The sequence below is a fragment of the Lepidothrix coronata genome, unplaced genomic scaffold, assembly GCF_001604755.1.
Source record: "Lepidothrix coronata isolate B3197 unplaced genomic scaffold, Lepidothrix_coronata-1.0 Scaffold57, whole genome shotgun sequence".
NCBI classification, from domain to species: domain Eukaryota; kingdom Metazoa; phylum Chordata; class Aves; order Passeriformes; family Pipridae; genus Lepidothrix; species Lepidothrix coronata.
In genome coordinates, this window is record NW_016690237.1 from 4,443,692 (window position 1) to 4,515,780 (window position 72,089).

Here is a 72,089-nt window from a genome sequence, read left to right on the forward strand (position 1 = left end):
CTGCCACCACATCTACCCTGTAGAAGCTAAAGTGGTGTATTATTCTACAAAAAGATCCTGCTTTGATTATTCTTCCTCCTATTACTGATGGTAACTCCTTGTCCTCAAAGGAGGTAGACTGAAGAAAAAACAGAACTGAAGAAGGTGTGCCACAAGGATAGGATAGAGCTCTTTTTTTTGCCATCCATTTTAACTCAGTTTAATAGTAAAGGTACCTCACCAGGGTGAACCTGCAGTTTGGGCCTAGAAATGACAGTATTTTTTCATTCCACTGTACATTCCAATATATCTGACTGATACTTATACAGAAACTAGAACGTTAATTCCCAAATTTGGATCTGAAAGTCATCGCAGGTCATAAGGCCATGATGGGCAGCAGCTGATCTGTGGAAGATGACCATAAAACTGCTTAATTAGGGCGATGAATAATTTTTAACTGATAACATTTACTGTGCCAGGGAATGGGACAAATAATGAATTAGGATATTTAGCTATGTAATGTAACGGCAGCTGAACAAGGAAGAAACAAATCAAAGACTCTATGGGTAGTGAGGCAAATAGCAATTAATATCCCAATAGCTGCAAGTGAACTGCTACATTTTATCCACAGATAAGTAACAGAAATCCATAAATTGGCAGCCTCTCACAACAAGAGAAAAGCCTATAATTTCAAGCCTTCTCTTTAAACTTTTCTTCCTACGTGGCAGCAGCGAGTCTTTCTTCCTTCTTCCACAATTCCAGCCTGCGAATCTGTAAGGGGGCAAAACTAGACATGAGACATGCTGAAATCAGCATTACAACAGCCTTTCCCTGCAAACAGTGTCTTTAGGTTTGCCTGCTTTGTGGAGTATAGTTGTCCCCAAAATTCATGCAGTAACCTATGCTTATTTAGACTGAAAACTAGAATTAGTAAATTTGTTAGTATTTAGGCACTTGGCAACCCCTGCATTGTTATCTCATTCAGTTATGGTTCTCTCACCTCAGGTGAGACAACACATGGCCCTCCAAAAGTGTCTGCTTCTAAAGGACGTGATAATATCTGGATGAGGAACACTCAACAGTGTTTAGTTTGCCCATCCATACTAAACCTTCTATTGCTGTCCATATTTTCAGTAGAGTCTGTGTTATCAAATCTTCTTCAAAAGCCATGCCTGTCCTTCACAGAGATGTCTTCTCTGCACTTCGTACTGGTAAGGACCCTGTGAAAGCAACTCAAAACTTTACTGCTATTGGACAACTTTCTTCTAAAATGATTAAAATGCCTGTAAGAAATAAATCTGAACAGCTGATGGAGCAGGAAGACAAACTATTTGAAGGTTCCTTCTCTAGTTAAGCACCAAAAGTTTTGTATTTTTAGAACTACTAAGGAGAAAAACACATAAACCTTTTTTTTAAAATTTATTTTTAGAAAAATCACAATGTTGATAGGAGATTTTAATAAGTAATTTTTAAGCTTGCAAAAGCTGAAAAAGGATTCAAAAATCCGGTTAGCTAAAAGCTATTTTGAGCTTCCTCTGCCATTCTGTTTCTAACAAACTCTGACTTATTTCTGTTTTCTCCACACTTGGCATTGATATGAGATACCTATTTATTCATTCAGGTGAGCAGGACGTTTCTTTGTATTTACACAGAGCATATGTTTATATAATAACCACTTTTGCACTCTCAAACACACTTAAAGGTTTTAGCACTTTTGTACCAAAAGCAGAAGTGGGGCAAGAGGCTTACAAATTAATTCCATAACAAAATACTAAAATCTGTGTAAAGCTTTGTTGCAAGCTAAGAAACATGTACAAGAAATTCTTAAATGAATTATCCTTGGCATACATTCATATTTGAATGTACAGATATATTTACAGGTTTAATATCCAAATTCAGTAATGACTTCTAAGATGTTCCATGAAATGTCATCCTCCTGTAGAACTTTGTCAGGTGGCTAAAGCACATTAGTAAGACACATATTGTAAAACTGCATGAAAATTTAAAAGAATTAGAATGAAAGCCAACAAAACTGGTCAGACTATTCCTTCCAGACGGAACTAGTTATTATTCCAGATTTAGTCCTTTAGTTGTTATGAGTTGCAGTTTTCCATGTTTCCACAGATCCTTGAAACCTTCCTTTCACTTTCAAGAGCCACAGCACAGTTCTCAAGTGCTTTCAAATAAGGATGCAGTCATAGGTCGTCATCCCAAGGGCAATCCTTCACAAGTCCAAAAGCACTTCTCTCACGTACGCTATTTATACTGTTCAGTGGATGCCTGTGGAGTGGGGTTGGGTTGTTCTGGTCAGTCTTGCTATTTTGTAGTTTTGACCTGTAGTACTGTTTCTGTCCCTTCCATGTGTATGATACACCTTTTGAATTCAACATTATTTTATGTTAAGCTTTTGGTTATGGAAGTCTAAAGATGTTAATCCCCACTCCCCAGTGCTTCAGCCACAACTGTTTAGACAATGCCAAATATCAATCTTGCTGGATATACAAAATCCAGCTATGGTTCTGATGTGCAAATAAGGCTTTTCCACAACTGACCAGCTCAGTACTCGCAAAGCAGGAAGAGCCAGAAAGGATGAAGGGTCTGTATGCACTAAGTTTGGGTTTTCTCAATCTGTACCAGACAGATGCAATGAAAAAAAATGCAAAAACAAAACTGAATTTTTGTCTCTTGAATGCTCAAGAACAAGTATCTCTTCCCTGGTGGCTGACCCAGGCAGTTACATAGATTGGGTCAGCAGCACCCACACCCAGATCCATCATTCATACACAGTGAGCCACTTGCTTTCCGGTGCCCACAATATACACCAGGCTGGTTGGTTGGCACACTCACTGCACACGGGGTATTTAAAAAAAATGCTTGTACTGCCTGAAAACAATGACATAACAAAACCTTAATTGCTTTTGTTTTTGGAGAGGTAAGGAAAAGTTAAACATACCGAATGCACTTGAGACACACCCAGTTGTCAGAGGAGCAAAGGCAAGAATGTAAAGGTACAACAGACTTCTACACTCCTGTCATTAAGGCCATGTATTGGTGTGCAACAATGCTTCACAGGGCTAACCATACAGAAGTACTCAGGTCTAAGTCACACTCCCGGAGATGTTTCAAACAAGAACAGTTTTCTAATGCAACTTCAGACTCTGCTGTTTACTTTATGCTTTTTTTGTGTCCATTTTTTTTTTCAGGCAGAAGGCAGGCTCTCTATCCAGTTTCAAGATCTGTTCTTCATCGCGTTTTCTTTAATTTAGTTCTCCAGAAGTGTGCGCTGAACTAAGAAGTGAAAAACAATTCAAGATTAGTACACTAAGTTCATGGACATTATAAGTTATTTAATAGTTCATGCAGACAACAAAGTTTCAGTAGGCATTTGGCACTGTGTGATAAATTCAGGTAAGCAGAGCTTGATTCTGTGAAGCCAAAACACTGCACATCAAGGTATATTACATGCCAGATTTCTCACTCAAATAACCACATCCTACTACATCAGAGAATGTATCTACATTTGCAGTTTCAGGCTTGCAGTTTTTGCAGATGCCAACATGAAATGGTGTACAGACTGTGTAAATAATGGAAAAGTAGGTTACTGAAACAAGGTGTCTAGGTTAACTATATTTTCAGGAAGTCAAAGATAAGCCTACATAAAATTTTAAAAACATAAATCTATTCTGCTGTGCCATCTGACCTGGCTTCATAAAAGACCTCTTTTAAACTAGAAGCTGTGTAGGTACACCAGCACTCTATTACCAGAAGCAGAGCTGACATCTGCTGACTCCCAGAACTTAGATCAGGAGCAGCACCATTCTGACCATGGATGCCCAGTTTCTTGGCTCAAAACATGATCATGCTTGTCTGCAAAATATAGTAGAGGTACGAAATATGGGATGTAATGTGACATCAATACGTAGGTAGGAATAATCATATATGATAACATCCTGAGTTTGACTTTACTGGTTAAAATAAAATATGCATCATCTGACACATTTCACATTTGAGTTCTGATGAATCTTGAATTTTAGGATATTCCAACTACGACTCATATTTTTAACTGCCTTTGGTATAGGTCTTTGAATGATCCTACTTGCTTCACTAATGCATTGCTGAATTGAGGATACCTGCCTATCTCCAGTCCTGACAGCCAGTCACAAGAAAATGATGTGCCCTTGAGAGTTTTATACATTTAACAGCTTAAAGGAAAAGTGTTTATAAAGATGACCATAAGCCAGATGAAAGTTTTTAGCAAACAGATGAAATACCTGAGAAAAATAAGATATAACTGTTGGGGTTTTTAATTACATAAAACCCAGAAATAATTCTGTAGATTTTAAACTCACAGAAGAATATACTGAAAATATATACTGCTTTGGTATTTTAATATTCAGTATTTCAAAAACACTCAGTAAACTTCAGCACGAGGTTATACTACTTCTTCCTCTGTTGACCAGTCACAAGGGCTAGAAGACCAAGTTTTCACCTATACCATTCCCTCCAGAACTATCTATGGCTTTCCCAGAGTTAAACACCTGTTCTATCAGCCAAGTACCCTAGACCACCATAAGTGAAGGGTGAGGTTGTAAAAGTTTTTGTTGCTTTAAAAGAGACCTTTCACAGGTGCCACCTTTATAGAAAGATCAGTTACGTGATGGTTCTTTCATACAAGAATCATTCCCTGTTCCCAACAGAAAATGCTTTAGTTACAACAAAGCGAGTTTAGTCCTACTCGCCTCCAGTGTAGTTACATCTCTATTCTGATGCCTCAGAGCTTTTTGGTTTTTTTTAACTTTTGTAGATCTTAGAAGTAGTTGTGTAGTAAATGTAGATTTTAATGCAGCTGTATTATACTCCTTACCCTGTAGCATAACAGTTACACATACCCAACCCTGTTACCCCATTTCATATCAATCCCTCTAAATTCTGTTAGTGTGTTTAGTCTTATTTTCAAGGTAGAATTGTAGAAAAACACTTCTGTTTAAGAACACAGCACCATAAACCTGGACTAGGAGGTATCACACAAACACAGTAACCTTCAAGCCCAGAACTCTGGAGGAGCTCCAAGGACTATGCGTGCTGTGAAGAAGATGAAGATGAGGAAGAAGGGGTCCCAAAGATCCCAAACTCAATTCCTAAAGGGGCACGTCGGGGGGCAGAATGGGGCAGAACCAGGGATGGACAGACCTGGGATTGGATGGACCTTATTATAAAATCATAGAACCACTGTTTGGGTGCACACATGTGCTGCGTATTCCCCTGGCCTGAGGCTAATTAAAGGACCAACTCCTTTTATCTTATCTTATACACTAAATTGGCCTGGAGCCTTTTTCTCCACGGTCTCTTTAGGCAACAATTCAAACATAATTATTTTTAATATACATTCTTGCAGAGTTCTGTATCAGTTTGTAATCAGAAAAGGTTTCAGATTCCAATCAGAAACAACACAGACCAATAAACTGCTAATTGCAGTTATGTATTACACTAAAGGAGTAGGTTTGTGTTTTCATAATTGTCTTTAATAATACTTCTGCAGAGAAAATTCAGTTCTTTACTTTCTCTAAGCTCCTGTATTTCAATGACTTCTCAAGGCAATCAACCAATCTCTTCAAAGAATAAAAAACCAGAGAAGAGTGGCCACATTTTCACAATGCAATTCTTGAGTTAGTTCCAAGTTTGTTGTCATGGTAAAATCATAGAATCACAGAATTGTTTATTTTGGAAAACACCTCTAAGATCATCAAGTTTAACCATTAACCCTGCACTCCCAAGTCCACCACAGAATCATGTCCCCAAGTGCCACATCTACACATCTTTTAAATACCTCCAGGGATGGCAACTCCTCAACTTCCCCAAGCAGTCTGTTCCAATACTTGACAACCCTTTTTGTGAAGAATTTTTTCCAAATATCCTATATAAACCTCCCCTGGCACAACTTGAGGCCATTTCCTCTTGTCCTATCACTTGTTACCTGGGAGAAGAGGCCTCCATACAACCTCCTTTCAGGTAGCTGTAGAAAGCAATAAGGTGCCCCCTGAACCTCCTTTTCTCCAGGCTTTTCTCCCAGCTCCTCTCTCAGTCGATTCTTCTAAGAGGCTCCAGACCCTTTACCAGTTCTGTTGCCTTTCTCTGGACACACACCAGCACCTCAATGTCTTTCTTGTAAGTGAGATGCCCAAAACTGAGCACAGGACTCAAGGTGTGGCATCATCAGTGCTGAGCACAGAGGGACAATCACTTCCCTAGTCCTGCTGGCCACACTATTTCTGATACAAGCCAGGATGCCATTGGCCTTCTTGGCCATCAGGACACACTGCCGGATCATATTCTGCCAAAATTGATAGTTATAAGTATTTTTTTTTTAAACAAAACAGCGCAAATAATTTTCTCCACTATGTTAGATGTCAATAAAGTGCATTTAATAGGATCCCCATCAAAAAATTGATTTTCCATCTAGATTCTTGTCTTACCAGGTGGCTCAGATTGTGCTCCCCTATGACTATCCATATTCACATTCTCTTCATCTGCTGGGAAACAAAGAGATGTTTAGCGTTCAAATTCTCTTATATTCAAAGTTATTGATTAATAGAGATAATTTGACATAAGAAACAGCATTGAAGAAAATGGGCTACCTGCTGGTAGTTGAGTTGTCCTTGTTTTGCCTGCATGTTCACTTTAACATGCATGGTAGAGATGTTACTCAGTTTCCAAATTTCCCAAATTACAAAACAGCAGTGCCTGGCAGGATGACTGCACTACCTCACACCAAATAGTCAGAAAGACTGAAAGAGACAAAACCAAAGCTTCTGCCCCTCCTATCACCCACAGGATTCCCAAAGTTCTCTGATCTAAGTTATATCTTATTTAGATGGAAATAAAGCAGATAGCAAGACAAAGGCAAAATTTACAAAATTAGAAATGACAAGGTATTTTATGACAAGGTATTTTTTCCGCATGAAAATAGTCTCAAATCCTCAATCAATTTTCCTTAAAAAGTATTTTCTTGCAGTCTCTCCTGCTTATGTTTTAATAAGAAGTGCTTTTATTTTAGGAATGTAAAGCCTTAAGTTCTTCTGTCTCTGAAAGTCTAATTTTTAGGCAAGGCATTCCTCAGTCACCCTGTCTTAGATGATTAGTAAGAAAGGTTACTCCCTGTGACCATAAATTCACTGGGCTATTAAAACTACCTTATGCATAGGATCAGTTTCTAGTCCCCATATAAATACAAAAACACATTTCTTTAGACAGTAGAAAATAAAATTAATTTAGAATTCTTACCGCTTTGTTTGAAACAGAGTTTCTTCTTCTGGTAAGCAATGAAACTAGATACTGCTCCAATTACAGTAGCAGCCACAGCACTTACAATTCCAGCTATTGCTCCCTGAGAAGCTGAAAAAAACAGAGGTTTGTATACATTTTTCAGAATTGAAAGCCATGTCAAAATTGTATTGTTTCAAAGTAAACCCTATGAACACCTCCAAAAATCATTAAACTGAAATTACATGAAACTGTAATCATCAACTCTGTCTTTATGCATAATGAAAAGTGATTTGTCTCATTTTATAACCATTGATTTCTTAGCAATGCCTGTTGTTAAGGAACTTAAGCACTCCTGTTCTAATTTCCACTAATTAAAAACGCTACCCTTTCATGGCAATATCTACTTTCCCTGCGTGCGATCACTGCACCAGCATCTCTGAGACCTTAACAATTATGATTTATTTGCAACATAGAGATTTTAAAGGATTATGAAAGCAGAGCTTGAAAGTAAGAATTCCACATTCCACAAAAATTTTTAAGTTGTAACCCACTCCCAGTAGTCAACATTCTAGCAGAAGATGAGCAACACAGAAAACTCCAGAAAACAAATTCATATATCCAGATGCCATCATACACACAAATTCATGCATTTACCCTCATCTTCTTGGCCATTATTTGGAGTTTGGCCCCTTCGTTCTGTAAAAACAAACAGAAAGGTTACATTTTACATGTCTAAAGAACAGTCATATCATAATTGACAACCCTTTTGCCAATTAATTATCCAAAATTACAAACCATCTATTATATCCATACTCTGGCATTCAAACTTTCTGCTTTCAAAGTACTGGTCATGGTGGTGTCAACTACAGCCTTGAGTACTCAGCACTTCTACAAAATGAGCACAGAGTACTTGTAAAATCTGGTTTAACCAACTTGTGCACCACCACAGAACACTCCGTGGAGAGGAACAGTGTATAACTTCAGAGTAACACTCAGCTGTATTTCCACGGAAACAACTATCTTTTCCTAAAATCCCAGCCTCGTTTACTAAATACTTCTGCAATTCCCTTTGCAAGCAAGACAGATGTTCTATAAATACTAACTATATTTGTCACAATGCAACTTGCACCACTGCAGCAGGAACCCGTGCAGATCAAAACACCCACAAGTCTCCACAGATATTTCTTGCCCCTGCCAATTTTCAAGATACTGCCCCAAACGTAGCTTGAAAGGTGAAAGCTACCCAAAAAAGTGGCATAGGTAATCTCTGTCTAGGATAACTCTCTGAAGAAGTCAGTAACCATTGGCACACCTCAAACCCCATCAAGATACTTCAGCTAACTCTGATCTGGAAATAATAAAGTTTCAGTAACGCACACAGGGATGATCAGACACATCCCAAGGATGACCATTACTGCAGCCTGGTTGCAGTGACCACCTCTGTACTGAGCTGAGCCACAATGATTAGAAATGTCAAATTATTGAAAGAAAGTCTGGCAAACTGTGAAACGGTTTCATTCTGCTCAGAGTAGATACACCCTACAAAGAATCATATGGTTGGAAAGGATCTTAAAGATCATCTAGTTCCAACCCCCCTGCCATGGGCAGGAACACCTTTCACTAGACTGGGATACTCACAGCTCCATCCAAGTTGGCCTCAAAACACTTCTAAGGATGGGGCATCCACAACTTCTCTGGGCAACCTGTTCCAGTGCCTCACCACTCTCACAGTAAAAAGTGAAGATTAAGAATCACTTGGAAGTGTAAGGATCAGTTCATCCTTTGGCACAAAGCACATTTTTGAGAACATGGGGTGGATCTTCTTCTGGCCCACCTTCAGACCTTCTAACTACAAGAGCTAAAAGAAACTGACAGTATGTCACAGAAGATCTAAAAATAGCACCTGGAGGACCTTAAGAACTATATTTATGGCAAATTATGAAGTAAGTACCACATTCATGTCTCAGTTTAAAAAGCCATCCTTCTTAGTATAACAGTAAAAATCATGGAAGTTTTACCTCTAGACAAGTTTTACCTCTTAATTATTTGGGGTGGGTTTTTTTGGTAGAGACGGAACACATTACTTTTGAATTCAAAGATATGCTCTTAAGTTTCAGATACCAGAACTAAAGGTGTTACAAATTAGAGCATGTTAACCAGCTTGGGAGCAAGATTTTATTGAAAACTCAGGTAACCACAGAAACAATATGAAGCACGACCTACTGTCTTACCATTGCTGCCACTCCCATCACCTCCTCCTTTTGGCGAAGTGCCATCAAGTAGATCTGCATCATCAAATGTGCCTATAAAAAATGTAAATAGCATTACCTTACTTGTTTTAAGTTCAGTGAAAAGACACCTCAAGGCACATAATGACATGGAAATTTTCTCAAGATCGTTCAGTTGAATTTGTCGTGGTTTTAGGCTTAGCATCATAGTCACAATATGCTCACATTTTAAAAGCCCTCACAATGTCAAGTCCCTTCAGCTGAGCACTACACAGTTTGACAGCAGTACTCCTGCCTCCAGACTTTCTGAACAACTGCGAGAAGAGCAGAGTAGCACAAATCAGGCTAAGAAAGCAAGAAGCCCTATAAGCTACTTAATTGGAATAACCCAAGTCTCCCTATGCTGTGAAAGCAAAGAAAGGACGTGGATAGGAAAGGATCATTTCTTTTCAAGGTTGCAACTGTGAATGAATCTTCAGAGTTGGGTTTCTTAGTCACAAACAGTCCAAATGTAATTCCCTTCTCTGATTTATTGCAGGACATTGGTCTAGTCCCTCTCCATTTCCACTGAACCTTACCTTACGGAGCATTCCCTTCCCCCTCATGGGACCTTCTCCCCCTTCCCTCTGCTGCCAAATGAATCCTTAGTTTATGCAAAGCAAATATGTTTCAAGTAGCAAAATTAAAAGTATTGCATCAGAGGATGTTTTAGTTGGGTGGCGAAAGCACTGTACTGAGGCATGCAAGACCCAAATTCAAGTATCTGCTGCAAATCAGAAAGAACAAGAACCAAGGCTTGCATTCCAGTTAAGGACTCTTTACCACAATGTTCATGGATAATGGCATTTTCACAACTGCATCGATCTAAATCTGTTTTGTTCTGGGTTAGGCAAAGACCTCTAAAGCACAACAGGCAGGGAAGGACATGTATCTAAGCCTATCTTTCAAATACAAATAATTGTATTACTTAACTGGGCCTTTAAAAAAAAACCCACCATTCCAAAACAACCCTTTAACTTGGAGCTTTATCTTTAATTTAGATCCTTTAAGAACAAAGATCATAGGCAGTTCCTATTTACCTTCTGGCATGACTAGAAGGGATTCAGTTTGTAAAGACGAAAGAACTCAATCCAATACATGGGTGCTCCACCACAGGCAGCCAAGCACAGCATTGCCCAAAGCACACAGACACTCTGTCCCATCCTGCCTCCTCCCTACACCATCCTGCTTTTAAGTGAAAGTGCCTCAACAGGTTTGTTACGGAATTTCAAGACTGCTGCAAAGTTTATTTGCAAGACAACTTTTCCTCAATCCTCAGTGTTTATCCAGTGCAACATCTGACATAGAGAGCAGCCAATTAACACAGATCAATTAGCAGAAGTGTAACTGAGACAGTAAAACCCTGATTCAGGAGTTTGTGCTAGAAGCCTTACCAGTGTCTTTGGGTTGATCTCGCTTGGGGTTATCTACATGCAGAAGAGAGATTTAAGGAAAAAAAAAGAAAAAAAAGGTTAAGATATAAAAACTGGACTACAATACAGTAATGTTGAAAGGAACTGGGACAGATTAACGAATACTCTTCAGAAATTCCTGTTAGGTCAGTCTTACCAGTGTCTCTAGGTTTTGCAGGAGAATTTGGCTTGGGACCATCTGTAAACAAGTAAAGAGTTAGAATAAGTTACTCGTGTGAAGAGAACAAAAGCAGAGCATGCAATGACCTTGAAAGACTATTTGACCTAAAAAAATGGTATCAAAACTTCCCCATGTCATTTTTCCTTTCACTAACTAATGTTGTATTTGTTTGGTTATTTTAGCTAAACACTGTATTTTAATGCAACTAACAGTGTTTCTGCTATATTAACCTGTATGTCAGATCCTTGCTATAACAAACATATACAGAAGAACTCAAGTGTTAAGCAGCATTTTAATTTGCACATTGTATTTCAAAGGCTGAAATTCTTTACATTTTTCTATCAGGTACAGATTACTTGGTTGTTTTCTCTTTTAAAATTACTGGGTTTTAACCAATAATAAAAGTTGGTACCTCACTTAAAAAGAATAGAATTAAAAATATGGCCCCCACAATGACATTTCATTTAGCTTGCTACAAAATTGGAGAATAAGAGATCTTAGTAATTTGTTCTGTATTTGATCACAGTCTTCACATCGGAAAGAGTATTTTCCCTCAAATTATTTCTAACATATTGATGTTTACTTGTGCTACTAAAATTACTTCTATAAAGGAAGAGATTACTTCAGATTTAAAAACTACTTCCATAAGTAATAGTTTATGGAATTAGTGCCATCTAGTGAAGATACAACAATGAAACATGTAGGACTTGGCTAAGAAATTATTGAAATTCATACAGTTTTTGTGATCTAGAACCTTTAAAATGAAAGTAAATAAACATAACTAGACTGCAATTATTTTATCTGCAGTCTGCTACCTTAATCAACTCAGTGCCCTTTATTACATTTACGTCATAAAGCACGAATGGACATTGCACAAATACCTTTGAGCAGTATCCAGGAAAACATGATACTTACCAGGATGAAGAGCATCATCCAAGTTAAAATCATCTACAAAGAAAGAGGGGAAGTTTTAAGTGTAATGCAAAAACTGAACTAGTTTTAGACTATTTTTACACAAAAATGCAGCTCACAATGTTTTCACCAAGAATGTAACAGCATGCTCATTCAACAGCGGCCCACAGAGGAGCCCCACAGTTACCAGGCACTATCTGCCAAACGACATGGTGCTTTTGGTGATCATGAGCTCAAGGTGAGCAAGCTCCAAACATGCAGACTGAAAGTCAACAAAAGGGGTTTTCACAGAGTCTTTAAGTTTGTGAAATCACAAAGTACATTTGTGAAAGCACTACCAGGAGACTTCAAAATTAAGAAATCCTTTTGCTTTTAGGGAACTGCTTTCTTATAGAAATATCACAACCCTGTATGCCACTATGTTGAAAAGTTCATGCCTCTCAAATTATTATGTACACTACACCTGACTTTACAATAAAAGACATTACAAGCCAATTATATCCCACCAAAGTCCTGTGGTGGTGTCTTCTGAGATGGAAGAGGCTTCTTTGTCGTCTTTATCTCTCCTGTGAGAGAAGGTTAGAGAAAAAAAAGTTAAATACTATTTAATACACTGTTCAGAAGCTACACAAAAGACAAATATATGTCTATACAATGAAAAGCACAAAATCAAATCTATACAGCAAGACAATTTCCCCTTAAAAGAAATCCTTAATTGTTCCAAAGACAAATTTGAGTTGTATGTGGTCAACATCTTGACATACCCATAGCTGAATTGTTCCACTGAGGTTTAAACCAAACATACGCAGGGAAGGTTTCATGCTTGGTCACGTAGTGATATTTGGCAACAAACAATTCAGAAGAGCATCCACTATGTTCCCGCCTACCTCCCAAAATTTGTGAGTGCAATAATTACCAAGTGCATCTTCTAAGCTGAAGTCATCAAAATTGCCTGTAGAAGATAAAAGAAACAGTAAGGACACTACTTTTTCTTATTCACACCCAACACTTATTAAAGTCATAAACATATTTCTGATCTATCTTATGTTTTCTGCTCCCTGATTCAGAATAGAATATTCTCAGCCAGGGTTGAAGACATTCTTTGCTATTTCTCCAGATCATTATCCACAGATCTCTTCAGAAAAAAAGGAACAGCTCTAAAAATTTGCTCTATAGAAAGGACCCAGAGGGCCATAAGAGTCAATATAATGAACTTAATCCTTTATTCTTGCCACTCGCTATTGCATGCTTTCTTAGTGCCATCCACAGCATATTCTTTCCCAGCCTTCTTTCCACTGAACCACAAAATGAGTAGGGGGACAGCTCCAATGCACAAGAATTTATGAGATTCAAGTGTGAAGAAGAGCCTTGGAGCACAAAGGCCATTATGGAAGTCATGTGATCAAGTACTGCTTTTAAAATCTTGGCATTAAAAATTAATTTTAATGGGTTTATCAGACTTATCTTTCCCCCTAACAAGATTAGCAGTATGAAGGTGGTTAAGATATTAGCATATATGATCTTAAGCAGTCTCTTTAACTTCCTAAAACATAGCTAAATGCAGCTGGTGCCACTATAGGCTCTCTACTCAAGGTGGATTAAATTCTATTTTCAGTCTTTAGGACAGAAACACCCACTCTTGCTATATTAAGTCAATTGGTAGAGCTACTGCTGCTTATCCAGCCAATTGCAAACACACTAACTCAATATATACATGATAAAAACTGGTTTCACAGCATAAATACAGTAGTGTGATCTCAGCAGCAGAGGCTTGTAAAATAAGTGGACAGTTAAAACAACTCTCGGGGTATTTCTGATTGTTCATTATCCCTATTTTCACTGAAACATGGAATAAGAAAATAGCATGGAAGTAGATACTGGTTATTCAAGGAAAAGACATACAAATACACTGCTTCAGCCCAATAGAAGCTGAAAGACTTTTTCTACCTACTCCTATCAAGCCAGACAGAGCAAAAGTTATTTCCAAACAGAACTACCTGAATTCAGAAGATAACTGCACAAAGCATTGGTGTGTCTGGCTTTTCCCCTAAGAATGAGGCTACCAAAGAGGCATCAGAACTGGCTACTGCAAAGTCTGAAGAGAGGAATAAAAAACAAACATTGAAATCAAACCACAAGCAGAATGTCCCTTTCACTTGCATGACAGACCAAGCTAAGACAAGGACAAGTCATGACTTTAATATCAGGATTGATGGATGCTCCTATACTTGGTGACATCTTTCCTCTTAAATGAGGTCAAAATTGAAATCTCTTTTACTTCTCAGATAACTGCACTAATAGTGCCTTTTTTTTTCCCCTGAGAAGAAAAGAGACTAAGATACATTTCTTTTTTTTTTTTTAAATAGGGAAGCTAGGAATGACAACCGGAATGGAACAAAAAAAAAAGTGTTCATCTGGCCAACTGAACCGCTACAGCAGAAACTGAAATTTGAAGTCTAAGCAGTGATTCTCATAATGTAACATTTGAACCAAGAATCACCTTGCTCACAGCCAAGTAGGGTTGCTTATCTGAAGTCAATATCATCTTGCAATACAATCTCAAAAACCTCTGTAAAATTAGAAGATGCTAAGACCCCAATGTCAGTTACTTTTGAAGTTACCCCCTTGGCTACACTACACCAAGAAACCTCCATATTAACAGGCAAAAAGAGGTCAGAACACTCAAATTTAAACAGGTATTTACATAGTTGTTCCTCAACTCTGAATTCTAGTTTATTTGTTTTCTTGAGTACATGTATCTCTCAGGCTGCAGTCCTCCTGGGAAGAAAGTCTAAGACAGGACCTGATCAGGCCTCTAAGAAGGCAGGCAGAGGGATCTGTTGAAGATGCATACTCCTCAAAACACTCTACCAGAGTAGCAACTGGAGGATGGACCATCACAAACTATTAACACTATCTGTCTCAAAGTTAAAGCTGTATCACTAAGAGAATGAACATTACACTGGTGGGTATATTTCAAGAGCCCTGTTTCTTTTTAGGAGGAGTGACAGGTGGAAAAACAAGCACATACACTCAACATTATGCTTTGGCACAGCTGAAATTTGAGGGTATTTGAAGAATTTCCCATTGCCATCATGAAACATAGTCCAGGAACTCAGAATAGTTCCAGCTGCAGTACTTAAGAGGAGGAAACCATTGTAAAAAGGGGTGCTTTCAGTGACATTGCTATTTTAAGGGATTGTTTTCACGTAAGATCTTCATGAAGAAATAATTTAGGATGTGACTGCTGACTGCCAGTCTCACAGAAGACATGCTGCTTTGACAGAGGAATAAACAAATTTGACAGTTAATAAAAGAAAAAGATCATGCTTTATTGACTGGAGAGATTCAATATTCTGCAACCACACTTCTGCTTTCTGAGCATGCAGCAAGATGCCAGAGTCCTCACATACATTACTTTTTTGAGATAAAGTAGCAGAAAATGTCAAATACTAGCTTATGAAACTGGTTACAATAATCTGCACTCTAAGGTGCTGGCAGTCTGCTTTCCCAGCAAAGAAAGGTGTTTCTCCACTGTTTATGGCAAACCTTCCTTTGTCTTTAAAGCAGCTGCTTTTACAACTGTACTCGCTCAGCTTTTGGTATGGGTGGGTCCAACTAAACTAGAAGTTCAGTGACTTAGCCTGAAAGGAGAAAAGCTCAGTACTAGGGATTCAGCTGGTTCCAGGAAAGAAATAATCAGAAAACAGGAGATAAAGCCATAGAACTAGACTAAAGGTATTATCAGGATCGAAGAAGAAAAAAAATCAGCAAGAATACACTGCACTCCCTACAGGTCTAAGGAGCACCCAGAGCAACTAAGCTTATAAGCATTTTCTTAGTCTAAGCAAAGATATTTACAAATAAAGCAGATATTATATTGCATATAAAGCATGATACAGCAGGTATTTCTAGCTCCTAGGGGCACGAGCATATTCAAGAACATTTCAGATGTGTCTACACTATTTTCCTTTCATGTCTGTAGCTCAAATACCAGGATCTCAAGAGACGGATCTTTAGAAGGCTGTCCCTAGTAACCAGCATAGTCTGTGTTAGCTGTGGGAAAAACAGTAGGTAAAACAAAAGAGCAAACGTAGGTTTTTGAATAGTTGAAGAGCTAGAGGGTATTCAGGAGATCCAAGTAACTATGCAAATAGCAGTGCTTTGTGAAGACCTATCACCGCTCTCACATACTTATTGCTACAGTATTAGTCATATTTACATTCCACTGCAGGAGCTTTGGAAACTTCCTCCCTTAGTCACGTGTATGGCGACACACCAAGAAAGGAGACTTGTGATGAATCACCACAAACCTAACTTTCTGACTTGAGCAACAGACTGCTTGAATTTTGTTTTCCTAAAAATGCGGTGTTCTCCTTCTTCCTTCCCTCCCTCTCTCCCCCACACCTTGTGCACAACAGAGTGCCACAGAGCCTGCAAGCTGCAACTGGTCTTCCAGTTGTGGGCCTATGGACCAGGTGAGAATGGTCACCTTGTCTTCATCCCACAGCTCAACATTACCTGCTACTCCATCAGTGGCTGACTAACTTACAATCAAGAAATATCTCCAGTTGGAAGGGACCCATAAGATCATCATATCCAACTCCCCGCTCCTCACAGAACTAACTAAAAACAAACCATATGAATAAGAACCTCAATCAGACACTCTTTAGACTCTGTCAGGCTTGGTGCCATGACCACTTCCTTCCTGCCTTTTGCAGTGCCCAATCATCCTCTCAGAGAAGAACCTGCTCAAGGTCCAATCTGAACTTTCCCTGATGCAGCTTCATTCCATTTCCTTGCATCCTGCTGGTGGTAACCAGAGAAAGTAGATCAGAACCTCTGCCTCTACTGCCCACTTGAACAAGCTGCAGACTGCTATGTCGCCACCCCTCAGCTTTCCCTTCTCCAAGCTGAACAAACCGAGCGACCTCAGCCATTCCTAGTAAATCTTGCCCTTGAGGCCTTTCACCATCTTGGGCACCTCCTCTAGACATATCCCAATAGTTTGGTCTTTTTATTGCACTGAGGCTCCTAAAACTGTACACAAGGACTTGAGCTGAGGCCGCACCAGCGCAGAATAGAGTGGGACAATCACCTCCCCCAACCAGCCAGCATTGCTGTTCTTGATGCACCTCAGGGCACAACTTGCCCTTCTGGCTGCCAGGCTGTCAGACTGTTGACTCATGTTCAACTTGCCATCAACTCAACCCCTCAGATCTCTTTCAGCAGGTTGCTTTCCAGCCTCTTGTCTCCAGTTTTTACACAGAACCAGGATTATCCTAACCCAGGTGCAGAATCTGGCACTTGCTCTTGTTAAATCTCATACAGTTTGTGACTGCCCAACTGGTGTCTGTCCTGCTCCCTAGCCACTTATTTTCATGAAATATGTAAAAATCTTGAGCTCAAAGAGGCCCCTCTTCCCTGTAGAGTTTGCACAAGGTTTGGCAGCAGTCTTGCAGGACAAGGATACTGGTAGCCACAAAGGCACAAACTCGGGAAACCAGGCGAAAAGCAGCTTTTCCAACTTCCAGCAGGAAAACTGGGTAACTGGATTTTATACTCTCATGCCTTGTGCTCCTTCTTCTTGGGGACTGAAAACCCAAGGAGTAGAAATATTCAACACATAATCATAACAGAACCTACAGAAAATACAGAAAGGCCAACACACTGGAACTTGTTCAAAAAACACTTTAAATATGAGAACATAGACATCCCATCCCTTACAATTTTTTTTAACCTTAACAGCACTTGATTTCAATCCAGGTTTTGCCCCACCAGCATTAGTTATCTACTAATAAAAAATTTCTACTGTTCAGCTCACATTTTGACAATTATTTTCCAGTATGTCCTAAGGCGAAACCAAGAGAAGCAATTTAATTACAAAAAACCCGGGAGAAAGGTGACTTGGCTCTCCATATCTCACTCTAAGAACTGTATCTCTAATGTTTTAAATGGAGAACGTGAAACATGAAAACTACTTGCAGCTAGGTAGTTAACAGAGGAATGTACTTAAAACTATACTCTTTCTTCTCAGCCAGTGCAGAGGTTTGCAGGTGAGACCTCTGCATATGGCAATGCAGACAGGATGTTTACTCCCACTGCCAAGCAGCAGTTTATCCCTGCCCAGAGTCTCATCTCACACTGTTGATTTCAAATCCTGTCCCTCCTACAACTACCGACCTATCAATGCTGCTTTTCAAGTTTGCTTTCTCTGCAGAGCAAGAGAAAACAAAAAACTTTGCATAAAATTTTGTTTAGCAGAATGAAGCCCCTTCCTGCTTAAAACAAATATGCCCCAAACACCAATAACAACTGTAAATCAGCCAAAAAAGCAAAGACAATTTTTTTTTACATCTGGAGAGTGTCTGCTTTCTGCATATCTGGAGCATTTACCAATGTAACTGATGGGAATAAAGTCAGCTAAATCTCCACCGGAACGAATAAAAAAATTTATTTCCTCTTCAAAGACATGTATAAGACTGCCCTAAAAACGATCATATTTCGTTTTTGTACAGTGATAGAAAAGTTTTTTCCCTGAAAAGTTACTTTATTTGCACGTATCTTGAAAACACAGTTCACAAAAAGTTAGACAATTATGTAGCCTAATCTTTCTGTGATCTAGCTGCTAAAAAGAGAGTTTAGACTTATTTGTGCTTTATTTTAATTTGAATTACTAACTATTCCTTCTGTTCAAAAATGGCAACTTAATATTTTTAAAAGCCTACAAGGCTACATTTTGACTCAAACTATTTACTTTAGCTGTAGTCATGGGAGGGTTTTTTAACAAAACATAGTAAAACAAGCCATTTACCAGAGATGAAAACAACCATATTTTGAAGCAATTTGGGGAATTTTGCTTGCTTAAAATTTTCCCATGCACTGGGCAACTTTTGTTGCCCCTTTGAGAAAGTAGGAAAATATAATAAGGCTCTTAGAGCTCTTATTAACGAGAAGCAGAGTTTTCTGGGGGAGGATTTGACACAGGAGTAAGAGGACAGAATGAATAGCTCTGAATCAGCAGAAGGCATACAGAAGAACTGAGTCAGTTGCAAAGCTAGACAATTAACACGATGGCGACAGTCCTGTCAAATGCAGAGCTGCTTATACAGAAATAAGAAGGGGTGAAAGAGAACTATACAAAAGTAAGAACTCCTGTGACTCCCTTCAATCAAGTAGTGAGGATAAAAGCAAATATTTGGCATCTTAATCACAACCCACCCAGTGATGAGTTGTCTACTGCAGTCTGATTCTTTTCTTACAGTCTGTAATTCTTCATATTCATAACCAATGTGACCACCCCCCCTCCAATCTACAGCTGGGATGCTGGGTGATAACCCTCAGTGGCAAAACAGCACCAAACAGAAGAGCCACAGGTCCCAGATCTTCTCCTTAAGCTTAAAAGCGCTTCCAAGGCACTGTCACTAACAGCAGCTTGGGAAGAGCTGAAGCATATTCTACACTCTGGGGAAAGCTGTTTTGTTGCAGAGAGTACTGCCCCCACACGTCCAAAATAAGCAAAACCCAGCTGACCACAGACCTGGGCAACTTTCAGTGGCTGACCCTGCTGGAGCAGGGAGTGAGACTGAAAGGTCTCCAGAGGCCTCCTCCAGCCTCAGCACCCTGAGGTTCTATGACATGGGCCCATTCTAGTCACGGGACTAAACTCCTTGTGCTACAAAAGTCACAGAATTACAAATAAAATAAGTCACTGCCCATCTGCAATTCTTTATACATATGAGAACTGAAACACATTCCTCTGTTTCCCAAAGCTTGTAAGCAGAAACCTAAGGTACACTAACAAAAGCTGTTAGAAGAACATTTGGGTGACAGAAGCATGGTACTTTCATCAAGAAATTACAAGATTAAGTTTTGGGGGCACTGAAATAGGAAGCAGAAAGAGAAGAAAGGGGTTTTGCAAAATTCAGTAAAGGTGCTGAATCCCAATGACAACACATAAAAAGTTACTGGACATATTTATTTGATTTTTGCACATTATTTCTTACTTGTAATTTCAGGAGGGCCTGATCCCAATTCAAGACTGTGTCATACACTATGCATATTGCTATTCCGTCTATGTACTTGGCCTTACCAAGCATAAACACATTACTAAAATTAGTGAGCATTTTAATGAAGTATTTTCTAGATAGCAAATATTTAGTTTCCTTTTTTGTCAATTCAGGGTCTATGGCAAAACGCAACTGGCAGACAGAAGCATCATCTTGTCTGTATCCATGCGTAGCATACCCTTCAAAAAGATCACAGGTGTTTGGTTAAACATTGCCTCACCTTAAGTTATTAAAGCCCGCATGTTTGGTCCTTGCACTTGCATGCTGAAATTTTCACCCTTCTAGGTAACTGGTCTTGAGTTCCTGGCATCCTTTCTCATAACAGCTCTAAACTACACTGATGTCACTGTATGCATTAAGCATGAAGTTACTTGATGTCAGCAAGGCCAGCCCTGGGGCCACTACTGCCACTGCCTTCTCTTGCATCAACAAAGCACCTGCAGAAGCCAGCCCTGTCCTTTGGCCCCTGGAGCAGGCAAGGATTACCCCTGTCCCTCTTCCCAGGTCTCAACATAATCAGTATTCCCCTAGGGAGGCTAACAGTGGTCCAACACACCCCTGATTTCCACAACTGCCTCTTGAGAAACCTGTGCCAGGGTTGGATAAGGAGTTCTGAAGCAGTCAGGAAAACTTATTCTCAAATCTCACCAAGATCAAGCAGGCACCGTGTACCTACTTTGCATTCAGCCTTTTGAAATTCTGTCCTAGCATAAGAAATGTCAGTATCTCATTTTTATAAACCTAAGAAACCAAAAGTCTTTACGTACATGTTGCTCACAGTCTACAGCTTCAAAGTTTAAGCTGCTCAAGAGACAGGATTTTAAGCTTTCAGAAAGCTAACAAGCTTTCTGACAGCTACTACTCACATAGCCTAAATTTTCATAACCAGGTGCATTCTTACCACAAGGCTCAAATTTACTTGTTATGTAAGTTCTCTTCCTTAACTATTACATCAATCAGTCTTTGTAGTATTGAAGTATATTAACTTTGTTAATGTATATTTCACATTATACACTGCAATGCAGCAAGGTAGTGGAATTTTACTGAAGACTTTGGTATTGTTCATGCTTATGTAAAAGGACAGCTCAGCCCTGTAAATAATAATTTTATACCTTGGAAGCTTGGAGTTGTCCACAAAGGATAAAATATATGCCTGATAACTGCATCCTAGCCCCTCTAACACCTCTCTGAAATCCTCCCATCATTTGCTGGCATCATAGATAAGTAACTAAAGTGAGTCTGACTTCAAGAATGTCTGGATCAGCTGAAAATCAGCAAGAAATATAGGTGCTTTGCAAAGTATTACTACAATTAGTATTCAGTACTGTGGATGTCAGTGAGTAGTCAAATTTTCTTATACTTGAACATTTAAAACCTACAAGAACCCTACGTAAAACCGCATTGGGGTGCCCCAATTTGGCTAGGATACCTCGTGTGCATAAGTAAGTATTTACCCTTGTAATTCTGTATTTTGCACCCTAGCCTCTCTCTTCAGTAGGTAAGGGCCTGTTGCAAATTTTTGATAACATTCTCCAGAGGTCAAAGTCACTATTCTCAGCACCCCTCCTTCTTCCAGTGCCAAAGAGTCTAGTTACTTCTCCAGGATTTCTGCACTTACATCTAGAAATACCTTCAGTAGTTCCTGACAGAAACCTTTCTGCAGTTGACTGACATCCATGAAGCCCTTCGCTCTGAAGTGTGTACTTCAAAACAGCAGCCACATCACAAGCAGTCAAAACTAGTCAGCACACAGCAACATACACACACTGATGGCACTAACATGGGAACCAGTGGAGATGACAGGGCTGGAAAGGGGCATGCATTCAAGGTCCTTCAGACACTCAAGTGTTCTGGCCTTCATGAACAGATTAATGAACATTAAGCCTCACTGGGATAACAACCCAAATTGCAGCCAGCACCAAAGATTAACAGTCATATATACTGGAAAGACCATAACAGTGTTTAATCAAAGGATTAATTTCCAATTTTAGGGGCCTCTGGTGGTCTGGTGGTTAGGGTGCAGAACTCTCACCGCTGCGACCCGGGTTCGATTCCCAGCCCCCCGGGCAGATGGAGCTTGTCAGCCCTGTGTGGCAATCCATCTAAGAGAAGGTCACTCTAAACAAACCTACGTCCTGAGACCCTCACTGCCACTGTCCAAGCTTGCTCGGCCCCGGCAGATGAACCTCAGGATTAAAGGGTGGGCTCAGTTCAGCGCACGCTGTGTCTCACCTAAAAAATCCACTGCGCAGGCTTGAAGGGTTAATGACCTTTCCCAAATCTTCGCTCGCGAAGACTGGCCATTATTATTAATTTCCAATTTAGGAAAACTGTTTCATTCAAGCAGGTTGCAAACTCTTCTCTATTGTGCAATTTGATAAAATCATTGGTTCTCCTGAAAGTAACTAGAACTGACATCAAACAACTTAATGCTATTTTATCAGCAGAAGTTTATCCAGACAACTTCTACTCAGATAACAACAGCTTCTCCTCCTTGCACTGAAGACCTCTATATGCATTTCCACAGCTCCGTACCCTGCCCAGCCTTTTGCAGAGAAAGACAGAAGTGTTTTCAGGGAAATTGTGTGATGTCTTTAGCCACGACTTCAAGAGCTGTCTGCTTTTTCTGCTTATCCTGATTCAATAAAACACTTTACACAGCAATAAAGTATGTAAGATTGAAAGCTTTCCTCCCCAGCAAATGGTCAGGAAACAACAGTATTTTCCTTTGTCTGCATCCTTATTTGCTCACACTACATCTCCGGTAGCCTCTTAAGATTTTGAGGCAGGGAGGGATGGAAGAAAGAGCATTCCCGGGGGGCTCAGAGGAAAAGGGAAGTGCAGCAGCAAGGCTCAGGGGCTGAAAGGTTAGGGGGGTCTGCACTAGATGAAAGATGATAAAATTTTAGCACAAGGAAGGAGGAAGTACTAAGAAACCAAAATCTGTGATCTGGCAGGCACTGGGTAAAAATATGCATTGACTCCAAAACCTCAATTGTTTTACTGGTAAATAATCCTCACTATGATTAAAGAAAAAAAAGTTAAATTATAATTTATGTTGAACAAGTACATAGAACTTGGATTTGCATTTGTAAATTCCTTCTTTAAAATAAAATTTATTTGAAATATACACTTGCAATGCACACAGAAGCAGATCAATATTATTTTTACAGCAGTGCACCGACATGAGGACTCCTAGTAAGCAGGGCTGTTTTATGTCTGCTGATACTTGTAAGCGGACATTTAATTTCACAGCTTGTTTCTTCCACCTTCATCAGAAGCCTTACTGATTCAATATAATTTGTATACTAATATTAAAATCCAAACAAATTCTGTAATCTAGCCATCAGAAGCCTTACTGATTCAATATAATTTGTATACTAATATTAAAATCCAAACAAATTCTGTAATCTAGCCAAAAACATTACCTGAACAGTAAAACTGACTTTGCTTTTCTGGATTTTTTTCATTATGGCTTGTTCAGCTACGGCTAAAAACATTTTTCAGGCTTTTCAATCTGTGTACTTGAAAAGAGCTACTACATCTTTTGCAAAAAGTAAGAAGACGACGACTTTGGGTCTTGTTTGTGGTTTCCTGTGGGGAAGGCAGGGAGTAGAGGAAACCAGACTCAGTACAGTGTTTGCAATGATTCAAATCATATTTTAATCTGTTGCTTTAAGACTAAACCATTTCTCGTACTAGTCAGCTCATTTTATAACAAAACCTATTGTTCTACTCAAAATAAGCATTGACATGTTTCAGTAGCAACAGTGACACTTTTCTTCCTACAGGTATTTACTATTAAGGTACTAACTGAGACGGCTGCGTTATGTGACAATCTAGTGAGCCAGGATTTCACAGCTTGTGCTCCATCGCACCACAACAGCACTGGTTTGGAAATGGGCAGAACAGCTTCAGCCACAGGACGTGTGACGTGACAGCAGCTTCTGCTCTGGGCAACGTGAAGCACTGCAGCAGACTGCTCACCTTTTCTACTTCTAATACCCTTTCTATTGTGTATGCAAAATTACTACCAAAAAAATATTTCTGAAAGACATCCATGCACCCAGGTCAATGTGACTACTTTCAGTTGCCCAAACCAGACAGATAAAATAAACAGATTAGTTAGTATTCCACTAAGTGGCAGCCACAGAGAGATGGCAAGCCAGAAATGTGGCACAGGTTTTGTCAGATTTGTTTCTCATTTAAAAGGCGGTTGCAAGTTTTTTTTTAACTTCCCATCCTACATTACTTAAGGAAAGTGGCAAATCCTCCCTTTTGTACCAAGGCTATGTTCTAAGCCGTTTCAATGTGTTCATGTGCTCAGCAAAACATCTGGAATGCATTCACACTGAAACCGTAAGCATTTCTGGTTCATCTTGTAAAAGTACTTCTGTTATATTTAGACAAAATCTTCAACAAGAATTCTTCATGTCCACTCTAAGAAATAATTTCATCATCTCCACTTGAATTCTGTATCACCTTCTAAATGCCAGACTCCAGTCTGCACTAGAAATTTACTCATTTATTAGAAATTTACTCATTTCATGGAGGACCACAGGAAAGCAATACAAATGGATGGAAAACCTGTCTGCAGGACAGGTAAGAATTGCAAGCTGAAGGGAGCTGTGCCTGGGTATAAGACTGGCACTGGAGCCAGTGACAATAATGCACTGACAACATCCAGAGGAAAGCAGCAACAGGCAGGGAAGAGAAAGAAGGAGAGAGAGAGAGATTAAGTGTAGATGCAGAGGATTTGTCAGCTCACTACAGCCATGAGCTTCAGAATGACAGCTCTTGCCTAAAGTTTTTGGGAAAAAAAAATCCACATCTCTGGTAAGAATGCCCAGGAAAGAGCTGACCTTTACAGAAGGCCAAAGCAGCATAAAGGAAAGCTGGAAGTTCTTGAGAATGGGGGAAGAAAATGATATTGTATATCGGATTGAAAACTTTCTGGCTAAGACAAGCAGCAACTGCTCTGATTTGAAGAAGTGATGTCTCTATAACCATTTGCAACAATTGGAGAGGACGAGAGCGGGGTATAGAGGGTGAAGTAACCACTGAATTTGGGATCCAATCGCAAGACTGCATCCAGGATGTACTGAGAAACACAGAGGCAGGCAGGCAGGCAGACATTTCTGGCATTGAAGAGGGAAAATACAGACAGGTATGGATAGCTGCAGGTGAGGGAAGAATCAGTAGACTGAAATATAAAGATATAAAATATAAAAAAAGATAGCCTTATCTAAAAGCTTTCCACATAGGCTACCCCAAACCCTTCCCCCAGAGCTTATCCTGAAACTTCTTGTTTCTAAATTTAACATGGACTTGTGTGACTCCAGAGCTCTCTCTTTTGTCCAACAATAGCATCAGCTCTAATAAACACTGGATACTACCCGACACATTTGCCTCACCTATTTTTAATTCACCGCATCTCGCTACTACTCCGACTACTATCACCACTACTCCTTCCCTCTTCACATAGGTTCAGTATTTTCCTCCAAATCACAGGGAACAAACAAGTGGTGGTAAAACGTTAAGTCTAAACACTCTAACTCCACTTTTTCCAGATAGAAAAGCTTTAGAGTGCAGTATTTTTGTGGCAGTTATAAAAACAGTAATACTACCAATACTGCAAGGTATACCAGACTTGCAGGATTGGCTTTCCCAGAAATATCAGAGTTTAACAATTTTTCACTTTGTATTTTCCACAGAATATTGGACTTCTTCAAAAACAGAAAATATACAAGCAACATTTTTCTGCGGTTAAGCAAAAAAGCATACAAAGACAGTTTTATATTTAAAATCAGATTTTAACCAATTACATTGATGGGGTTTAATCAAAAAGAACTTCTATTTCACAGAAAGATTAACTTTTATCTGAGTGATAACATTTACCTGATGAAAGAAAGACTGCTATCCTAAAAACAATGTTTGATCTTACTTTATTAAAACTCTTTGGGTCAAAGTGAAATGAGCTTTATGGTTACTTTAAACACATCCAGAATGTACATACATCAAGAAATGTATTTTTCACATTTCCTGTGAAAAACTTTGAAGCAAGAAGAGATCCAATGGGAGTTTTAGAGAACACAAACTATGGGAAAAGTAGAGCAAATTAACATCTGCAGTTAACTAACAGTTGCTTCGGTCAAGGGAGCTTCCTTTTATAAGTACTGCTAAAGATGACATTTCTTATATGTTTATAGTATGTGGATGCTTCACGAGTGACTGATCTCTGTATAAAGTAAGCCAAATGCATTTGTTATGCAGCTAATGATATTGTGTGATCAGACCCAACCTAAAACGTAGATGTTTTCTTTCAAAGTTATTTTTTTCCCAGAACATGTTTGAATGACTCCTGCATTTGACATATTCACTATGTATTTTAAAGGAACTGTTCTATATTTAGAAAAACTGTTCAATATTTAGAAGAACTACTGTAAACAGGCCTTACTCCATAAAGAATAAGTTCTTGGACTGTCAAAGGAATTTGTCTTATGACTTTTTGGAATCCTTTATAGAAAATCTTCTGGATCCTATTTTTCTGAGCTTCACAGTCACATCAACTGCAGAGACTAAACCAGCTGAAAAGGAATTTGTGATGAGTATCACAACATTTATTTTTATTTTATACAGGCGAGAAATATACCTGTTGCAGCAGGCAACAAATTTCCTGCATCAAGCAGGGACATCTTTCCCAGACAAGAATTTGCAAGCATATAGAGAAACAAAATTAATTTTTCTTTTATGAAAAAGCAAACTAAAACTAGTTTGTATGTACCAAGCAATCTTCCAAACACTACCTTTTGCAGTACTGATCTCAAGTCTGCAGAAAAGGTGTTTCAGTGCTGTTGCTGGCACTATGTGCCTTTGCAAGGCAGCACAGAGACCTTCTGCAGCACCAATAAAATACAGACAGAAAGGCCAAGGGCAAGACACACAAGCTGGAACACTGTTTTCCTGTGTTGGGAATAATCTGCAGGGTCTAGGTAGCAGAGGCTGATTACATAGTGGGACCCTTGTTGACCAAGGAATGACCTCCTAGGTCCAACTGGGGGGAGCATGCCATAGGATTAACAGCAAGGCCAGGGATAACATCAAGATTGCCTCAGTACAGCAAATCTTGGAGAAAAATGCCTGAAAAGAATAGGAATTCTGTATGCCCCTATCACAGATGCTGGGACTTATGGATGCTCCTAAATGGAAAAAGAGAGGGTATGATCAAGCTGACTGGAAGGCCCTTCAGAGATGCTGCATTGCTGGCTGAGGAGTTGTGAGCATAGGACAGAGTTGGAGCTCAGTTCAACCACTGCCTTCTCCTGCCACAGCCTCTGGACTGTACATTGTTCAGACAATCCACCTGAACTCACTGCACTAGCAGCAGGTGCAGATAACCACATTTATAGGGCGGAGTAAGGCAGCCAGGCAGCACTTGGCCCCATCTCCATTGTGTCCTAATGGATATGGGTGCTCAGTGCACCTTATCGCCCTTGTGTAGCGGTGATAAATGCAGACAACACAGAGGAAGTGGGGAAGACAGATGCCTACCTCTAAGGGAAAGCAGCCTCAGTTTGAATAGACAAGATTGGTAGCCCCTACCTGTTGCCATGCCCCTACTGCCCTGCCCTTCTTGACCACTGCAGATGGACAGATGAGGCAGAAAGGCATTAGGCTTTTGGTATAGGCAGTGTGCTTTGTACTGGAAGGAATCAGCTACAGAACTCTTACTCTTACTCTTACTGCAGCAATGCTGCAGGCACTCAGACCCATATGCTCTTCCCCTAGCAATGTGAATAATTTGCTGAAAGAGGTACCTAACTGATTAAGGGGACGCTGGTGAGATTTAAAAAGTAATTAGCAACCGATTCTCCAGAAAAACAAGAGGAGAGAGATTCAAAACACATTTATCCTACAACAGCCTTGTTCAGCCTGTCCAGAAGCGTACCTGCAGTTAACAGCAGATGTCAGAGCTCTGAATGATGCAGCTGCTGCATTAACAGCTGGAATTCCAGGTGTGCTACAGCTCTTGAATGAGCCAGAAGCCAAAAAATATAGCTGGTATGTTACAACTGGTGTTGTAAATACATTCTTTTTAATCCTTCTCGCTGAAGAAGCAAGACCCCAACTGCTTTCACCTGGAATGGTGTACAATATGTCTGGAACTGGTTGTTGCAAAGGGTGGAAACATAGCCCTACCATCTGCCATGGTGTCACCACAAAATTTTAAGGCAATGTCTCTAGAGAATTTTTCCACTGTATTGATGATATTGATTAAAGGAAAAGCTCTCAAAAACAGTACTAAGCAATGGGCACCATATTTTCCCAACTTGAACTGATTAGTCTGAAGCCAGCAAATCAACAACATGAAGAAGGCTGAACTTCTCTGGCTATAAAATGCCCCAGAACATGACAAGTTACATGCTGAAGAGGCTGCCATGAGTTTGCAGAAGTAATGGCCTTTGGAGTCCCCTTAGAACATGCTCAGGAACACCACTGGCTCTGACAATACATATGCACAGACCCCTAAGTGATCACTAATGCAGCGCAGAAATTACTCAGACTGGAATCATGATAATCATCATCAGTGAGGAAAACTACTGTCTGGGTCAGAAGAATGGAAAAGTTCTACAACCTGAGACTGTTTTGCTCATAACATTCTCTCAAAACACTTTTACTAGATTCCAAAGAGTCGGTTCCTGTGCTGGAGCATGAAAAAGTAGTTTAGCTAGAAGAAAGAGGAATGCCCCTGGCAAGATGATCTTAACCAATGACTCCTATTATTATTGCATTTTACCAACACAGCTGTCACCCGATGAAAGGTGATACCAATGAGACATTCAAGACAGCAAGAGTTAAAGCAGAGTCCTTTCTCAAGCGCAGGCAAACCCATCACATGCACCAGAGTAACATCAGGAAAATATTGAAATTGGTCTTGGCTGCATTGCAGTAGGTTGAGTCACACTTAACTCTTGCCAAGTTAAATCACTTTAACTATGGAGAGCTTAAGGACTGTTGCGGTGACATCATTTTGATGTAGCAGTGCAGTGGCCATTTTATATAAATAACACCACACTAAAAAAAAAAGTCCTCAAGCTTTTCAAATTAGAGAAAATAGAAACATGGAGAAACACGTGCTGCACTTTTAATGTTCATACTGCCATGTATCCAGTCTAGCACTGCTACTGAAATTGTTCAACTAAAAGTTTTGTGGCAGCTTGTTAGTTTGTTTTTAGTTTTTTTGAATCACATTTAAAAGGCAAACAACTCCAGAGCCCAAAAAGCAGAGCTCACTCTCCAGGAGTCCCTGCAGCACCTCCCTGCCCTAGCTGAAAGCTCCATCTAGATTACAGACAGGATCATGTCACAATCTTTCATCCAACTGGTCATTTCTCTCAACACTGACTCACCTCAACAAGAAGTCAGGAGCACAAGTGTTTCCTTTTCCTTTCCCTTTCCCCATTCCCCTTTCCCTTCCCTTCCCTTTCCTCAGAGCCTTCTAATTACAGTCACCTTACAAAGAAGGGATCTCCGCCTGCAATTCACCCTAGGCTACTGATCTTACAAAATAGATACCTCAGTTTCCAGCATGTACTTTGCTCACATACGGGGTGTTCACTACCATAACTGTTCCTCTGACAACTGCGTTTCTAATCAACAAGCTCTACTCAATTCTTGCAACAGATATTTAAACCATATATCTCCCTGTCCAAACTCTATATCCTCAGTAAAATAGCTTTTCATGCCTTGATCTTTCTGCAGCAGATAAGGGAGACTTTTCAGCCTTGTGTTTGCATGCAGCAGTTTTTTGCTGGTCATCATATGCAGAATAACACAGAATCATTTAGGTTGGTTTAGACCTCTGAGAGCATTGAGTCCATGTATGGAGTATCATGTATGGATTTTTTTGTTTAATTCTTCTGCTGCTGTAGTCTTCATATACATTGTACAGAAGTCATGCTGTCTAATACTTTTCTTTTGTTGTATTTTGAAAACCAGGATTACTGGTCAAATTAGATGCTGGGCTAACCTGGTGGTTTTGCAGGTATAAGATCACTGAACCAGTCTCACTCCTCAAAGTCAGCCACATCAGGAAGCCTCCTGCCCTCTCCTCCTCTGTCCCCACCTCATTTCCACTCTCCCATGCTTGGCCCTGCCACTCCCTTCTGCTGGCATCAATACCCATCAAACACTCCAAAGAGCAAACTCAATGCACCAGATTAGTCATCTGCTGACTTATCAAACTGAATCATCTCAGTGCAAGCCTAGATGGGCACCAGACCAAACATAGGAGGAAGCAGAAAGATCCCACTCCTTAGCAGGGGCAAGCTGTCAGACTATCCATAGAAACCCGTGTATAAAAACTCATATTCGACCTTCCTCTGGATACAGCCTCAATGGTATCTGAATTCCAGCTTTGCCAGACTCGCAGAGTTCATATTTGGCAAATGAGACAACACTTTACCAGTTTTGAGGTTAAAACCGTGAGCTCTTCCTCTAAGCAAGCTCAAATAACGGAGTTCGCCCTTGCTTAATAATACATTCAAATCCTCATGATATGTTGAATATTGATTTAACACTAACAGCTTTCGCATGCCTAAAATGGATGATCTGTAAGAAGTTATCAGTCTGGAGTAGATTCATCTAATTGAATCATGAAAGCAGGCAGTCACAGTGAAATCAGTCATCTCCACAGTCACACAACTGCTGAACTGCTTATAACGACAGATCCTTAACTTTTTACAGCAGTTCTGCACATTCAGACTACAACCAGCCTACTGACAGCAAAATTAAGTTTTTCAAAAGTATGTCATTCAGGTTCTGTCTTTATTGTCATTTAAGACTGCACCACCACAGATCTGAAATTCCCCTGGAGGGCCCCACCCTCCTCAAGCTGACATTCTCAGCAGTTCTCAAATTCTTACATATTTTTAAGGAAAAGTGTCCAAACTAATTATAACCGATCTACTCAGTTTGTATTATTGGCATTAAGGAGTAGCCATATAAATTAACGAGCTTTGTAAAAGCAATCTGTTTAAAACATAGTATCTTTTTTCACAGAATTCAAAACAAAACTCCTAAAGGCAGTTTTTGTGCACCTTCCCTCTAGTGAAGCAGACACCAGACAGTCTCTTTTCATCTCCACAGCTCTTGACAAAAAGTTTAGAAAGACTATTTCTGAGTGACCCCAAATACTTCCACATGTTAAGAGCATCACAGCAAACATTTTGCAGTCTATGACTGTGAGGACTGCTTGCAGATGCAGAGGAGAGAGTTTTCCACAAAGTAGTAAGATGATAAAATCTTAGCAGTCTGAATGATCTGTTAGTTTTAAAGGTGGTTACAGTAAAACTGTACTATTATTGCAAGAGCTCAGCTTTGCTAACCTAGGATTCAAGACCACAATAGCGCCACAGCAGAACTGAATTCAAAGCAGGCTTGATGCCAAACTGCTTATCTGGCATCTGTATGCATTATCTACAGCTTCCAGGCAAAGTTAGGAACAAGTATTTTTCTTTCTCCTTTAAATTGAAGAGATAGATATCTAAGATTTGACGTGTTGCTTTTACAAAACACTGGAAAGAAAATACCTAGGCATAACATCAAGTATGATTATTAACATAGTAAAAGAAGAAAGAAATGTCTTAGAAAAAAATTATATAAATGGGAAATGACAGTTTGCACTGCATATTCCAGTTTAGCAGTTTTCCTTCTGAAAAAAACCTGGTATTGGGGACTTTGCTACTTTTCTCCTCCCCCTCCCTCAGCCCAATGTTTCCTTTTACCAAACACCAGCGCGCTATTACATACACGCTTTTTTGATCAGCGTTCAAGAAAATCGTCCCTGACACACACTGAAGCAACGAGAAGCTTAGCAAAAAATACAGCAGTGTGTTTTACCCTGCGGTTTTGCCGTACTAATTTTTTTAAAGGGTATCGTGTGACGGCAGATTTTCTGGTGAGTAACTCTCCGATGCCCTAGGACCGCCGTAACTCCGCTTTCTTTCCTAAAATGGAAGCTGCGCTCCAGGCGAGCTTCCCGCAGCTCTGAAACCCCCTCCCAGCCTCCTTCGAGGATCCCCCTGCACTCAAGGGCCTTACTGGGGTAAGTACCACGTGTTCACCGAAGATAAAACACCAGGCAGGGTTCCCAGTGCGGAGGGCGGGCAGAAAGTTCAGGCATACTTTTCCAGTTAGTTAAATGGAGAAAAAAAAAAAAAAAGGCTGGAGGAAGAGAGCGCCGCTTCCCTGCCCCGGACAGACACGGGCAGCCGGGGACCTGCCCGGCTCTCTCCCGTCCCTTCTCCTGCCCGGACCGCTCCGATCCCCACCCAGCCCCGACTCCGTGCGGAGCCGCAGCGCTCGGCCCCGGCCCGGGGACGGAGGGCAGGGGAGCGCTCACTCCCTCTCTCCCCAGTCCATCCGCGGCAGGATCGCTCCCCGCCGGGCCCTGCTCACCTCTGACGGGGACCAGCACGCCGAGAAGCACGGGGAAGAGAAGGAGCCTCCAGCGCCGCATGGCTGCCCGCCCCACAAACACACACACAGACTCTGCCGCGCCCTGACAGCCGCTCCCGGCTCCCGCCGCAGCTGCTCCCGCCGGGCCCGCGAGCGGCACCGCCCCGGGGCTGCGGCACCGCCCGGAACACGCCCCGGGCCCGCCGCGCTGTCGGGCCGGGCGCGGCTGCCCCGCGGGCACCTCGTCCAGCTGCGGCCGTGGGATAGCGCCATTCCCCGCCGGGCTGAGCCCGGGAGCTGGGTTTCCCGTGTGGGTTTCCCGTGTGGGCTGGGCCGAGCCCTCCCGGAACCGGCGGGATGGAGAAGCTGCTTCGGGGTGCTGCTCAGCCCTGACCGCTGCCGTGCAGCCTGCCTGCGAACCAAAGGAGGCTCCGAAAGGGGGCTACAGTGCTAAACTTTGGCCACAGATTTTAATAGCAGAGATGCACGCTTAGGCACCGCTGCTCCGTCTTCACCCAGGCACTCTCTTTCATTGTGTTTCCTCGGGAAAAATCACCGAACATTAAAGGCACCGGGGCACTTAATAATCCTGCTTATGGCAGACTTGCTTTTTCTCTAGTCGGAGTAAAATAGCTTTGAGTTTTGTATTTACAAGCAATGCTGCCCTGACCCATGGCTGATAGGTGCAAATGCAAACCCGTGTGCGCTACAGCACTGTGGGAAGACGAACGTTAAAGATCCTGATAAATCCCTTTCCAGTGGCCATTTTGTGCCATGTATTGAATGCCTTGTGTTGAGGTTCAGTCTGTGCCCAAGTGTGGTAGTAGCAGCTTGGAGCGCTGCTGCTGCAGGTCGTGGTCAGAACTGTATTGACACTTGTGCTGAGCTCTGCTTGGGGGCAGGTATGACAAGTACACAACGCCCAAATCCTGGTTTTTCGCTTGCCAAACGTGCTGGTTATTGACTGGATAATAAGAAGTTCAGTGACACACAGTATGTGATTCAGAAGGTAACTGGTGCTGTGCAACTGACTCAGATTCACTGGTCATAGACCTTCCTCACAGAGATCTATAGCTGTTCTTTAGCATTTGTTGAACCTTCCCAGCTGGAAAAGTGGAATGCCATAGAGTTAGCAAATCACTGTCACCAGTTCATAAATTGATGGTATTATTTTTTTTCTTTTTGACAGTGATTAGTCAAGTCATTTTTAGATTCACCCTAAGGTAATAAAGAGTTTAACTGTAGTAGTAAACACACTTAAAATTATGCTGTGTTTTAAATTAAGGATAAGCTTTTCCATTAAAATATCTGAGTTTTGCATGAGTAGTATTGAAGTCAACGTTACGTGGTTAATAGCTTCCTTTTTTCCCAGACTCCAAGCCTAGGAGGATTGAATATTGGGCACATGAATATTGAATATGTGCACATGCATTGTGTAATCCAGCAACATGGATCCTGCCATTACATTTATGTACACATACACAGGAAATTACTAACGTTGCTCAAAGGATGTCCTTTAAGAGAATGTTTGTTTATAGCTGTTGTTAAGCATCACCTGAGAAGTTGGTTTCTTGCCAAAAAGAACAAGAATTGGTACTCCTCAGAGTACAGCACACTTCTCTAATCACATCATACCAAACCACTACCCCCACCCAAGAATTGCAGAACTAACAGAGAAAACTGTTATCTCACTGACATTACCATGTCAGGTTAGGGCCCTGTAGCTTCCTGTTGCCAAAATTAGTCTTCACCAAAGCTGCCATCTTCAGATGAGGTAAAATAAACCTCCTGTTAGAACAGATGTGAGATAACTGTGCTTTGTACTAGAGCTTTTATTTTCCACTTGGTTCGATCCTTGAGACAGGGGTACAGTTAGCTGGCCATGATAACTCTAAGGCTAATAAATTGTCCAGACTTATAAATATCTGGGTTTTTTTTTTCAATCTTACTAATCTTTTGATCCGAAGATTTCACTGGCATTTTGTGAAAATGAGTTTCCTTATTTGTGATTACTATCTCTTCTGTGGGTGGACTTTGATCAGAAAAAAAAAAATCCAGGCTTTATTGTTTCACATGTAAGGCCAACTCACCTGTAAAAATCAAAATAATTTAGTAATAAGCTGTTTATCTGATTGTGTGAATGATACGCATAATCTGAGAACCACTTCTTCCAGTAGCACCTATCTTTGGCTTGCCCAGCCTGCAATGGTTGTCCTGGCAGGTCTTTGTCTCTGTCCTGCCCATAGCCTCTACCAGGAAGCCTCTGCAGATAGCTTGGGCATTTGCCTGATCTGAAGATACCTTGAAAGGAGAAAAGGTTACCTTAAGACTTATTTTTAAAGAACAGGAACTTTAAAAGATGTGCATGGTCTGTGGTTTGGCCTGAAGAAAAAATGTGACATACAGCATCACAATGAAGGCTGGAAGTTGTAAACCCAGGTCAAACTATTCAAACTTGAACAAACTCATTGATGTGCACAGCTGAAGAGCTGTCTGTGAGCTACAAAGGGAAATGTTCCTTCTTCTCAGTTTCGTCCAATTCCTCTTCTGAAATAAGGTCCTTGTAGCTCTTTTCCTGCCTCAGCAAAACTTTTTTCCCCTTTTACCTATGAGTTTCCAACCTTACCAGAAACATCATAGCTTTCCAAATATTCAAAGAAGCAAAGGAAAGACAAATAGATTTTTATTTACGAAAACCCAGGTCTTCATGGAGCAGTTAAAACATTACCAACCTTACCCTCTAGGATGCTTTTTGGAATTAGAAGGCCACAGCCACTGCCAGTGGATGGTGAAGCAGATGGGCAAAGACAGCACTAGGGGAAAAAAAGAAAGGAGATGGGTAGTATTGGCAAGCTATTCTTTGATGTACACACATTCTGTTACTGTTACAAAATTGATATGACTACAATAACCCTTTTTTACTTTTGGCAATACTCTGCAATGACTGTATTTCAGGTGCAATGTTTGTGAGGCTAAGAACACGCTCACATCTAAGGAGTGTACTTGAGTGTGTTGAGGATGTGGTTTCATCAAAACAGCATGTTTTGGAAGAGTATTTGCCGTAAGTGTATCCTATGGTTTTTACTCAATCAGAAATCCAACTGAAGGGCAGGGTTTCAGCACTGGTTTCTATCAAGGCATTTACTGAAGCATGGACTCTCATCTCTATGTTTCTTTTTGCCATGAGGATATAAAGGTTTATGTTTGTCTGTATTTTTAAATAAAAGTCAAACATGTGACAACTTATTTTCTCCCAATGTTTTCATCTTGAGCTGTGAGAAGGGGCTAGTTCCTCTGGCAAAGTCTCCCATAAATAAGCTTAAACTTTTAGCAACAATCTGAAGTTTTAGGACCACAAACAAACTGGTGTGGTATAGTCAGTCAATACAATCACTTTTTTTTTTTTTTAAGGATTGAATATAAAGAATACGTTAAAAACATAATTAACACCATTTGATCTTTGGTCAAAAATTATAATACTACATTAGAGTTCTTTGATTTTTGTTTCATTATGGTTTTGGTTGGGGGTTTTTTTGGGTTTTGATTTTTTGGTGGTTTTTGGGTTTTTTTTAAGAAGCAACAGTAGTATTCCCAGTTCTAAGGGTATATTGAGAATAAGCCGGAGTCCAAAGAGGCTCCAGAATCTCTGCTGGTTCCCCTGTTGGGTGCTATTTTCTGATGCTCTCTGCTTTGCAGGGCAGAAAAGACATGAAGACACTGCAGCCCAAGGGTTTCTTCCCAAGGAAACAAACTAGATTCTTCTACAACCAGCCTGCTTGATAACAATGATTGTTTCAGAAAGGAGTTTTTTCAGGAGATCCTGAACAACTTCTGCAAAAGCCAGTTCCCTAGTCCTTACCACCCTCAGCTTTTCCTGAGGTAAATGTCCTCTCTGTTGGTACCACTTGTTCCCTCCAGTAGTAGCAATTATTGCAGTATACCTACACCACTTACAGCACTGGCTTGGGTAGTACAGCACCAAAGTCTATGGCAACTGACAGCCTATCTCCTTTAAAGCTCATCCCATTTCTACTACTGTAGAGATTTCTCCTACTATAATTATCAGCTGAGTATTGTTTCCTTTTCAGATTCTCCCCACATAGCATTGTACTTTGTTTTGTTGGTTTTTATCTCTTGGTAACTATCCAAATACCTTTCTACATCCAAAGTCTCTCACTTTTTTTTTTCCATAGAAGTTCATAAGAAGAAATACAATTTTATAGATAATTTTTCTGCATAATGGTCTACATTTGATGAGACATTAGGTGAAAAATTGTTTATAAAGTACCTGTATTTTAAATGACATGGGTGCCATCCAAACTTAGTTCCATAATAGAAAATGCAGCTTATTGATTAATGAAATAACTTATATCTCTTATAAGAATTTTTTTAGCATTATTGGATTTTACTAGAAACAGAGGAATATTTTATTTCTTGCATGACCCTTTTCAAACAAATACAGCCTGCAGCAACAAGCCTTAACATTTTTATTTTCTTTAATTCCTGTTTTATTAGACTATAGTATCTTCAGTGAATATAGTTGAGTTTTTTGCTGTCTAGAGAGCCATTTATAACAGTTTTTCTTCATAACATTATGAGCTAGAAATATCTACTCTAGTATAAATGGTGAAAGCAGTCTGGTTGTAGCAGTATATGGTATAGACCTCTACACAGGCTTATTAATTAGAGTGAAAAGCACTTTTTTTTTTTTTTTTTAAGATAAAGCCTTGTAAGGTATGCTATGGTGTAAACCTTTCCAAGAAAAGTAGAGTAGGTCTTCTGCAGATAGAAGCTCTTGATTCCTCTAGTAATATTTCAGTATTATATTAAGTGTGTAAACTTATCTTTGTAATTTAACTGCTGAGATTCAGGTTCACTACATACCTTTTGAAACCTGTTTCTCATAGCTCTATATTTCACCATGAAACTTTGTTTTTAATATTTTAAGTCACCTTTATTTTAATGTAAATATTTGACTTAATGAAAAGAAAATCTAGAATACCTTTCCTCTGTTTTTGGCAAAGTGACCTTTTTAGTTATGAAATGTTTGTTCCTTTTGAAAAATCTGTGATGTCCAATTTCTTGTCTGTCTTTTTCATCTAAGAACAAAATAATTTTAAGATGATAACTTAATGGTAGTTTTGTATGTTATTTTCCCTGATGTGAAATTTTGTTTGACTGCTATTCAGAAATAAAAGAAAGAGAAAACTGATTGAAGCAGTTCTTAAACAGGTAAATTCCACATTCTGTTTTTACTGTTCGATTGAGCTGCATCCTTCCCAGTCTAAATGAATGTGATTTTGGCATTCCTGACAAATTTTAGAGGTGTTTTATTCTATAAAACAGGAACATGTGAGTATAAGTTTTAGTTGTTCAGGTACTGTTGTCATTTACCATATTATCTAAACATATGCTATTCAATGATTTTGTTTCTTGTATTTTCTCCTCAAAGTAAAAATAGCTCACTTTCATGAAGTGTTGTATTCACAAGAAGTAAAACAAAGTTGGAATGCCTTCATATTCAGCAACAGTGTGATATTTGTGGTACTCCCAGTACTGACATTCTCTAGACAGTAAAAAAAGGCCGAAGGTTCTTCTGTTCTTGCAAAGCTTCCTTTTAAGCTGAAGTCTGCATGTATCATTGTTTCCTAAACAATCAAGTTTCCTAAAACATCTTTCCTGTAAGGATGGAAGGAAGCAATCATATGTGTCACTTTATGTGTTCCCCTTCTTTTCCTTGCCTCAGGAATGTAGCACTGTGTGACTACGGTTTGCTAGGGCTTGCTTTCCTGCATGCCCTCTGATCTATTCAGGTGAAGCCTCCTGCAGTGTGGACCAAAAGGCCACCTGCACCAGGGACCTGCACCAGCAACCTGGACCAGTTGCTTTTAAGGGGCTGTTACCGAACTACATGAACTCTAAGATGACCAGGATTTAGGAATTTCAGTGGTCATCCAAAGAGACGACCCCAGGTTACGTGCTGTGCTGATGGCTCAGGTTAGAAAAAACTGATTCAGAACAAGGAAGAAAGCTAAGGCTTAATGAAAGCTAATTATTCTTCTATGGTTTATTGTCTTCTGTATTTCCACCTCTGTTACGTAGCATGGGTTAGGTGACTGCTCAGTTTTGTAAATACCATGAGGGCGTAGCAGGATTCTTGAAAGAGGCCAGCAGCTCTGACAAACACAGCAAGAATTTAGCAGTCAGTTGTGAAGGCATTTTGTTCATAATGATTTTTGTATATGCACGCAAGATGCATCACATCAGGGTAAAATCTTTTAAGCTCCACTGATAAAACAAAAACATCTCTGTATTTCTTGCTTAGACCTCCATATAAGAATCCTTCATTAAGATGCTGTGGCAAATGCTGTTGGCAACTTCAGCCATCTACAGCCTAAGACAGGCATAAACTATTTTAGTCGTGTGTTGCAGCTGCTCCAGTATGTTATGAAGTGTACTGTTGTTGTCCTTGGCATTAAAGGGCCCAACAGGAAAGATAAGGAGGAACTCTTTATCAGGGATTGTAAATGAGAGGAGAAGGGGCAGTCTAGAGGAATCTGATCTAGTAGAAAGTGTCCCTGCCCATGGTAAGGGGTTGGAACTGGACAATCCTTAAGACTCTTTCCAACCTAAACCATTCTATGATTAAAGCTTTTAAATTTATGCTTCAAGCCCAAGTGTAATTTGAAAGATGTGGCCTCTGTCTTTGCATAGCCTGGCTGTGGACTGAGTGACTGAAGGATGCTCGAGTGACTAAGTCATGCATGTGTGTGGAAAGACGCTCAATTTGGTGCCGGTGTACTAAGACAGGTAGACACTTGTCTGCTCTAGAAAAGACATAGCTATATATATAAGTGCAAAATCATGGCAGTGAAAAACTTGCAATGCTTTAAATATAAGAATACCCAGAGTCAACCTCCTTCCACACATAGAAGAACCAAACACATTGCTAGTCATGCATGGTCTGAGGAACAAATTAATCCAAATAGTCAAATGCCCTCCTGATGGGTGGATGCTTGAAAAGGTGGGTAGGAAACCGTTATTTTTATTTCCCTTTGAAAAACTTTAAAATTCTTCTTTAAAGAATAATTTTCAGGACTGGATTTCCTGCTTTAGGATCTCTCCTGTGGTTTATCTCGTCATCTGTTTAGGAGCAGATGACAGTCTGTGTCTTTGTGCTCAATGATGCCAATTAGCCAGCTCACGAGGTTTCCTCCTCTGCCCATAGAGCTTTTTTTGGATCTTGACTCAGAAATGGCTGTCCTTCTGCATTTTGTTGGTGAAAAAAAGCTGATTCCCTGAGTTTGGTTCCCAAAAGATGACTGTTAGTATCCTTTACCTTGCAGCCATCTGTACGGCAGTGATGGAAAGAAGGGTATACTGATAGGGAAGCCTTAGATATTTGTTTGGGTGGACAGGCAGAAACTTGAGGAGTTGTTGATGTTGTGGTCCAGCTGAGAAGAAATCAAAAGCAGTTTAAATTGTTCCATGTTTCAATTGGCAGTGAGTGATAGTGTATTTCACAAATAAATCAGTTGATTCATCTTTGGAATTTCTTTTTTTTTTTTTTTAAACTAGTGATTTAAAGTCAGTTGAAGGTCAGGAATAACACTGTAGGTTGGTTTTTTCCATACTACAGAGAGAAATAGTGTTTTCCTCCAATTCTTTATTAATTATTTACTTCCTTTCCACTTTTACATTTCTGCTTTTGCAGGAATAGAAAAGCATTTATAACAGAAAGGCACTTACTAAGCCTAATTCTTATCTTTTATTACTTCCTTAAAATACATCTTATGAATAAAAATTTACATATTTACATGTGGGTTTCTTGTTAATGCTGGGATCTGGGGAGGCAGATCTATACTGTAATCCTGAGCAAGAACATTGACAACTGTATTTTTCTAATATTTTTCTCTTATTATCTAAAGAAAAAAATAAAGTGCAACTTGCTAAAGCAAAATTATAATGTTCTTGATTGTCTAATTTTTTTACTGCATTGCAAAATTAAGGGAAAAAAAGGAAGATAAATACAAGGCAAAATGGTATGTATGTGAAATACAAACCACACAGCTGGAACACCCCCTTTTCCTGTCTGGGGAGTTTAGGAAACAATAGTTTAGTCAAACAATACAGCATTTTCCATTTGAACACATAAAATTTGAGTTCATAAAACAAGCTAGCATAACTGATCCTGCCTTGGGAACACTAGCTGTGACTAACTTCTCCATAGAATTTAAGAAATGTGGAAAGCAAGTGTCACTTGAGAAAAATAGCTCATGCATTTGACATTCCCACATCCATTTTTCTGACTCATTTATTTTTACAGTGCTGTTTTCCTAAGTGCCCAGAGTGCTATCAGAAAGCTTGAACAAATGACAGCAAATCCTCCTACCTTTTTTTTTTTTGGTGGGGGAGTAGAGTGAGGAATTGCAGTGTGGTCTTACTGGTCCTAATGGAGTCAGATTTTCACATGTGGAGCTTGTTATTGCCATTTTCAAAAATCTCAGAGTTATTACTCTTGGCCATTCTTATCATTGCTTCACCTTCTTTTCCCATATACTATTCCATTTTGTTGCCTTGTCTCCTACTTCTGTATCTGGGTAATTGGGAAAGTCATTTAAGCTTGCCCTTGCTGTCTGCTGAGAGCACTAGACATGAGGCAGCAAAAGAATTCACCACGGCCTTAGTTTTAAGCACCCCCAGCTACATCTGGTACCGTGGAGTCAGAGGGGAGACCACATTGAAATTAAGACTTACTGGAGAGTGTTCCGCTGCAGCTTCGTAATGTAAAATCTGAAGCTTTATGCTTGCCAAGATTTAAAAGAAGGTAAAATTACATAGTGATATCAGATGTGGAGGGGGGACCAAAAGCACAAATGTGTATTAATTAAGTCTTTCATTGCTACTATGTTGCATCTCATTTATTGTGCAAAACCAGGTCAAACTCTAATGACTAGGATGGTTTGTTATGCCTCAGTCTGCACTCTCTTGAGTGCAGTGACAGACTTCAGTACTTTAAAACCAGCTAAGAAAGTAGAATGTATCAGTTGATCATATCAAGTATCTCAGAAGGGCAGTAAACTTTGTGGATCTGTCCAGAGCATTTCTACCATAATTATATATTTTACTATAGATGGTCCCAGTTCTGATTGACATCTGCTGATATATATGTCAGTAAGGGTCTTTTTAAAGGTACAAAATACTATAGAAGTCTGTTATTACTTTCTTCTTGATCTTTGGTAAGAGCTAATGGTATGTATACATCTATGCTTTGTGTGACAAATACACATCTGTCACTTCAGTCCTGTAGTGGGTTGACCCTGGCCGGATGCCAGGCACCCACTAAAGCCACTCTCTCACTCTCCCCTCTACAACTGGACAGAGGATACAGAAAAAAAAACAGTTAAGGATTCATAAGTAGAGATAACAGCTAGGAGAGGTCACTTACTGATTACCTTCATGGGCAAAACAGACTCAAAGTGGGCATAGTACTTAAATTTATTACTAACAGGATAAGAGCCAAAGAGTGAGAAGTAAAAGAATCTTAAAAACACCTTCTCCCCACCCCTCCTTCCTTCCATGTTCTCCCTCCTCCCCCCCAGTGGTGCAGGGGGACGGGGAATGGCGGTTGTGGTCAGTTGTTGTTTCTGCTGCTGCTCAGAGAGAGGAGTCCTTTCCCTGCTCCCATGGGGTCCCTCCCATGGGAGACAGTCCTTGATGGACCTCTCCGGTGTAAGTCCATCTCTTGGGCAACAGTTCTTCCCAAACTGCTGTCCCATGGGTCACTTCTCCATGGGGTGCAGTCCTTCATGAATGAGCTGTACCGGTGTGGGTCCCCCACAGGGGCCACAAGTCCTGCCCGGGAAAAACCTGCTCCAGCGTGGGCTTCCCTCTCCACGGGCTGTAGGTCTCCGGCAGGACCCTACTCCATCTTGGGCCTCCCACGGGATCGCATCCTCCTTCATGCGTCCACCTGCTCCAGCATGGGCTCCTCCATGGTCTGCAGGTGGGTCTCTGCACGCCGATGGTCCTCCATGGTCTGCACCACAGGCTGCAGGGGCCTCAGCTCCAGCACCTGGAGCACCTCCTGCCCCTCCTTCTGCACTGACCTTGGTGTCTACTTTGTTGTTCACATGGACTCACTCCACTCTTCCCTGGCTGGAATTTCTTCTACGCAACAATCTTCTATTCTTAAATATGTTATCACAGAGGCGTTACTATTACTCCTGATTGGCTTGGTCTTGGTCAGTGGCAGGAAGTCTGTCCTGGAGCTGGCTGGCCTTGACTCCATGGGACAGGGGAAGCTTCTGGCAGCTTCTAACAGAAGCCACCCCTGTAGCCCCACCCCCGCTACCAAAACCCAGCCACAGAAACCCACTACAAGTCCCTTCCCTATAGAGGCACCCTGCTAGCATGGGTTCCTATAGGACAGTGCCATGTAATGGGACACTGGGGATAACTGTGGCCTATGGTTTAGATGAACATTACAGAAAGGTAGAGAAAGGTGCACTTAGCCTCTGTCTGAGAATATTCTGTGAGGCAGTGTGATTATGGGGAATGAGCTGTCCTTTTATAATTAAAGTAGCCAAGTCCTGCAGACATCCACTGCCTTTATATTAGAGTACAGAATGTACAAAATTATTTATGGTTTGTGTAAAGCTTCAAAAGAGGACTTTCCATATTTTGAGCAAAGATAGTGATTGTTTAGCGATGAAAATAGGGAGCTTAGGAACTGAGATTTCTGTTTTTATTCCTGGTCTGTGATCTTGAAGTACAGCAAGGAGGAGCACATAGCACACTGACTCTCAGCTGCGTTACATTCTGGTGCTGAGGGGATTTGGCATCACAAAACTGACACCACTAGAAAAAAACAGATGTTTTCAACATGTTGTTTCTCTGATATAGCAACAACAACAACCCAATGATTTCCAGAGGCTTTGTACAAAAGTCTCCTCCACGCTCTGCCAGCCACTCTCTACAATAGCTTCCTAGCCCACTCTCTTTTCTGAAGACAGCATCGAGACAAGGCAGATAGAAGAATCTCTTTGTTGCTGTCTTATGCACAGCTGGAAATGTCTTGAAACAATTCCAGATTCACAGTATTTTTCTCTGCTGCATTAGCTCTACTCACCGGCCTTAGTGCTCACATCTTAAAGCTGGCTAATGAGAAGGAAAATCAAGCTTTGCTTCTCTATTTGGCCTATGGTAATGAATTTCCTACCTCAGAAGAAATACTGGGCAGGAGAGGATGCGTGAGGAGGGTGAAACCATGGACTAACATGCATCTGACCTGTCAAGTTCTGTTCTCGCTCAGTGCTTTTGCAGTGGACTTTTTAAATTCAACACAATGGGATTTAAGGAAAACATCAGCTCAGCACACCAGTTTTGGCAACAGCTGAATGTCAAGTTTATGCCATTCTTGCACATGCCTCTTTGCCTTTATTTACAAATAATAATTTATATAACTTTTAAATTTTGTTTATACAACTCTTGAAGTTTCCTGTGTTTCCAGGTATGTTTAATTATCAGTGTAATTCACAGTATACCACAAATTGTCTTATCCCCTGCTATCAGCATTTATTCAGTGATGCATTTGTATAATGATATAAAGGATTTTACAAGTCTAAAAGCTGAGATTGATACACGCAACTAATTTGATACATATATAAAATCTAATACTGCTTATATTTACTTAAGTTAAATTTACATCATTTATGTTTACATCCTTTTTCAAGTGTTCTAGTTGATAATATGGGAAGGTGAAAATCAACACTTGATCCCTTGATCAAATTCTCAGGCATCTGGCTTGCAGACCTTCATTAATTCAACAGCATTAATTTTGTGTGGAGCTATTTTAGAGCTCAGAAACATTCCTTAGTAGAGAATGAAAGAATGAAAGAAAATAATAAACTATACATCCTCGAAGTATCTTCCTTCAGAAGGTGAAGTAGAACTTTCTTTTTTGCACTGAGAGGTGGATGCATTTTTATGTAGCTATGTGTGCTTTACTGATGGTGAATTTAAACCTTTTTTCGAGAAAAAAGAATCATTTGTTTATATTGCCATCCTCAAATATGATTTGGGGAATGTCTCAGAAATGCCTGCTCTTGCTGGAAAAGTCAAAAGGAGTAGCAGTGAACTGAAATCTGATTCCCTCCAAACTGTGTAGGAGAGGTTGGCATTCCTTTTCCACAGAAAGCTGCTTTTTGCTATCAAAGAACTCACCATAACTTATTTCCTAACACTAATCACTGTATTGGTGATCCAACAAGCAAATAGTGATGCTAGATTTACTTACTTTTTCTGTTAAATACAACTACCTAGGCTGTATGTTAGAAACCAAGCAACCAAAGGTCTGCTCAGTTATTTCCATTTCTTTGCAAAGACTGAGAAAAGAGGAACAGTTCTTATTAAAGGATTTCCTGCTTGAGATTTTTACTTTATTTCAACTGTAGCAATATGTGGCACAGGAAAACAGTCTCTTGCGTAGGGCACATGCACTCTGCCAGAGAAAACTTACACACAAATTGAAACTTTATACAAAGCACATTCTCCACCCTCAGATAAAGGAAACTGTCAGCAAAGTGCACAGAACAAAGATGCCTATGACTCATGAAACAGATTAATGGGGTTTTACTAGCATGCCTAGTTTGAGTTGAATATAAAGGATAAAAGATGTCTCAGACCATCCCTGGTGAATTAAGCAAATGCTGGATTCAGCTGTGGTTATGCTTGCTGTTCATATTTGGAATCTGATTTCTGTTGGAATTTGTCATATCTGTTGTTTTTCTTCATAAAATCTTTTTCAGTGTAGCCAGTAATTGTGGGTCAAAAAGAAGGCATGCACACATACAAAAGCTGTGGGTTGTATTTTAATAGGGATCCCTACTGCTTATCATTGCTGGTTTATGTAATTGTCTGGAAAAGGTCAGCATAGTTTGTGCTGTGAGCAACTGAAGCTGAAAATTTTTGTGCTTTTTTTTTTTCTGCACTGAACTTGCAATCTTTTGACTAAACCAAGTACGAAAAAGGAACTGTAGGGAAAAAATGACTCAATTCCAGCCTCAGGCTATTGCATATTTCTTCTTAATTTGTTGTGAATCTTTCTAACAAAGCTAGTCCCAAATAACAGTTAGTTACAAAATATTTGGTTTAAAGACCAAACATTTTCAGATCTTTAGCTCTAAGGCAAGTCCCCTAGTTTTTGGCTCGATTATTTCTGTCTCTCTCTTATAAATTCTGTGCTAGAATTCTGTAATTTTGACTTTGCTTTCTTTAGTACATACTCTAACAGTTATCTTTGGTGTGATTTTTTAATGTTGATTATACTTCTCTAATATTTCCATAGGCCTAATGTAAAATTTAATATATTTTCTTTGCTTTTAATATTATGCAGTTGTACAAAGCAGCTGACTGGTTGCTTAAATACATCTCAGATGAGGATAGGGCTGAGGGAGGGCTCCTGTTTTTGACTGAGTGGTGAAGTTGGCCTCTGCTGTCAAGAGGAAGATCAGGAAGAAAAATTCAATGCCAGCTTTTATTTGAATTAAAGAGCACACTGGAAGAATGCTCTGAAAGAGATATGGGCATGGCACTTGGTCCTTGAGGGATTAGGGAAGGAAGCCAGCTCTCGTGTTGGATTGAGAAGGAATGCTGACATCTCACCTGTAAAGCCAAGGCAAGCTTTTCTTTTTCTTTAGAAATGGGGAACCAGAAGAGATCACCAGCAGTGGTGCTATGTTATGGAGTTGTAATCTGAGGAAACAGTGCAATGGCAACACGACTGAAACAGAAAGTCCAGGGAAGGCACTGGCAGAGGGGGCCACCCTCAAGTTTCTTCAGCATTTTTTCCCCTAATGTAATAGATGGGGTGCAAGGGATTTTCTTTCAGTGTTTCTGGAAAAAGAAATTCTCAAGTTCAAATTATAAGACTTAAGTAACAATACATGTTGTTACTCTTGCTGTCTGTCTTTAGGAAAGCAGGGAGATAGGTATTCAATCTGCGTATCTGATAGCTGAATTGTCATGAAAATATGTACTTCTTGATAAGTAATGGGAGAAAATCCTTAAAACTACTTTACTTGTAGAAGTTTCTTCTCAAACAGATGAAAAAATTCCATCAACAGTCTCACAAGCTGCATTTCTACCAGGGGAGCCTGGGAGTGATTCCCGCCCCTTGGCTTCAGATGTACCACTTTGCACCATCCCAGTACTGATTCAGGTGAAGACCCAGATAAACATCTCTCCTGGTGAGTTAAGCATGGGAGATAGTTGCAGGACTTTTCAGGAGATGCCATAATCAGGGTGACTGGGAGTCAAAACATGCTATGGTCCTGCTGTGGAGTATATCTGTCCTTTGAGGTAAATATAGTCACAGATGTTCAAAAATTGAAGGCATGTTTATTATGTAAGGAGTTCATCTACCCAAGTAAAGAAAAAATAGTATCTAGGAGACTTGCTTTGTAATTGCAGAGGCAGCCATAAGGAGAGTCTTTTGACACACCTGATGTTGCTTTCAGAAAATATCGAAAGAAGCATGTGAGTAATCAGCTGTAATCAAAGCAAGTTTTACTTCTGAAAGCAGTACTCTATCAGTGAAGGGAAATGCACGCCTGATTTATTCAGAGCAGCAGAAGCTGCAAGAAACTGCCCCATCAGAATTAAACTAGAAGACCTTGTTTAAGTAGGATCTATGTATTTGTTTGGCTTTTATTTTCTCTTTTTAGCCTTGTTTTGCCTGAAATTGGATACAATAAAACAGATTAATTATTTATATTTGAATTGTTTCATAATGAGTATGGCTTCCTGGGAACAGGACACCTGTGTGTACATTAGTTTCATCTAGAGAATAACAAACCTATAAATAGGGACGGCAATCATACTTTCTCTTTACCTCCGCTGAGATTTATCTTAACATTATCAGGCATTTGCCTGTATGAGGCTACAGTGGTGCAAAGGGTAGATAAAGTTCTGTAACACCTGCTGCACTTGTGAAGAGGATTATCCTTCAGCAGATATTAGTCAGGACCACTGTAGATAACAGATTTGTAGAGATACTCACCTGACATAGGTGAGACTTCTCCTAGCAAAGCCAGAACATGCAGAAAAACACAGAAAGCTAAAATTTCACTGCTGATAGGAGAATGCAGTCTAGAGTTTGCCCTAGCAGGACACTTTTCTTGGGAAAGGGAGAAAAAAAGATGGCCTTTGACCAAGTGTGCAGTTATAGGAAGAAGATTAGCTTCTGTAGCCCTTCTGTGCCAGGGACAGACATGCAGTGAAATGCAAAGGAGTCCTGCAGGGTAGATAGCAAGTGCTGTTGGTGATGTCTTCCTGTTGCCTCCTGAGCTCATCTGATTGTTCTGAATAAGTCTGTGTCCTAGAGGAAAAGCCAGAAGGAAATGCAGAATTTATTTCTCTGTGTATGAGGGAACAAGGCTGAAATCTGCATAAGAAATAGGGAGGATCTGAAATTAGTCATGACACAAAAAGGCTTTTGTGTGATATAACCATCTCATCTGTGATTGCTAAGACAGCACTTCAGCTGTCCTAAAACTTCCTTCTGGTGACCAAATGCTGACTTTTGTGAAAAGATCAAATGCTAAATAACAAAAATCAACATGCCAGAAAGATTACCTTCTGGAAGTGAGTGAGAGTATGGCAAAACAAAATAGAAAAGGGTAGTCTTGTCTGAGTCAAACTAGAAGTAATGTAAGGGTGTGAGTGGTTAGTGTTAGTCATCGGTATTTTCTGCACTCCTGCTACACACCCTGGCAGATCCCAGCTGCCTGCTTAGGTCAGATGCAGCTGCACGGGGTAGTATACAGACCTCAGCTGCATCTGTGGAAGGGCCTGAACTTTCTGGCTGAACAAAGATTGAACTTTCTTTCCTTCCTGCAGAGAGCTTCACTCAGCAATAGAGCAGCTTTGGAGTATATGTTCTCCCAACAGTGTGGAGGACCTAACTTGGCACAGGATTTCTGCGTGCTCTGGAATTGGTAGAAGACTTCAGAGCAAAACCTCATAACCTCAGTGACTATTCTCTGAGTACTAGCTGGTACTGTTTAAATGTCTGCTGAATGGCACCACAGCAAGCACTACATTTTATCTTAATATCCCCTTGGAAGGAGATTTGCTCCATTATGAAACTATGAGACTTTAAATTTGTATCAGTTAAGTCTTTCAGAGCCTTTTGACTAGCAGAAACCTGGAGTACTACACTGTTTGACGGGATTCTGACTTATTAGCAGTGAGAAAAGCTGCTAATCTTTTCATGGGTTATGATTTATTTATTCATAGAGGCTAAAAAAGACCAGATAACTGAAATTCACGGACCATCCATTTAAGACTGCACACTCAGCAAAGTCCAAATAAATAAGCCTAGCTCAGAAAGTCTTCCCAAGGTACAGGTACTATTTCTATCTCTGCTGCAGTATTTATGTATGGCAAAGCTCTGGCTCCTACAGTACCTATGGTTTGTAAAGCATCTGGACTATTTGAATCTCTAGCCCTGCTGCAATAGACCATCTCTGAAGAGAACTGAAGACCAGCACAGCTTCAGTCCAGAAGCTTTCTATTTTCGTTGTTCCCAGACATCATCTGGATAACAAAATGAATTTATCTCCACCTGATAGCATGGACAAATCATATGTGGATTTGAGTTTTGTTGTTTGGTTGGTTGTGGTTTTTGGTTGTTTTTTTTGGGGTTTTTTGGGGGGGGCAGTTGTTGGGGTTTTTTTTATTTGTTTGGTTTGTTTTTTGGGTTTTTGGGGGTTTTTTTTGTTGGTTTTTTTTGGTTTTGGTGTGGTTTTGTTTTTGTTTTTGTTTGTTGTTGTTGTTGTTGTTGTTGTTTTTATCTTAGATAATGGGTTTAGAAGAAAATATAAAACTTCTGTGTCCAGGTGTGGACTTGCAACCAAAGGAAGGGGAACTGTTGCCCAGTGGACTCTTGGTTATATGATACAGCCTTTCTTCTCTCAAACTGGAGTTAAGCTAATTTTGTGTGTCTGGGAGGAGCATGCAGCACATTGAGCAGAATACAAAAATGCTGCTCTTAGATAATAGGTATTAAGTAAGATATTAAGTAAGCCTAGGTTCCTGGTAGCATTTGCAAGCCAAAACCTTGATGCTTGAGGCAGGGTTAGGCAATAGCAACCCCTTTCCACAGCAGTTGAACTGATCAGATCCTTTCAGCTCCTGGAAAATCATAATATCTAAAACTAATTGCTGTGCCTCCAGCTCTTTCATGCATGCATAGCTTTCTGGTGGGTTGATATTGTTGAGACTAGTGAAATACAATACTAAAAATATATTTTAAAGCTACAATTTCAGGGTTTTAGCAGATTTTCAGTACTAACAGCACTGAGTCCAAACTTTTCTGGTTCCATTTTCAATATAATATTTTGTAAATGGGATTCAAGGAAATGGGTTTATTTAAATCTCTGGCCTTATTTAGTCCTAACCTCTGAAATCCTAAAATATTTGTCTTTTACAGTTGTACAAATCAGGGCAAATCTAAGTCAAACATCCTGGGACCTGTTGCTCTTTTTACCTCATGTCAATGTAATTAAGGAAAAAGCTAAGAGAATAGTTACACCAAATTATAAAAAAGTAGTGCTAAATAAGTATGCCCATCTGCCTCTTGTTAGCATGCTGCGACTCACACAGATGTCTGGAGATCATCCCATTTCCTTCTTGCCCTGAGAAAGAGGATTTACATTTAGACTGTAGCCACCTTCTTTTAGACTTAATTTTGATTTTCTTGCAGAAAATTCATTCTAGAGAAAGTAACATAAATGTCAGTTGCTAACTAGTTAAGGAAGAAAGCAGAGTAAAAAAAGTATAATTATTTTCTTACCTTCTATCTTTTTCTATATGTTGCTTCTGTGATGCTTCCAAAATCATTGAGGAGTAGTAAGATATGTCTGCTGTTCCTCATTGTCTGTGTCATTACCACCTGGATGTAGGGTACTAAGGCAGCTGGTGGAAGTGCTCACCGAGACACTTTCCATCATTTACCAGCAGTCCTGACTCACCAGGGGGGTCCCAGTTGACTGGACCTTAGAAAATGTGATGCCCATCTACAAGAAGGGTAAGAAGGAGGATCCAGGGAACTACGGGCCTGTCAACCTGACCTTGGTGCAGGGGAAGTTCATGGAGCAGATCACTTCAAGTGCCATGAGAGGCACATGAAGGACAACTGGGGAGCAGGCCCAGCCAGCACAGGATAAGAAAAGACAGGTCCTTGACCAACCTGATCTCCTTCTATGGCAGGGTGACCTGCTTAGTGGATGAGGGAGCGGCTATGGATGTTGTCTGCCTGGACTGTAATAAAGCCATTTCCTAAAGCATTCTCCTGGAGAAACTGGCTGCTCATATCTTGGACGGGTGCACTGTTCTCTAGGTAAAAAATTGACTGGATGTCCAGGCCCAGAGAGTGGTAGTGAATGGAGTTACATCCAGTTGGCAGCCAATCACTAGTGGTTTTCCCCAGGTCTCCATATTGAGGTCAGTCCTGTTTAATATCTCTATCAATGATCTGGACAAGGTGATTGAGTGCACCCTCAGTCACTTTGCAGATGGCACCAAGCTGGGTGGGAGTGTTGATCTACTGGAGGGCAGGAAGGCTCTGCAGAGGGAACTGGACAGGCTGGAGAGATGTGTCAAGGCCAATGTTGTGATGTTCAACAAGGCAAAGTAATGGGTCCTCTCCTTGAGTCAAAACAATCCCATGCAGTGCTACAGGCTGGGAAGAGTGGCTGGAAAGCAGCCTGGTGGAAAAGGACCTGGGTATCTTTGTTGACAGCCAGCTGGATATGAGCTAGCAGTGTGCCCAGGTGAACAAGAAGAGCAACGGCATCTTGACTTTTATCAGCAATCACAGTGTGTTCCCAGTACACCAGAGAAAGAATTCCATAAATATTTACTACAAATGCATTGTTAACACTTAATTAATATGATAGAACAAGAGACAAATGTTGTTGTTCTGTTTAATGTTGTAGTCCTTGTTTATTTATGCTACTTTGTTTTCCGAAGGAAAAGGGACACACAAAAAGCATTTGAGCAGTTTAGAGCAACAAAGTTATCCTTGCAGCTAGAATAATTGTCCTGTTTTTCAGTAAAATTATAACACGTGAACACTCCTGCTAGATGAGTGGCAAATTAGGAAGATCATAGAATCATAGAATTGACCAGGTTGGAAAAGACCTCCGAGATCATCAAGTCCAACCCTTGATCCAACACCGCTGTGGTTACTAGACCATGGCACTAAGTGCCACATCCAGTCTCATCTTAAAAACCTCCAGGGACACTGAACCACCACCTCCCTGGCCAGCCCATTCCAGTGTCTTATTACTCTCTCTGTAAAACATTTCTTCCTAATATCCAACCTAAACCTCCCCTGGCAGAGCTTAAGACCGTGCCCTCTTGTCCTACTGCTGGTTGCCTGGGAGCAGAGACCAACCCCCACCTGGCTACAACCTCCTTTCAGGGAGTTGTAGAGAGTGATGAGGTCTCCCCTGAGCCTCCTCTTCTCCAGGCTAAACGACTCCAGCTCCCTCAGCCTCTCCTCACTTGTGCTCAAGTCCTTTTACCAGCCTTGTTGCTCTTCTCTGGACCTGCTCCAGCACCTCAATATCCTTCCTGAACTGAGGGGCCCAGAACTGGACACAGTACTCAAGGTGTGGCCTCACCAGTGCTGAGTACAGAGGAAGAATCACTTCCCTGGACCTGCTGGCCACACTGTTCCTGATACAGGCCAGGATGCCATTGGCCTTCTTGGCCACCTGGGCACACTGCTGGCTCATGTTCAGCTTCCTGTCAATCCAGACTCCCAGGTCCCTTTCTGCCTGGCTGCTCTCCACCATTCACCATCACTCTCTGAGCCCAGCCATCCAACCAGTTCTTAACCCAGGAGAGAGTGCCCCTGTCCAAGCCTTGGGCTGCCAGCTTTTTCAGGAGAATGCTATGGGAGACAGTGTCAAAGGCTTTGCTGAAGTCCAGATAGACCACATCCACAGCCTTCCCCTCATCCACCAGGCGGGTCACCGGATCATAAAATGAGATCACGTTGGTCAGACAGGACCTGCCCTTCCTAAATCCATGCTGGCTGGGTCTGATCCTGTAGATGTTGTGTGATTGCACTGAGGATGATCTGCTCTATAACCTTGCAAGGCACTGAGGTCAGGCTGATGGGCCTGTAGTTTCCCAGGTCCTCCTTGCAGCCCTTTTTGTGGATCGGCGTGACATTTGCCAACTTCCAATCATCTGGGACCCCTCCAGTGAGCCAGGACTGTTGGTAAATGATGGAGAGCGGCTTGACAAGCTCTTCTGCTGGCTCCCTCATCACCCTAGGATGCCTTTGTGTAAAACTTTCCATGTTTTACATTGAATATGTTAAGTAAAACAACCTACCCTTTGATGGATGATGGTTTTCAAAGATATCGCTGCATTCACATTGCTGGATTTCTTTTGGAAGAGCCAGATCAGTTAATGCTGTTCCAGATGCTAAACATGAAAAGTTTATTGGAAGGCTCATAGAAGTAGCATTTCCAGCTACAGACTTGCTACTGAGGTACTGGCTAAGTGGGTTTTGTTTACTTTCAGTGTTGAAGCACTGCAATGCACAGCGTAATACATGAGGAAAATGTTAGTCTTGATGTCTCAGATACACATTCATTTGCAAACACTCAGCCCATAAATTAAGGACTGTTTCCTTTAGCCACAGACATATGGGTTTTTTATGGCCAACTTCAATAAGCATTTAAGTTTACATAGCAAGGAAATCATAATTATTAATGTAAGTAGCTTTATGAAACAGTTTGAGTAGCTTTTCAGATAAAGAGGACTGCTAGTGAAAATGCTGACAGGTGCTGACATTAGGTCTCAGACTGTGACCTTTCCTTCTGTGTGTTATTTAGTGGAATGTGAGAATTTGAAATAATGTCCTTGGTTTTGAATGGGAGAAGGGGTAGAATACATTCATTAAAGATGATCAGCAAGTGCAAAATGTTCTGCACAGCTACGTGGCTACTGCTCCCCAACTTCCTGCAAGCCATTCATTCCTGAGGCTTGTGGTTCTGGCAGAGCAATGATTCATTAGTGTGCCCTCAGCAGTCAGCTGTTTTATGAATAGGAAGCACCTACCTACTGGACAAGTTTTATAATAGCCCAGGATTTCCATAAAAAGAGGGTGATAACTTCAATTAATGTATTATATTCTCTGAAAATATTGTGTTGGCACTTGGCTTTTGGTGTGGATTCTGAACTCCAAGTTTTTGCTAATTGGACCTATTGTTTTCTCTCCTGCAGGATTTCTTTGCTGAGCAGTCAGTATATTGAACATATTGTAACAGCTTTTAATGAAAGAAAACTGTTCTTTTAATTGTGTATGAATAAGATTTCTACTGTCCTCCATAAGTATATTATAATCTCATGTGTGCTTCATAAAGGTATTTGCATTCAAAACAATTCTTCATGCTTTTATCTTAAAAAAAAACCCACAACAAAACAAAAACAAAAAACCAAAACCCAAAAATCTGAGTCTTCCTGGTAAAATACATGAAATTTGACAATTAAAAGGCAAGTGGGCTACTGTCCTTAGTCCTGTAGTGCTCAGAGCAGAAAGAAAATGCTGCAAAGAGTTGCCCTAAAACTAGAGGTACATGTCAGACCATGTTTACATTTTCGATAGAGCTCTGAAACCAGCGGTTTCAACAACTTCATAGACACCATGAAAGACATATTTTAAAAATGGTAAGGTACAATTGCTTACCTTAAATGCAGTTGTACTCTATGATTTATCTTTCCCATAGGGCACGAAGTGCTATTGATTCAACTGATCTCTTACTGTGTTTCAGGCCCACAATGCTCAGACTCTATAGGTGATGCACTCAAGACATGTGGACACGTGGCTGCTTGGGGAAGTGGTGAGTTAAAGTGTATGCCAGTGTCTTAAGAGCCTTCTGAAATACCGTGACTGTCACAGATCCACAGTCAGGCACGATCACTGTGGAAGTGGGATATGGTGGGCTGCATATGAAGGCTTATTTCTCAGATCTCACTCTCTGCTTGGTGGAAATATGGCATATCAGAGCTGCATAAAGAACTGCTTTGGAGAGAAGTATGAGACTGGCACCTTCATACTTTTCACCTTTGTCACTGGCTTAACACAATGAAATGTCATCTTCATATTGGCTTACATTATCATTCTGACACATCTATTCAAAAGAAATTCCAGTTGTGCTTTTTATCATAACCAAGTCATTATTCATACAGACTAGATAAGAGCAAGACCATCTGTTTGTGTATTTGTATGTGAGGGTGAGGGGGCGTGCGTGTGCACTTATACTCGGGCGGAACATCTGGGAAATGATCAGCTCACAGCAACAGAAAACAACATGTCTCCTTACTGTTGGTAAGATGAATCCCTTTACGATTTTAATGAAATGTCTGACATTGCAAACACAGAATCACAGAATCATTGTGCTTGGTAGGCATCTCTTGAAATCATCTAGTCCAACCCCCCACTGAAGCAAGACTAGCCACAGCAGGCTGCTCAGGACAAGCCTCATACTGATCTTCAAATAAGTATTAGATTACCAAAAAAAACTATGGTAGTGGCTTAGAATCATGTATTTTGTCTTACCAGATTCTGTAGTTAGCATTCATGGTTCCTGTTTTCAACTGTTTCTCTGAAACCATAACAAGGAAGAATTGTAATTCAGACAGAAACCTGGAGGTCCTCTCTTAATCATGATTCCAAGAGCTGAAATTTAGAACAAAAAAAATACACAGAGATTTTTGAATTATGCAAACAGCATATCACATCTGTTCTAGACTCCCCACAAAGTTGCATGGAGTAGAACCAACAGCCAGCCCTTGAGCAGAGTAGCTGTTACGAGTTAACTACCCGCACTGGGAAGATAATGTACCTTGTGACCAAGAATTTCCTCAAGCTTTGCTCAGCTCAGGGATGAAAACCAGCAACTGTTTTAGGAAGAAGCCATCATGACTTTTTAAGGAGTGGGCCACTCAACTTTTGCTTCAAAAACAGTAGAGGAGGGAGAAATGTTGATGAATTACTTTGGAATCTTAAAATGTTGATAAGCATTCTTTGCTTCCCTCTTCTGGAAGCTTCAAATTCTTTCTTATGCCATCTGCATTTCCATCACATAACTTTCAGTGATTCATCCCCATCTCCTGTTTGTCACAGCTGTCATTTTTACCCCCCTTGTTTAAATGTACCACACCCTGAAGTTGCTTGGGTTTTTTTTAAGAATAACATCTGTTATGTAAGGTAAAACATACACAGGTATTCTTCCCAATAATGCCAAAGCACTGGAAGGATTAAAAAAAAAAAGGTTTATTTCAGATGCAAGGACCATTTCTTGATGATGTAGGCACACTGGGCCTCCAGGGAAAAAAGGTGAGCTCCTGCCCTTTCAGGGCCTCTTTATCCTCTCCGTTTCTCCCTCGCCTTCCCAAGGCCTCTGTGCATGTCTCTTAGGGCTATCACTCTCGCATATCAGAAAGCAAGGCTGAGAACTCTTGCTATGTTGGGAGGGGGGGAAAAGCATTGAAACTGCCTTTGAGAAAGAGTTACCATTTAAGCAGAAAGCCTTCCTAGTGAAAATCAAGTTCCTTGCTTTCCGTCACAAATTCTTCTGAATTTGTACCTATCCCTACAGTTATCACTCATAGAAGTAGTCCATAAAGATCCTTGAGACAGAAGACTTTTTTCTACTCATGTGAGTAATGTCACCAGCATGATGCATCTAGGATTTACAAAGGATCCAAAGGGGTTAATTTCTTAGAATTAAATAAACATGTAGAACCTGAAGATTCATTGGTTGGTTGGGTGGTTTTTTTTCAAAGATCCTCTGCTGGGATTGGTTTTGACTGCAGGAGTCAGTAGGGATATTTCGTTTAGAGGTTTGCTCCTCTGACTTTTCAGTAAGCACACTATATCATTTCTGAGGAAGCTGACATGGTTTTAAAAATTCCCATGGGCACTATGAATTCCTTCAATTCACATTGTATTGCCAAACGTCTATAGGCATCAATCAAGGCTCCTAGAAGGTCCTATTCAAGAAGATGGAATTGGCCTTGAAAATGGCTTTTTATGCGATATTCAAGTAAACCTGATTTGACTTTACAAGATGACCTAGAGGAGGTTTTTCACCAAAAATGAGTTTACTTCTGGTAGGTTATTTCCTAGTCCTATTTATTTGCAGATACAGGTCATGTTACCTTGGGCTTTGTTTAGAGGAATGTTATCTTCTTCTAGAAGCTTCCTCTCTTACAACCTAATTTTCTGTGTATTTTCTTCTGACTTCAGTTTTTCCGAACAGAACCCCTGCAGATTCACACTGCTGTAATGCATAACTTCACAGTACTGACAAGAGAGAGGTATGAGTGGGAGGTCTGTAAATATTATTATTTTCTCTGTAGCTCTGTTACAGGACTACTACACCACTGAGTGTTCTCTTTGCAGTGCTACTTGCAGCCCTCCCACCCATATCTGTACTGTAGAACTACATAACCTCAAGAGGCTTCTAGGTTGACTAAAAGTGCAAGGGGCAGAGGTGCATAGTCCAGATGAAAATGAGACTAATGGCCACCAAGCATTTCATGGCGATCAGGATTGCTGAGATTAATTTGGATTTGGTTTTGGAGTGTTTGGTTTCGTGTTATAAATATTTGTTGAACTGTTTGCATTCTTTTTTCTTTCTTAAAAATAATCATATTAAAACAATCGGTAAAATCTGAACTTAACAGGTAAAAGTTAATTAGCTACTAGAAAGTGGATATTGACCAAAAGACACAGCTGTGTCAGAGTTGAAGGAGGAGAGGGAAATCAGAAATTATAATCAATAAACACTCACAACCCCCCCCCTTTTAATTTTAATAGACAAATTTTACAATAAAACTGTGGAATTAAAAGACAACCTCCCAGTGTTTCTGAAGGTGCCAAGATGCTTGAAGTCACAAGAGCGGGTGTCCTGGTTTTGGCTGTGATAAAATTCATTTTCTTCCTAGTAGCTGTTACAGTGCTGTGTTTTGGATTTTTATGTTTTAGGCATTGCTCAGTAGTGCTTACCCTAAGTCAAGGACTTTTCAGTCTCCCCCAATCTGCCAGTGTGCAGGTGCAGAAGAAGCGAGGAGGGAGCATGGCCAGGACAGCTGACCCAAACTGGCCAAAGGAATATTCCATACTATATAATGTCAGCATATAAAATGGGGCAGTTGGCCAAGAGGGGCTGATCACTGCTTGGGGATGGGCTGGGCATCCATCAGTGGATGCTGAACAACTATATCATGCATCACTTGTCTTTCTTGTGTTTTATTACACCCTCTCTCTCCCTTTCTCTCTCCATTTCATTACTACTACTATAATGATGATTAGTATTAATTATATTTTACTTTACTTCAATTATTAAACTTACAGGTTCAATTATCTAAACTTACAGGTTTCAGCTTTTTCCGATTCTCTTCCCCATCCCACCAGGGTGGGGAGACTGAGCAAGTGGCTGTGTGGTACTTTGTTAGTGACTGGGGTTAAACCATGACAGCAGGGAAGTAGAAAAAATAGACTGGACTTCCTGGCTTTAAGGCAGAAAGCACACCCATGTGCTGACTGATACCTTCACTTGGATCCGTTTCCGTTATTTATTGCCAGGAAGCTGAAGTGTGTGACCTAATTCCTGGAGTGGGCTCTTCACTTTTCCTTTTAAGGACAACTAGTCCAATAGATATAAATCTTGAGGAAGGTTCTTGAAGCTTCACAGAAAGGAGAAAGGAAGCTAAGCAAAGTTCCTCTACTTCATCTCCCTGTTTTTGGGCACCTCCCATCACATCTCCTCTGTCCAGTGCTCCTGCCCGGCTTCTCTATTCAATACCACTTGAGTCTTCCAAAGTTTCATCTTGTTTCCATCTCACTGGAAGAAACAATCAAATTGGAAGAAGGAGCCTGAGAGAAAGATTAGTGAGCTGCTTGTGTCCTTTTCTCTCATCAGATACCTTGCTGTTGGATGTAGTGGGTGAAAGTGATTGACCCTATCTTTTACAGACCTAATAACTGTGACAGATCTTGGTTATAAACCAGAAAAATACATGCTGCAAATTGCAGCTGTTCAGGAGCTGACCCACCAGTAATTCATGTCTCTGCTGTAGCAATGGGAGGAGAGTTGGCTATGGCACAATACCCTGTCCCAAGCAAAGTCACCCTCACATGAGAGTGACCAGCATACAAGCCAGTCACTGATCTCCTTGTTAAGTGAAGACAAGACTGCAGGGTCTCTGGTGCAGAAGGAAGGGGCCTCTGGTCATACTATAGAGGCTGGTATTTGTGGAGCCATGTGATGTGGCTGAGCTAGAGGTGAAGATGCAGATGGTGACTCCTGACATAGTGGCAGGACGTGGCAAGTCAATGACATGGGTGTGGCTTCAGTTTCCTCTCTGGTGCACCTTTTTTAGAGAGCGGGCAGTGGAGAGGCAGACTAGGAGACTAAATCTCTTCCTTTCTCTCCCACATCTCCTCAAGGGAGATCTTGAAGGGCCCCTACATTTGCAGTCATGCTATGTACTTTCATGGCTGCCTCTGAACTCTAACTTGAAGAGATCACTATTATTGCTCTAATTGAATATATATTGATCATAATTGCCGTAATTGAATATATATTAATAAAAGGTGATGCCAAAAGCATTATAGAAATTAATTTTATGAGCTGTGGCTACTGTGGTATGTAAAATGTGCATGTGACCTGTTCAGTGACCCCGGAGCATGCTGAGGTTATCAGGAAGATACAGCTGGCAAGGTTAGATTTCTAACCAGGAAACACTCTTAGTAATGTTGAGATAACAGAGACATTCTGCTGGGGAAAAAAAAGCAACCAGCCATTGTAGAAAGTCACCTAACTTGACCATGTACAGACCAGTTTGTAACAACTTGAACAGGCAGAGTCTGAATATTTAAGACTGATGAAAACCACTAGTTGTGCACACACTCTTCCTTCAGCACTGGGTATGCAGAAATGTTCACTTCTGACCTTGTATTACTATGCACCTAAGTGTTAGAACATCATTGGGGGGAACAAAGAACCTCTGCTTATATCCTTCCTGAGGCTCTGTTGTACTTCAGCTACAATTGCCTGTCTTATGTATACAATGAAAAACACCTCCATTTACAGCTAAGTAATTTTTCTTTATGTTAAAGAGGTAAATGGACCTTAAAATTAGATGATGATTTCATTGTCTTTGCATTTGTCATCACTGGTGATTGTAGGGCCTACACAATAAGAACTGATGGCTCGTATGATGCATTGAAAAATAATCATGATTCATTCGCTTTTCTCTTACAGAAAGTTATTTCACTCAACAGCCATGAGGGGAAGGTCAGGGGAAGGGAATAGCTATTAAAAAATCCCTTTAGTGGCCTGTTAGGTAAGACTTTGGAAGAGTGATGGAGGGAGGAAACAAGTTAGAATTTTGTTCAGCAAAATCTTGTTATGAGAGAACTCCAGGACAAGATAATTTGTTCTTTGTTTCATAAATACAAAAATTAGGGCTTTCCTAGCATACATCACAAAGCCAGTGCTTAATGCAGTCTCATCTCAGATGCAGAGAAGAACCTGTAATAAGGGACTGGCTACCAAGCTAGCTGAGATGTCATGTTAACACTAATCCTAACTCCTTGGAGAACAAGTAAAGAGCAAAAGGACACACAGTAAGAGTGCTGTGTAATCAGTGTAATGGATGCATATTCCCAAGGAAAGCATTGTTGGAATTTTTTTATAAGAGTTTGTTTGTTTTTTTTTTAATATTATCCAGCTGTAGCAGACATGTAGCAAGACTAAGCTTAAGAGAGGTGCCTCTGTTGGCTGGGGAGATAAAAGATCTGCTCTACTAACATTTGTTATGGATGGGCTCAACTTACAACTATACAAATTCTTCTGTATTCAGCCTTTGAATTTGGCATTATCATTTAACTTGCTTATAAGCAAAACTTGGTTCCAGGTAGCAGTTGGTATTCAACAACTTCACAAATTTTTTTGATAACTAGACTGTAAGGAAATAACAGAAGCAACTGGTCTCGTTAATAACAATAAAGAGTGATTAAAAGATCTCTTTGGAGAACTGCAGTTATAAGAAATAGATCTATGAAGAAATGAAGAACAGCAAATGTCTTTTTCTGATAGCATTTCCCTTTCCCTTTTTTCCCCATCCCAGTTTTTCAAGCAGCAGAAGTATTAGTTTCCTGTTACGTTGTTGCATTTTATTTTCATTAATTCCTCGCTCATCTTTTTCTGAATCATGCCAAAATTTAACCCAGTGTGAAATTTTGTGATGAAGTTGCAAAGTAGAAACTTAGCAGAGGAAGCTGACATCAGCATGCAAAAGAGCATATAGAGTCCTGTTCATCTTTTCAGGGACATTTTTGAGTGGTAGTTGCTCTGATCCAGCTTCCTGCATTGGAGATTAAATACCACCACCACCCCCCAAACCAAACAAAACCAATCAACCAACCAACCAAAAAAAAAAAAAAAAAACCCAAAAAACCCAAAACAAACCCCAAAACTAAAACCAGCAGAAAAACCACTTCCTCTATAATTCAGCCTCTGCTTTCCAAACTGTAACTGGCTTCATGCAAAAGACTCACAGTTCTTCTAAAATTAGCTATTCCAGACTTACAAACCCCACCTACTTCTGACTGGAGTAATAGTGAATTTTAAAAAATGGTTCTAGTTAGAGCAGAAAGAAGAAAATATATCTAGGCCAGTGCAAACAATATCACTTAATACTCTTAAGTGTCATAGCAGCATTGTTTTCTTTCTCCCTTCCTTCTTTGTTAGGAATACACTATGATACTTCCCCCCTGGCCTTACAGTTTATATTCCATATGTAAAATACCTCCCTTTTCCAGAGTATGCCATTGGGCTACTAATAAGTTGCAAGACTGACAAGTTTTTTAATAATGCTTTGAAATAAAATTTCCAGAAACACGACTCTGTCAACTCTCCAAATTTCCTGTATCCTCACCCTGTTCTTCTTACTTTGCAGCTACTGATATCTCAAGATACTGTTTTACATGGAGAAACTGAGGCACAGAAAATCTGCAGATGTTTGATGAAATCAGAGACAGATCCAGGAACTGAAGTAGAAGAGCAGTCCTGGCCTTTGAGCATATGCCCGGAAAGCAAAGGAGTGTGGGCCAAAGGAAAAAGAAAGGAAATATGCTTTCCACCATAAATGAAGCATTTGTTATATGCTGGAAACCTGAGAAGAAAAGAACACTGATTATTGATCCCTTCTCTAACTTTTCATATGATGCACTTTTAAGAAGACCAAAGGAAGCTGAACCAACATTTATAACCTGCATTGCAAAACTCTCATCAGTATGCAGGAGGCTATCCTTTCATAGTAACACTCTCATTGCTTTCTTTTGAAGTTTGGTGGGTTTTTTACTTCATATGAAATGATTAAAGTTCCTTGTCTTCAGAAAAGAGAGCATGCCTCCTGCAGATGCAGTGTGCAGGCTTCTGCATCACTCTAGCTCTGTTTCTTCATCTTATCCAGCAAAAATTTAAATAAGCTTTAGCAAAAAAGTTTGAGAGAACCTCACAGGAGCATATCTCACTGGCCAAGATGCACTCCTGGGGTATAAGAGGAGAACATTTGAACTTGATTTCTCTGTAGATCAAGTGACTCCATGAAGAAAGGGTGTTACCTTATGCTCACACTACTTCGAAAGGCAACTGAAGCCTTTCTAGCTAGAGAAAAAAAAATCTGCAAATTCTACATAGGGTTAGGAACTTGCCTGCATTTCCCTGTAGGCAAAGCTTATTTTATGTTTGTACTTTAAACATTGGCATCTGTGGCACCTCAAAGTGACTTATTCTCTCTGAAGCTCATTGGAACTCATTGGAAGAGCTGCACGGGCAGCACTGAGCATTATGCTAAGTTCTCTGCATTAATATTTCTCACCCTACATTTCAATAGAGCCATTTTTAAGAGTATCTAATCAAGGATACTCCTTTGCATACCATTGGTCAGCAAAAGAAATACAAGAAATGGTGTGGTTTGTGTGCTTTTAGTACCGCAGCCCTTGTCAATGAAAACAAGATGAAGGCAGTTCAGGATCTCTAATGTCACAAATAACAGGACAGAGCTATATAGAACTGATGGCTCCTGTTGTAGTGCCACTCACAGTTGTGGTTCTTCTTCTCCTTTGTAAAATATAATTTCCATTGGTACTTGATACAAGACAGAAAAGGGACCCTAAGTTACTCACTGTGGGAAAGCACATTATAAGGACTAGGAACTGGCTGAATAAGTTTTCAGTGTGCTCTATGGAATTTCCTTCAGAAGTATTCAAAGTCTTCATAAACTTATGTTAATACTGACAGAGCTGCACAAGACAATGCACAGCTTCTTCAGTGCAAAGCTGTGAGCATCTTTCTAACAGGGGAAAATGCATATTTTTGGACTTGCAGGATAAACACAGCTGAGAAGTTAATCAGGCTAATTTTTCTAGTTTAAGAAGACCCCAGGTTTTGCTTTGTCATGGCTGTGTGAACAGAGGTTTTTAGTAATGTTAATCAAATTGTTAATGGTAATATTGCAAGGTTACAAAATTACTGTCTCAAAAGTAAAGATATATTGGGGATGCAGATTTTTGCAGCTGTTAGATGCTGTCTTGGACCACTTGTGAATGTGTAGTGTGATGTAAGTCTTAAAAAGATTGGTTTTTTTTCCCCACTGGTCCTGGTATGTGACTCGGTGTCTGGGGGGAAGGAGTTATTTCCCAAGCAGGTATTTTCTTCTTTGTCATGGTGCTGTTCCATGGGAGGCCTCTTGCCTTGTTCACTAGTAACTATCCCAGCCCAGCTTGTATGACACTCCTGTTCTCCATGATTCCTTCTGTGTTCCATGCCACAGGTGCTTCAGGAGACCGAATGAATTCAACATCACATTGTTCTTGTGGGAGAGGGAGGTAGTGTCCTTCCCATTTGACCAAGAAGCAACTGAGATGTAGAAGAACTCAGGGAAAATCTTCCCACTATTTTGGATAGTCCAGCCTGAATCCTCTGCAGCCTGATTTTTTGAGAGCACCTAACATTAGCTGTTTGTTTTCAGCTGCAATTTGCAAGATGCAGGGTGTTAATATTCACTTACAAATTTCGATGATAAAATAATTACAGGCATACACAATTTCAGATTCCATGGAAATAGTTGTTTTAAAAAAATGACTCAGTTGGCTCCAATATAGCATAAAACAGGTATTATATGAAGAAAAAATTGCACCCTTTCTACCACATATTTATAGATATTTGTTCTAGGCTAGCACAGATAGAATGAATCTCCAAACTAACAATCAGGCTGCGATCATGAAGCTCCCTGACTCATATGTGTCATGCTGTCTCAGGCTCTATCACTCTGATGATAGCTGTTTATCTTAGATCACAGCTCTCCTAGACACAGTTTAAATTATTTGCCTCTCAAAAGACAGCAGCAGGTTTTCTGCAAGTGATAAAAAGGAAAAATATGCTGATCAAGTGCAATACACAAGCTGAAACATCCATTATTTAAGCATATTTCAATTCTTTAAACATATCACTGCACAAGTCTTTACTTTCAGCTGCTTGATCTTGAGAGCTTGTTTATTGATTCAAACAGGTGAGGGCAAACCTTTATATCTGGGATGGATTATAGAATTACAGTACTGTTTCTGCGGGATTTTTTTCCATTTCTTTGACTTTAAAAGGGCCTTGCTTCTGTAACTATGCATACCTTTAACCCTATTGTCTTTTGTTGTCTTCCTTTCCCATTTTGACAAAAGCCTTTGATGATTCCTAGTGGTTCCCAGTGTCAGGACCTGCAAGTGGAAAAGTGTTTAGAAGATACTTAGCAATTCTTTGAGAAATTAGAAAGACTTGCCCGTGTTGGCTGCAAACAACTATGAAAAATCCATCCCAGAATAGCCCATGATAGCTTATAGTCCTCTGGGCAATGAGGATTTCTGGTCCGAGGGCCACGAGTGAGGCACCTTGCCATCATGAACCCAGTCTTAGACACATGGGTCAGCTTTCTGGACTGCCAGAGAGTCTGCCCAGGCCTCAAGACAGCTTTCTTTTTTTTTTTTTTTCTGGTTTTGGTAAAACTGTGTTGATGGTGCCCTCAAAAAGATCTATCTTTCTTACACCTTTCACCCCTTTCATAATGGCATTGTCCTAACACCTTTATTTTCAGGATGATGCCAAATACTTGTTACTGATTCAAATTGTCATTTCTGTCAAGAATGGTGTAGCCAGCAGGAGAAATGAGGTGATCACCTCCCTATACTTGGCATTGGTGAGGCTGTACCTCAAGTACTGCATTCAGTTTTGGACCCCTCACTTTAAAAAAAGGCATTGAGGTGCTGTACTGTGTCCAGTGAAGGGCAACAAGGCTCATTAAAGGATCAGAGAACACTTCTTATGAAGAATGGCTGGGTTTGTTCAGTCTTGAGAAGGCTCAGGAGGGACCTCATTGCACACTAAAACTACCTGAAAGGAGGTTGTAGCCACATCGCAACTGGTCTCTTCTACCGTGCCTGCAGTGAGAGGACCAGAGGAAATGGCCTTAACTCAGACACTGCAAATTCAGATTAGATATTAGAATTTTTTTTTCCCAGTTGGAGTGGTCAAGCATTGGAATAGGTTGCCCAGGGAGGTGGTAGAGTCACCATCCCTGGAGGTGTTTAAGAGGTGTCTGGATCTGGCGCTGGGTGAAGAGGTTTAGTGGTTTAGGGGTTACAATGATAGTGCTGGGTTGATGGCTGGACTTGATGATCTTAAAGGTCTCTTCCAACCTCAATGATTCTATGATTCTACGTTGTTTCTTTCAGTTCTGTTGTGTTTCTTTTTAGTTCATAGCATGCCATTGTTGAAAGTTATTTGCAAATTAGGATTTGTTTAGATTTTTCCTAGAAATGGCAGGCTCTGTTTCCTTCCCTTTCTTCTCCATTGCTGTGTCCTATATTGAATAAAAGATAGAGCAGCCACTGCACATAATAATTCAGTTTTGTTTTTATAGAATGTGCTAATGAAAACAAACCTAGAAATGTTACATCCTGCATCTGGCTATATACCTTTAATCATGAGTGAGCTGCATTTTATAAGCTATGAAGGGATTTTGTACAATACACTTTTCTGAGCAAGAGTTTTGGGGGCAATAGGGTTTTGAGTGTGCTGTGCTAGCACCTCACCCCTGCAACTCACCTGTCCCCCAACAGCCAGTGTGCTCGGGGTATGTCCTTGGGCCCCAGGAGGATGCATTTGCAGTCCCACACATAGTCCTCTAGATTATGCTCAAAATTCAGGCTGAACAGAAAAATAACGTATCCTCTTTTAATTCTTTAGGCTGGAAGTATGCTAGTCTGGCATGTCACTTGCAAGCTAGGCATTCAGAGGATGAGAAAAAAATGAAGAAGAGTGGATTCATAGAAATCGAGCACCCTCACCATTGAGGGAAAAAATCCTCCTGGGGCTGGTGGAGTGTCAGAAACAAGAAATCAAGCATCCCTCTCTGTTAATATTATCTTTCCAAAGAAGAGAGGACACATAATAGTGGCAGGAAACTTCTGTTAGTGAGTTGCTTTCCTTCCAGCTTGTGAGATTGCTGCAACAAAAACACAGCTCAGCAATACATGTTGTGGTTATGCCAGCGGCAAGACACTATTCGGAAGGGATCAGCTGCAAATAAACAAAGATCAAAAAGAGAAAGGCGTGATGGGGGGTCATGTGATGATGACCTTAGAAGCAGAACTTTCCAACCCCATTTGATTTCCAAGGGACTGCGAATACTATTTTTTTACCCCTTGTCTTTATCTCTTATCGCTGCTGAAGAAGGAAATTGTATTTTCATCCTCATTTTACAACGAGTTTGGAGTAATTGGTTACCAAAATGCATAAAGTTGAGGTGGAAGAAGATTATTGCAGTGGTTTTAGTTGTGTCCTTACAGAGTGCCATCTAGGGAAACTCAGTAAAACCTCATCAAAGGTTGAAAGCTTTGTCTCTCCTTAAAAATCAAACCAGAAAATGCTTCACATACATGACGATGCTCCAGGACCTTGCCACAGCTACTGAGAACACTGCTTGGAGTACATGGGGTGGCTGTAAAACTATAGGAAAAGAAATTGGCAAGGGATTACGACAGGATACAAACGAACTAGGTTTAAAAAATAAACAATCCTTTGTCCAGCTTGTGAGAAAAATTATGAGTTTTAAAATCCTGACTTGTAAACGTGGTGATTAAATCAATTAAGACAATTGTTCTTCTTTCTTTGATTCTCTGAGAGGACAAAAAAGGAAATCTTTAACTTTTACAAACATATAAGGAGGTCAGCAACCGTATTTACCTATATTTTTGTTTTATTTTAATGGCCTGTTTTGATCTCCTGTTCTAACTTAATGTATTTTTAATCAATGTATATTTGGAATAATGTAATCAAGTTCATAATTACACTTCTGCCTAACATTTCCTTTACTTAACATTGCTTGAGTCAGCCTAGAGAAGTCTGTTTTTTCTCCTATCTTTCTGGAAATTGTGATAGGCAAGCAAATAAATTCTAAAGGTCTCGAGGCAGCTAATTATGCTGAGATACGTTGATGACGCTTGAATTTCTATTATTTAATTTCCTAAAATAAACTTGCTAAAGAAAATTTCCTTTATTTCTTTTCTTTCAGAAAGGCTCCTAAAATTCTTGCAAGAAACACTCAGAAGGGCCTGTGCATTTAGGACCAGCTCTTCAGTCTTCAGGCATGAAGCCATATGCAGACAAGCTTCCCTTCTATAGGAAGCAGCATTTGTTCCTTACACCATCCCTATCTTCTCTATCTTATCTGTTCCTTTCTCATCTCTTTTTTGGCCTAACATGGTCAAAAAACTGTATCTTACACATGCTTGTCTTAAAAGGCATTCCGTAAAAGGTCTATATGAGTCTAATAGCCTTGCTGTATCCCCTCTAGCATATACGTTTTTCTAAATTCTTTGGATTAGGAACAGTCTTCAAACCCTATACAGCTCTTAATCTAGTCACAGTTCAGTCTATGGCTTGGCTCCTAGGTGCTGTTAAAGAAACATATCTAGAAAATTTCATTCTGCTTATGTCTCTGATATCATCGTTGCATCAGTTCTTTTCCTGGGAAGAGGCTGTAATAGGCTGGAGCTATGTTAAATCAGCCAATGATAGAAGTTGTTCTCATTTTTCCTTGAGCTCCACAGTGTTTTTTCTTTACAATATTGATTTAACAGTTTATAAATATTTGATATTTACAAATACCAGTGGAAATAAAAACTGAGTTGGCAAATATATCGATGTCATTCTGTCATTTGGTCATCCCTCTCTTGAATTCTTAGCACCCTTTTACAAACAATCTCAACTCACATAATTTTAACAAGAGGATAACAGTAAGTTCCTTATTTTTGTAAGTATGATTAATAAAAGGGGAGATGAAAATCAATTATAATTATGGCTAACAGTAAAAAAAAATAAATCTAGAGCTGTGATACCTGGGAGTAAATTAATTGGTAGAAATTGGATAAATTGTTAATAAGTATGTAGCCTGTTCCTGCTCTAACATTTTTCACATTACTGAATGGGAAAACTCTAAGAGTTAATGGTGTCATTGGGTGAAATTCCTCCCACTTTCACCCCCTTTTAAGTCAGTGTCAATATCCATAGATTTTTATAGGTCTCATTCTCAGACAGTGGCAAGTAGCACATGCTTCAGTTTTGTGCATACCTAAGTACATATAATACTTAAGTAAATACACATATTACTGAAGCCCAGAAATTGTAAAGGATTTTACTTTTATTACAAACTGAATAACAGTGGTTGAAGTTATGCTGTGATTCCTTTTCCCTCAGTATCCAACCCTCTAATCAAGCTCTCCTTCCTCCCATTTCCTGCTCTTAGGAGAGAGAGGTGTTGTTATTTAGCAAGTGGCTTTGTCTGTTCTACTCCACGCTAAAAATGACAAATGTGAAAGAATAGTAAAATAGCCAAAAATTGCAACGATAACACAGCCATTTCCTACCTTTTTAAAAACCCAAATATGAATAAATTGTCCTTAATAGCATATGATTATCTTTTACAGTATCTACATTATAAGAAGAATAAAAACATAAAAAGCTTTAGAAAGGTAACAGTGAGTTTTGCAGTGCTTTTCATTTTGTTGTTCAAACTGTATTACACTATATGGAACAGAATTAATATCTATTGAAAATATAAAATAAATAACGGAAGCTTAATTCTCCATACTGGATACAGCGGAAAAAATTATTTAATTTTGTTGTTAATATTCTTTAATTTTTACCTGCCCAACAAGCTTTTTGCTTTGTGTTTTGCCTTGGAAGCATTCAAGCTTTGACAGGCCTGTGTACAATTGCAGGACAATTCTTAGTCACCTGCACTAAGTTGCAGTAAATCAGTGTTTTAAACTGAATAATCTCTCATGGAAGAATACTGCATGTTCATAAACCCTCATCTCCTTGAAGTATTCTACGTTAAAATGCCAAGATGGGAAACTGTATTAGCCAAACACCTCTCCGTCTGCCAGTAGCTGCTTTGAGGGGAAATCAAGTGATTTGAAGAACCTGAACTAGGGCAAGTCCCATCCTGAGTGAGGCTCTGGTACACATGCAACCCTGTCCCTTTCTAATTAGCTCCAGCAGTCACTGTGTCCATGATTCAATTAGCACTTTGTAATTGTAATTTCATTCTAACCCTATTTTTGAACTTACATAATGCCTCAAGCCAGCTTAAGTTCTTTTCCTCCTGTCAGAAGGGAGTTACTAGCAGGGAGCTGGAATGGCCCTGCCAGAACTCCCCTGGCAGACACTGTGCCTGCTCTGTGAAAATGTACATTTCACCCTTCAGCTAGATCTAATTTAGAAATCTTTGAGCTCATAATGATTTCCTATAGTTTGGCCTAATTGAATCTAAGTGCTTTTGCATTAGAACTGGAATGCCCAGCTGGGCTGAAGCTGAAAACCTGTGACCCTGAAACACAGTCCCAGAAACACAAACTGTCCTCCATGTGGGCAGTTGCCATCTACTGCTACAAAGCCACAGCCATTCTCTGTTTCAACCCAGTGCACAGATTGCAAAAGAGTTTGGTTACGACAAAAGTCTTCTGCAGAACTGAAATACCACCACCACGTGCAGCAGCTGCTCTGTGCAGTGAAGCTGCTGCAGCCAGAAGGACTCTCCTCTCCAAGAAGTGGGGCACTGCTGCAGGAGCTTCTCTGCCCCAAAGTGTCCTCCTGCGAGGGAAAGGGGCTCTGTTGCTGCTAGGGAATGTGCCACCCAGGTAAGGGCTGGACTCTGAGGCTCTCCCTTCTCTCTGTGACTTGGGATGCTGTGTATGACTGACCAGCAGGTCAAAAATTCTACCTCCAGCAGGTGCTGGGAGCAGGGAGCAGACTCAGATAAAGCTGCCTTTTCTTTAAATCTATTAAAGCCACTAGAGAAATCTCATCGGTGTCCTTATGAAATTCTGTCCTTGCAGGCTTCTATAGTAGAAGACCATATACCAAGCAGGACTGATCCATTCTGGGTGCAAGTAACCACCCTGCTGTCAGTGTCTGCAAGCTCAATAGGTACAGGTGTTCAGTGCCAGTTGGCCCCTGCCAGAGAATAATCCTGCATATTTAACTTCCTAGTATAGATAAACCTTTAGGGGCAGCAGTACAGCTAAACTAATTTTCATGTCAATCAGCACTGGATGAACAATTTATGCAAAGATGAAAGAATTAATCTAATCTTTACAACTCAGTTGTAAATTAATATGTTAACACATATTAATTTCCTCTTTCTTAAGTAATGCTTAGAGCATTTATTGATTGTAGATCCTTGGCAGAACAAAAGCAGGTAAAAAGATCAGTGCATCTTAAACATCTTTTTGTTCAGATCCATGAGAAGCTGTACCTTTGCATTGCTGCTGATTCCCATGTTTTGGTTCTATCACAGAATCACAGCATATGCCATGTTGGAAGGGACCCATAAGGATCGTTGAGTCCAATTCCTGGCCCTGCACAGGACTATCCCCAAGAGTCACACCATGTGCCTGAGAGAATTGTCCAAATGCTTCTTGAACTCTGTCAGGCTTGGTGCTGTGACCACTTCCCTGGGGAACCTGTTCCAGTGCCCAGCCTACCCACTGGGTGAAGAACCTTTTTCTAATATCCAACCTAAACCTCCCCTGACACAACTTCAGGCCATTCCCCTGAGTCCTGTCCCTGGTCACCACAGAGAAGAGATCAGTGCCTGCCCCTCCTCTTCCCCTCACAAGGAAGTTGTAACTGCAGTGAGGTCTCCCCTCAGTCTCCTCCAGGCTGAATAGACCAAGTGACCTCAGCCACTCCTCATATGGCTTCCCCTTAAGGCCCTTCACCATCTTTGTTGCCCTCCTTTGGACACTCTCTAATAGCTTAGTATCTTTCTTATAATGTGGCGCCCAAAATTGCACACAATATTCAACATGAGGCCCCATCACTGCAGAGCGGAGTGGGACAATCCCCTCCCTCAACTGGCTGGTGATGCTTTGCCTGATGCCCCCTCGGACACGGTTGCCCTCCTGGCTGCCAGGGCACTGGTGACTCATATTCAACTTGCCATCGATCAGTAACCCCAGGTCCCTTTCCATGGCACTGCTTTCCAGCATCTTATTGCCCAGTCTGTATGTACATCCAGGGTTGCTCCATCCCAGGTGCAGAATCCAGCACTTCCCCTTGTTGAACTTCATATGGTTCCTCTAATTTGTCAAGGTCTCTATGCCGGACCTCCCTGCCTTCAAGGGAGTCAACAGCTCCTCCCAATTTTGTATCCTTGTTGTCTTTCTATTGCAGCACAAACCCAAAAGACACTGCTATCACATAACTGATGCACAGACCAGGCAGTGACACAGTACAGGAGAGAAAAACAAACACTAACGGAAGGAGGTGTTGCGGCAGGGAATAGGTGGGAAGCAGGAAAATGCATGAAAAGCAAGGCGTGAAATATAGTGTAGATCAGCTAAATTCAAGTATGAGCTATGACAGGAATCACATGAAAGCAGTTCTGCATCATCTGCCACTTCTAAAGTGTGCCCCATGAAACTTCAGCCAGAGCACTGAATCAGCATCTTACTGCAGTCAACCACACTGTCTTTCCCACAAAAACTTCTCTCCACCTTCCACTTGAGGGGAAGATAAGAGCTCTGCTGGGTCTTGGGGAACTTGTGGGCCAGGGCAGAAGTATCAGTCTGACCACGATCTCTCATGAACCAGTCTGTTGCTTACAGCACGGGTCATGGGGTTAGGAGTTGGAACAACTGAGAAGTAAATCTCAGCAAATTTTACTCACTATCCTCCTCTCCAGACTTCTCACAGCTTTTTCCCTCCCAAGCAGAGATTGCTTTATCCCATGGCTTCTCAGTAATACCCAATTGGAAGTCAGCCACCTGAAATGGTTGTGCTGTTGTTCCAAGTGCATATGGCAGTCTAGCGTAGGCATCAGGAGCATG

The 72,089-nt window shown here is 40.4% G+C and overlaps 1 protein-coding gene across 2 annotated transcripts; it reads right to left on the reverse strand.

Annotated features, from left to right (window-relative positions):
• Positions 1 to 3,147: 3,147 nt before the first annotated feature.
• CD99 (CD99 molecule) lies at positions 3,148 to 32,688 on the reverse strand. Of its 2 annotated transcripts, none has more exons than XM_017816719.1 (11): positions 32,543 to 32,688; positions 12,931 to 12,966; positions 12,521 to 12,580; positions 12,018 to 12,050; positions 11,079 to 11,120; positions 10,904 to 10,936; positions 9,474 to 9,545; positions 7,897 to 7,938; positions 7,261 to 7,371; positions 6,453 to 6,506; positions 3,148 to 3,267 (listed from the first exon to the last, which is right to left on the reverse strand). In XM_017816719.1, the coding sequence occupies exons 1-11, from the start codon at positions 32,601 to 32,603 to the stop codon at positions 3,242 to 3,244; spliced, it is 570 nt and encodes a 189-aa protein (XP_017672208.1). In that variant the 5' UTR covers positions 32,604 to 32,688; the 3' UTR covers positions 3,148 to 3,241. The 2 variants fall into 2 exon arrangements, with proteins under 2 accessions (XP_017672208.1, XP_017672207.1); XM_017816718.1 differs by having other exon boundaries at positions 6,453 to 6,509.
• Between the last annotated feature and the right edge of the window lie 39,401 nt (positions 32,689 to 72,089).

Excerpts from the sequence above, each read along its gene's own strand:
- CD99 (XM_017816718.1), bottom strand. The coding sequence starts at position 32,603 with ATGCGGCGCTGGAGGCTCCTTCTCTTCCCCGTGCTTCTCGGCGTGCTG. Across the intron at positions 12,967-32,542 it reads CGTGCTGGTCCCCGTCAGAG|GCAATTTTGATGACTTCAGC; the intron begins GTGAGCAGGGCC and ends TATCTTCTACAG. Across the intron at positions 12,581-12,930 it reads CAGCTTAGAAGATGCACTTG|GAGAGATAAAGACGACAAAG; the intron begins GTAATTATTGCA and ends CTTCTCTCACAG.